Genomic DNA, 72,089 nt, shown 5'->3' on the forward strand with positions numbered 1-72,089 from the left:
GATCACAGTGGGGTTCAAGTTTGGGGTAGTGCTTGAAATATTCCCTACATTGGGGCACATCTTAATCATTACATTATTTATTATACTCTCGAAAACATAGAGCACCTGATCTCGGAATCCGAGAAGATATTTACTTTCCGCACGTTTTACTCTGAATCCGTACTAACTTAAACTTTGAAGGCGGACCTCCGAAAATCCGGAGCTCCGTGGTTTTGCGTGTACATACGGCTTCGTTAGATCCAGTATTCGAGTTGTAACTCTCCCAAGGGACACAAAAACCCCCGAAGTAGCTACCACGTTTGCCCACAGGTGGGTTATGGGGTAGACTTTTTCTATGTATAGATTCATTCTCTTGACACCTACTAGCACTATCGTTGTCGCCAACCCTTATCGCAGTTACATCTATCCTTAGTGACAATTTTACCCATAATATGGACATCAATTATAGGCGTGAAATTCAAATTTGAGAATGATAATTTTGAAGAAATTATGAGCGTTTGCTACAAGGGATATGATATAGAGGGTAAAAGAGGGAGCATCAAGATATGGACTTGATCATGTTAAGAGGGATGACGATAATTATTATCCAATGTTAGAAATGTATATTGAATTAGTTAGGGATAAGTGAAAAATTACAAATTTAACCTTACTTCGTCTCTTAGTACCCAGGGTAATTTATTGTAATACCCTGAAAATTTCCTCCTTCTTAAAATTGTAGGGGTGATCATGTCCTCCCTGTTGCGAGAAGATAGGTGGTGAAAGTGATGGGTTTTGGCAAGAAAACGGGAAGATATGTGGTGACAGTGATGAGTTTCGGTGAGCAGGGTAATTACGATCGGCAAGATGTACTTCTCCGGCACCGCCTCACCTTCATCACTACCTTCATAACATAAAACCCACAAAATTACTCAACCTTAATAAATATCTAAAAATCCAAAAGCATTTACAGCCTAATCACTACTACTACCTTTAGGGACTTTAGATCTCAACTCTCAAATACTAGAAAAAGGAGACGACGATGACCAAGGATGACAAATATGATGCTGCAATCAAAGTTCTAGTAATTTAATTAAGGAAAATTTGTGAGGAGTCCTTTTAAGTAGACCTTTTTGTGACAAAGGCCCTTTTATTAAAAAAAAGGTGGCACAAAAGATCCTTATATCATGTTTGGGTTGTGAGGAGGGTCCTTTGACCATTTTCTGGCGTTGACTTTTTTATTTTTCAGTAAAAAAAAGCCACGTTTAAAGCACGTGACTTATTAAGTTCCCTTTTTTCCCTGTTTTCTCTCATTGTGGGGAGGATTAGCCTTGAATTACTTTGAATAGCCTTCAATTTTAATTTATGGGATTACAATTGAAGTTTTGGTGTTAATTGTTTTCAGAAATTTGGGTTTATTAATAGAGGAAAAAAGGGGGAACACGAGGGAAAAGAGGAGGGAGAAAAAAGAGAACTTAGATGTGACTTTTTTTGGTCGGGAAATAAAAAAGTCAATGCTAAAAAATGGTCAAAGGACCCTCCTCACAACCTAAACATGATATAAGGACCTTTTATGCCACCTTTTTTTATAAAAGGGTCTTTGTCATAAAAAGGTCTACTTAAAAGGACCTTCGTCACAAATTTTCCTTTAATTAAAAATGTAGAAACAAAGAATCTCATATCTCACTTTGTTAGTTTGTAATGTGGGGATGAAATTACTAGCCCATCGACGGAATCGAAAAAGGAACAACATGATTGATGAAATCGAGATCTTAATTTAGTAGGTTCGATGCTTTGAAGGTTTTTTTGTTTTTTATTTTTTTATTTTTTATTTTTTTTTATGTATGGGATATACTGATCTGAACAGAGGTTGGCTCGCGATTGGAGAAGTCCTTGATGTCTTTTCTTTCATCGCCGATTTGACAGGGAGTACGGGATGGAGAGTAGTGGAGAATGGAAATTGGCTAGAGAGAGAAATTTAGGATTTGTAAAATGTATCGGTTTCTTATATGGGTTGGGCCGAATGTTGTGAGTCTTTGTGACTATTAGAAATTTAAGTTTTTTTTAATGAATTTATAAAACGGATTCACCAATCCGGGTCCGGGTCTAGGAGTTAGACTCGGACCAAGATTCGTTTTTTCCAGCAGGACCTAGATCCCACCCGGATCAGTCGGATGCAAATTTTGAGGACCCGTATTTGTGAAAAACGGACCTGGATACATGGATCCGGGTCTGGTCCAGATCCACTGCCATCCGTAGTGGCAATTGTTGCTTTTATTTTCGTATATTGATTTTGGCACACCCTTCATTGATATTGGCACACCTCGTTGTGATATGAGTATAAAAAACTGTAATATCACATCGGGTATGCTAAAATCAAATTATGATATGCCAAAATCAGTTTTCTTTATTCACTATTGTAGGTGTCGTTCGAATTGCGCCTATGTAAAGCATGTGTGAATATGCTTGGAACTCATAGCAATTGGGAATTGACATAATACGATTAGGGACAAGGAAAGTAGGTAGCCGCCAACAAGTTTTTTAAGGAACTTGTAAACCGTTCACGGATCATTTAAGGCAACAACGATTGACCCGTGAAGGTTACACCCTATTCATAATCCATGAGATTACTAACTCCATATGGTTCGGAACCACGAAAGGAGTATCGGGGATGATGATACGAAGTGAGTCATGGAGTCACATTTGCCTGTATCGGCCTCTACTCGATTCTTATAGTGAAAAGTGATTCCTGCGATCTCAAAGGCATGCAAACAAAATATTCAATTTGCTCCAATCTAATATTAGGCTAAATTGGTTTAATATTAATGCAACATATAATTCTAAAATATTGTGATCACTTGAATTAATAACAAGATTAAAAAGGAACTTAAACCGGTTGTCCAAATTATCTTATTAGGCGTGATTTTCAATAACATATTCCCTTTAAACATGCAATATGGTGATCAATAAATAATAGAACAAACATTAATATTGGAAGCAATTTAACAATAATATCGTTAGTCAAATCAAATGTAAATAAACCTAATCATGATACTAGCAACAAGAATAGAAATAAGAGTAATTAAGTGATTAATTACTCACTTTCCAGGTTTCCTTGAATTGTTACATCATGAATAAACTGTTAGTAACTTCAATTAAAATATAAATCAAATTGAAACAATTAAATTAAATAAAAAATAGATTTGATTTGGTCTAAACCCTTAGTTAATTATACCTTTCACGCCTTGGTTTAAGTATAGAACTTTGGGTATTGTATGGACTCCTTGGAGTGCTTAGGGGAAGTATTATGAAATAATAGGGAGGCTAGTGTTTAGGCTAAAAAGGGAGAAGAGAATGATTTGATGATCAAGCTTGTTGATAATTGAAAAAGGGGAGATTTGACCTCTTGACGAGGGGAAAACTAGGTCGTTATCTAACCTTCCCTCGGTCAAACTAAATTTATAAACACTTAACAAATCCTAATACGAGTATAGAGGCAAGTCAAGGGTCGAACCCAAAGGAAGGTAATGTTCAAGCACTTTCAATTATGCGCCTAGGCTAGGTCAAAGACGAAGGTAAGAGAGAATACTAATAACTAACTGATGTGTCTATTTTATATAGTATTTTACCCCCGTCCCTTGGTCATATTTAGTAGTGTTTTTGGCTCTTTAGAGCCACTTTTATTACTAATTGGTATTTTCTAGTGTTTTCGTAGATTTGGTTGACTTTTAAAGGGATTTGAACTTTTGGAGCATTTTCCCGAGATATTATGGAGCGATTACGAGCATTGGAGAAGCACGACTAGTTTCTATTGCCCAGAGCAGGTTAGAGCCATCGAACCGGTGATTAAGGGCTCGGTATATGTGATACCGGGGCATTTGGACCAAGTATTCAAGACCCGAAGAGGAAATCCAGATTGGCCCGAAGAATTGAAGCCCAATCAAAGTCCAAATAGTGGCCCAAGAGAGCCACCCGGCCAAAGAGGCTGGCTCCCAGAGGCGCGCCCGGCCGGGCGAGGGAAGCAAAGGCTGGCGCCCGAACTCGCGCCCGGCCGGGCGCGAGATTCATACTTGAGAGGAAAAAGGCGCGCCCGATAGGGCGCGTGTCATTGTTAGGAGACGATTAGCATCGTTTAAATTTGTTTTAGTTTAGGATTCTTATTGATACTTTTCCGTAAAACGAGTTTAGTATCATCTTTTACTCTTTCTTAATTATTTTTTAGATTTTCTCTCTCTACTTAGCTTTTAGATTAGTTTTCTCTCTCTTATACTTTGTTCTTAACTTTATTCTTAATTCCATATTTCTTTGGTAACGATTTCTCTTCTCTTAATCTTAGTTATTTACTTTATTTTATTCTTTTGATCATGTCTTGTTTTATCGCCTTTATTAGTTTAGTTTTTATTATGTGTGAGTAGTTTTATTTCTAGGGTTTGTGAGGATCCATAAATAATATGAAGGGGTAATTTATTGTTGTTGATTATCAATGCTAGATTAATTTCCTATTGATTGATTTAATGCTCTGTGACTAGATTTGCGCAGATCTTTTATGCATGAGTTTGACAATATTGATTCGAGATTCGACAGATGAGAATTAATGTTCAGGTCTAGTTTCAATAGGCAGGTTAATTTATAAATGGTTAAGTCGAGATTTGAGAGATGAGATTTAATACCGGTAAATTAATTGTGTGATTGTAATACGTAGCGAAAGCCCTTTATGATCTGATTAATGTATGCATTGATGATTGATTATTATGTTTTGGCCTGGAATATTATTTATTGGTGAACCTATGCCCTAGGCCTTTTATTCATTTTTTTTTTCCTCCTACTTTTATTCTTTCCAACTTTTACTCTTCGTAGTTTAGTTTCCTTCGATCATTATATTTTGGTTACTTTATAATCTAGATTATATTAATTAATTAGGAATAGAAAGACTCGTTTCTTTGTGGATTCGACCCTAATTCCCTATCTACATTAGTTAGAGGATTTAGGAATTACTTTTGATTAGGGGATACGACTTTACCCTGTCACTAACAAAATAAGTAACCAAGGAAATAAAACACTAGGAACGGGGATCAACAAGTAATCATGCCGATTGCAACAACTTGGAAAGATCAAGTCAATCAAAGGTTGTGAAGACTAATGATAAGAGCAACCAATTGGAATTAAAGAGCTATCTCCTAATTGTTAAGCTATGGTTCACTATGAATAACAAACTAAGAGAATCACAATCAAAGCCAATCGATAATTGCAGTTCCTAAATCAATTATTCTTGTCATTAGCAATTAAAATGCAATCTAGCATAATTCTCAAGGCCGAATTGAATTACACACATGCGAACCTTCATTAATCACTTTAATCTCAACAATTAATCAACAAAATTCCCAAATTAATCACAATTAATCAATCATACAAGTTTCACCCAATTCCTAGCCAACAACTACTCAAATATCATCATCTATCAACAATCAACTAAAGAAATCAAGAATTCACAAAATATGGAGAACAACTACACTAATCAAGCATCAAACATCAAAATCAATTCAAACAAACATGAAATTAAATAAAGCAATAAAGAGGAGAGAGAGTGAGAAAGCTTCATTGATTGATAATGGAGATCTTCAATACAATTGTCATCTTGAATCTTCAACCTCTCAAATAACTAACCATTGAAATTGGCGGAGCAGGGACTGATTTATGTTGCGGGAACAAGGGAAGTTGCGTGAAACAGGGCACGACGGCCGCGCCCCCGGTGAGCCCGCGGCCAGACAGCGGTGACTTACTGCCTAATTTGGTGCAGCTGAGCCTGCGCCCGCGGCTGTCATACCCGCGTCCACAGCTGGGCTGCTCGGTGATTCCCTTTTTCGATAATGGATTCTTCAATAAAAACAATGGATTTTACCATATAAGAAAGCTTGAACTCATTTCTGGTGTTATTCCTTAGATTTCCTTCATTCCTTCAAAACCTTTTGCTAGCAACAAATTAAACATGCCAACATTCTTGCTTTCCTTTTCGAATCCTTTAAGATTCACTAGAATTGCTCTCCTCGGGCTCCTGCTCAATTGTTTCCTTGATTGGGACCCGAAACATCAAACGCTACTTCAGATTAATACACATACCTCGATGCAAACCACACCTACATACAAGCAAACCCGAGAGGAAAAATCAAGAAAAAATAAAATAAAATTAATAAAATAGAAATAAATAAAGTAAAATAGAAAATAAAGAAATAAAACTAAAACTATGTATTAAGGACTAAAATCATGAAAAACTCACAAAAACTAATCAAAACTCAAAATGAGTTATTAAAATGGAAAAACAAGGAAAACTAAGAAAATTATAGGAAAATAAAGAAAGAAAATATAGAAAAAGAACCTAAATCTTATTTTTTTTTAGCGTCATAAATGTACCTCATCACCTCTATTAATAAAAAAATAAGGGTCGAAGAATCAATCAAAGATACGAATTCGAATTGGAATAATACTCTTGTGATAGATACCAGTTTTTGCAATTTTTGTTTTTATCATATCTTTTGATCCAGAAATCAGAATAAGATAAATAATATGTCGAGATGAAGTCTACTTTCTAACCCAATTAGAATCAAATTAAAATCCCTTTTATAATAAAAGATATGGACAAAATAGTGGGATGGTGTCAGTTTTGGATAGAGTTTGATATTTAATTCATATCTTTTTCGTTATAGCTCGGAATTGATATTATAATATATCATTGGAAAGATAATTTCAAGGGATATCCAACCATTTAAGATTTGGATAAAAACTATGAGGCACAAAAATAATATATGTCTATCTTTGAACGTCTTTCAATTTGAATAGAATTAGGATTTTCAAAAAGAAAAGTTTTATTCAGTTTCAATATCTTTAGTCTTATCTTTTCAAAAAGGATAATTAAGATCTTGTAGAAATTTATAGAAGCTTCTAATTAATACTAATTGTTTTAGAAAAGGGATTAAATCCTTTGGACCCTCCACATGATCATTGGGTCGTAGGTAAGGTAGGCTTAGGTTCGGTTTGGGCTCAGTTTAATATTTTGGTCATAACTTATTCGTTATAACTCGGATTTGGGCTTACAATATATCGTTGGAAAGCTCTTTTCAAGCCTCATCCAACTATTCAATCATTGGACCCATATTATGGACCAAAAAAACTGGAATAAACGTTTTTATAAAAAGGACACGGAATGAATGATTTTAAAGGACACGAAATGAATTATTTTGGGTTTAAAGGCACGAAAAGAGGAAAATAAGTGAAGGTTTGGAGAAATGGACTAGAAATTGGGTTGGTTTATGAAATGAAAATATGGATTTAAGCACTCCAAGATTAAATACTCAACCCGGCCAATAATGGCGGTGAAAGGTTGTTCATCATCGGGTTTGGTTTTGGGGAGACATTTTTAGGTTTCTACAGAAGCCCCCACTTTGACTGAGTTTGTTGAAACATCAGTTTCGATAACGATAGTCAAAATAGTCGATAGGGACGTAGAATGATTTAAGACGTTCTGCGATCCTAAATCACTCTTTATACGCCGATACATGCAGAAAAATGTTAGTTCCACAGAAAAAGAGTAAAGGGATAGAATGCGTATCTGACACCAGTGTATCGGTGACAAATGAGTTTGATAGCTTCCTATACTTGAAGGAATCCACCAGATGACGTTTTGTTGAAACACTTTCCATGCCTAAGGAAAGTCGACTGATGAGTTTGGTAGCTTTCTAAGCCTGAAGAAATCTACCGGATGATACTTTCCATGCTTGAGGAAAGTCGACATATGAATTGATGGTTTTCTATGCTTGAAGAAACCCACCGATAATACTTTCCATGCTTAAGGAAAGTCGACAGATGATTTTGGCAGTTTTCTATGCTTGAAGAAACCCACCGGTTGAGATACTTTCCATGCTTGAGGAAAGTCGACATATGATGTAATCGTTGACTTCTTCGCTTTGAGAGATGACAACGGTCGACAATTTTCCATACTTGAGGAAAAACTTGTCTAATAAGATTGCAAGTCTCTGTGTATCAAGAACCTTGCGCCATGAAATGATGGTGGTCTGATTTTTCCCGAACGTGGGCTATAGTTAGTCCACTTATCCCCGGACGTGGGTTGTAGATGGTCCGCTTGTCCCCGGACGTGGGCTGTAGATGGTTTGCTTCTCCCCGAACGTGGGCTGTAAATGGTCCGCTAGTCCCCGGACATGGGCTATAGATGGTCCGCTTGTCCCCGGACGTGGGATGTATTTGAGACTTGCAAAATAAAATTTGCCAAGGGACTCGTATAGACTATGATTGACTTGGCCAACTAACTTGACCAAGCTTGACTTGACATGACATGTATATAACTTGTGGTTGCACTACTAGAAAAACATTTATTTGCAGCGGTTAAAAATCATTAATTTGCTGCGTTTTTCGGGTGGCAGATACAAGCAACCGAAAATGCAAAAGCAAAAATTTTCCGTCATTTTGTCATGAGACGAGTGGAGGGTACCGACTTTCTCCCGAAAAAGAAAGACGTGAAAAATGACTTTTATTTTTGAACTTCCCTCGAAAATAATGTATGCATGATGCATGTTCTTATGCTAGGAAGCTAAGGACAATTACATCATGTGACACGATAGATGAATTAACTTAGGTCACGGAGCTAAGCATCATATATGGTGTAAAGTAATTATCTTGAACGTCACTTAGGTTTGGAAGCTAAGCGCGTATATAGATGAAGTAATTATTGGATAATGAACGTTGCTTAGGTTAAGGAGCTAAGCACGATATGCTTTGTATGATTACAAATCATTGATATATAAATGTTGCTCAGCACATTATGCGATGCATGAAACAATGAATATTGCTCAGGTTAGGAAGCTAAGCAAGTATACAACGTTTCTTCTAATGAATGTTGTCTTTAAAGATGATGAAGCATGCGCGGTAGGGAAACAAGATTTCATGATAAAGGGTTCCTAAGGGAAAGATGATATGGTTATGTGAGTGTGCAAGAAGTATGTGAAAGTGATACTAAGTTGAGGCTACAAAGGCTATGGTAAGGGAAATATATGTGAGAAGAGTCGCGATGGTGACTCTTTAGGCTAGGTACGCTAAATGATGTGGGTTCAAGCCCCCAAGTCTAGCTCTAGATGGATAGGGTCATAGGGATAAGCATTGGATATTCTTTGACTCGATCATGCATATGAATGTGGCCGCACCTCAATGTGAGGTTGCCTATGTATCCGTTAAGAATCAGGCCGAACGTAGCTCTAACCGAACTTTGCACAAGTGTATGTACACCTCAAAGAGGTCTTTCAAGGGTTATAATATGGTTAAGTAGATGGTTTAAAGAAGAAAAGGGTACAAGGCTCAAGACCCGAGAGAATCCCTAAGATGTGTAATTGTGAATTTGAAAATTTTGAATTTTGCAAGTTTATTTTCATTTTTTTTTCGCTTTTCGTTTTTTTTTTCATTCTTTTGAATCAATGTAGGCAATCTCAGATAATGCGCTCCATCATTCACTTAGCATTCATGTTTCTCAGGCACGGTACCAAGCACTCGATGAGAGACGCAATTTGAGACGTGTTCATATCAAAGACATTGGAACACTTGCCCTTAGACATTGTTTTTTGTTTACTTATTCTTTTTTTTTTGTTTTTTTTTTTATTTGAACTTGCTTTCTAACTGTCACACAAATTACACACCTTCCCATTCCAGGGTTAAGTGAATGTGGGTTGAAAATAAGGCTAATCGTTAGACGAAGCTCAAAGTGGTTAATGAAGAAATGTATTTGAATGGTTAATGGGAAATAATGGGTTGCAAAGGTGCCTCAAATCATTGGTATACCTTGTGTTTGGTACGACGATTGATTTTTTCTTTTCTCCTTTTTTTTTTTTTTTTTTTTTTTGCTAATCACATTATCGAATGCAAGAAAGAGATGCTCATTTATGAAGAAGGTAAGAAATGTGACACATATATAGACACATGGATAAGGAGAACCTATGCTAGACTTTTTAGGGGGAAGGGTTTGAAACAAAAGAAGAAGAAAACATGAAATCTTGGTGAGAAGCTTGCATCGTGCTTTGTCTTGGTGGCATTTTATGAGTTACTTCTTGCCGCCTGGTGAGGAAAATTTTTTGTTGTTGTTGATGCTTTGATTGGAAGGAAAGAAGGAAGGAGTGACGCTCCCCTTATTCTTCCAACTATTGCCTAGTGATTTTAGACTTAAGTACTGTGTAATGATGAACTCACTTAATGCATTCACTCAATACTTGGATAGGAAAGGAAGAGTGTATGAAACTTATGGGTAATACTCAACTCATTCCTATTACGACGGAGAACGACGCATGCATGGTCTTAATATACGATCATAAACAATATAGTGCATTACTTGAAGACAAAGTGTGTGCAATGACTCAACATGTGTGATTAGGTGATTTTATTAATACTCGTGGTATGATCGCATGGCTAGACATGAGGACGTTGTGAATAACAAAGGACCTAATGACCAAATAGCACGGAAGACTAAAAGACAAACTAACTTGATTAATTTTGTCCAATTTTAATGTTTATGCTATTTACTAGGTGAAAATGGTCTATTGGCAATCGTTAGTCATAAATAAGATCAACCACAATCAAAGCAAAGAACACATGAGTATAAAAATTAAATAAATAAAAAATAAAAATTTGTAATCCTATGTTATATGAGTTGACACGGATTAAAGGACTTGGATAGACTAGCTTGACTTGATTTTTTTTAAAAAAATAAAATAAAATAAAAAATGTAACGCTAAAAAGACACCTAAACTGGACAGACTGTAGTATATCAGTTAAAACTATTGATCTGTGACTCTGATTGGAACGAAACCAACTCCAAATGAAATATAAAACTCGGGGCTACAGATCCATAGGTGGCACGACACATAACTCTTTCTAGAACTCTGAATATGACCAAAACAAGTTGACTCTTGTGCAGTATACGGGAATAAAAATCCGGGTGACTCAAAAAAAAAAAAAAATCTATGGGTCAACTCTAATAATAAAAAAAAAAAAAAGGTTTGATAAGAGAATAAAAAAAATAAATAAAAAGTTAAAAAATGCACATATAAGCACATTTTCACGAACGATGCAATGAAGTTCGCAACCTAAAGTCAAGTTCTGTGTTTGACTACGGTCAAGCTTAAAAGGGTGTCAAAGGGTACCATGGTTAAGAGTTTGGACGCGTTATCAAGGCAGCCACCTCCCTTGAGGGTGTATGCCAACAGGCGGCTCCGCGAGTTCTTTATGAAATCGAACTCGACTCCATGGTTTGGGTGAATTTAAAACTCGATGAACCCTTATTACCATGAGCATTTTTGGGTTGATAGAGCTTAAATCTCCCGAGCTAGCCACATACGTAGAACATGTACTATTGTGGAAAAATAGGTAATCTAAAATGCATATTCATATGTGACAATGCCAATTAAATCGCAGGAATACAATTCAAGAATTTCCAAGTCTCATTCACTCATCTTAATTAAATATCGATCACTCAAATCGATAAATAACCAAGAATCCTCCCTAGTGGAGTCGCCAAATTGTAGGCGTTGTTCGAATTGCGCCTACGTAAAGCATGTGTGAATATGCTTGGATCTCATAGGAAGTGGGAATTGACATAATACGATTAGGGACAACTAAAGTAGGGAGCCTCCAACAAGTTTTTTAAGGAACTTGTAAACTGTTCACGGATCATTTAAGGCAACCACGAATAAAGGGACAACGAAAGGCAACAACGATTGACCTGTGAAGGTTACACTCCATTCATAATCCATGAGATTACTAACTCCATATGGTTCAGAACCACGAAAGGAGGATCGGGGATGATGATACGAAGTGAGTCATGGAGTCACATTCGCTTGTATTGGCCTCTACTCGATTCTTATAGTGAAAAGTGATTCCTGCGATCTCAAAGGCATGCAAACAAAATATCAATTTGCTCCAATCTATTATTAGGCTAAATTGGTTTAATATTAATGTAACATATAATTCTAAAATATTGTGATCACTTGAATTAATAACAAGATTAAAAAGGAACCTAAATCGGTTGTCCAAATTATCTTATTAGGTGTGATATAATAGAATAAACATTAATATTGGAAGCAATTTAGCAATAATATGGTTAGTCAAATCAAATGTAAATAAACATAATCATGATACTAGCAACAAGAATAGAAATAAGAGTAATTAAGTGATTAATTACTCACTTTCCACGTTTCCTTGAATTGTTACATCATGAATAAATTGTTAGTAACTTCAATTAAAATATAAATCAAATTGAAACAATTAAATTAAATAAAAATTAGATTTGATTTGGTCTAAACCCTAAGTTAATTATACCTTTCACGCATTTGTTTAAGTATAGAACTTTGGGTATTGTATGGACTCCTTGAAGTGTTTAGGGGAAGTATTATGGAATAATAGGGAGGCTAGTGTTTAGGCTAAAGAGGGAGAAGAGAATGATTTGATGATCAAGTTTGTTGATGATTGAAAAAGGGGAAATATGACCTCTATTTATAAGAAAAGAAGGGTCGAAGAATCAAGAAAAAAATAAGAATTCGAATTGGAACAATACTCTTGCGATAGACAACAGTTTTTGCGGTTTTTGTTTTTATCATATCTTTTGATCTATAAATCGGAATAAGATAAATAATATTTCATTGGAAAGCTGATGAAGTCTACTTTCTAATACAACTAGAATCAAATTAAAATCCCTTGTAGAATAAAAGATATGGACGAAATAGTGGGACGGTGTTAGTTTTGGATAGAGTTTGATATTTAATTCATATCTTTTTCGTTATAGCTCGGAATTGATATTATAATATATCATTGGAAAGATAATTTCAAGGGCTATCCAACCATCTAAGATTTGGATAAAAACTATAAGGCACAAAAAATAATATATGTCTATCTTTGTACGTCTTTCAATTCGAAAAGAATTAGGATTTTCAAAAAGAAAAGTTTTATTCAATTTCAATCTCTTTAATTTTATCTTTTCAAAAAGGATAATTAAGATCTTTTAGAAACTTATAGAAGCTTCTAATTAATCCTAATTGTTTTAGAAATGAGATTAAATCCTTTGGACCCTCCACATGATCATTGGGTCGTCAAAAACTTTTGTATACATCCGGTTTACACTAATATTAGTGTATATCGAGCAGTATAAGGGTAACTTTTAGCTAATTTTAGGGTAACTTTTTGTCTTTTTTTGGGTAACTCTAAACATAATACAATTTTTATATAAATCAACAACAAGAAAAGTTTTATAAAGGTAATTTAATTACATTCAATCACTAATAATTGATTTTTAGTCATTTAAAATGTGATTCTTTACTAATAAAGCGTAGATAATTTTTATTTGAATTGGGTTACTTTAACGCATATTGGGGTAACATTTATTCATTTCAGGGGTAATCTTTAATCGCTTTAGGTTATCTTTATAATGGATGTACAATAATTATTGTACACCCGATTTTTTTAAAAGTTTGTGTTGGGTCGTAGGTAAGGTGGGCTTAGGTTCGGTTTGGACTCAATTTAATAATTTAGTCATAACTTATTCGTTATAACTCGGATTTGGGTTTATAATATATCGTTGGAAAGCTCTTTTCAAGCTTCATCACTGGACCCAGATTATGGACCAAAATAAACTGGAATAAACGTTTTTATAAAAAGGACACGAAATGAATGATTTTAAAAGACACGAAATGAATTATTTTGGGTTTAAAGGCACGAAAAGAGGAAATAAGCGAAGGTTTGGGGAAATGGGCTAGGAATTGGATTGGCTTATCTTAACCTATTCAAAAGTGGAAACCTTCAAAAATTGGTCAACATATGAGTCTAAAGTCCATGATTTTTACTGTACAATTGAGCAAAATTGGCGAAATTTTGCTGGCTTGTAAATCGTTCATTTCATTGCAATTTGGTTTCATTTAATGAGTCAGCATATTACTTTTTCCCCTTTTCCCTCATCTCCGCTCATTCTACTTTTACATTTCATTTTCTTTTCTCACTCCTCCCTATCTTTCATTCCTTTCTCCTCCATTAAGATGCGTACTCCATTGATTTTTCATTTCATTTCATAATCTGATTTTTCCATTGAAGCATATCTGAGTTTTCTCTCCTCCATTGAAACTGAGGTATGGTTATTGAATTTGCCCAATTTGGTTTGTTTTTGGGTATATAAAAATTATAATTCTGAATTTTTTGGGACTAAAATGGTTGCTCCGATTTTAGATTAATGGATTCATGAGTGAATGGATGCATTGAAGCGACTTTGAGGTAAGTGCCTGCTATTATTATTATTATTATATATATTTTTTTAATCGTACATTTTCAATTTCACTATGTTGGGTTTGAGTTTTTTCATTTTTTTTTTGTCCGATTGGGTGAGTTCATGAGTTGCGATAACTTTTGTTTAAAATGTTGGATTAAGGGGTTTTGGTTTTATAGCAGGATACATCGGGTTTTTGTTTTCAGACCCATGGCTTCATAATCAGTTTACTCAAGTTGAGTTTTGGCATTGAAATCTCAGGTTTAATTTGAATCATTTTTATTATTATTTTTTTATTTTTTTTGCGTGTGTTTTACGGATTTAAAGTTTGTGCTATTGTTGGTTTGTTGTGGTTTTTGTTGTTTGAATGTAGTACTATACGTTTAGGAGAGAGAGTGGACCTCTTACTCTCTCTGATTTGTCATCGAATTTGTCGAACCTTAAGGTTGTTGGAGATAATTTAACTGAATAACAAAGACTAATTTATGAGGAGTAAGAATGATGAAGTTGATTTTGAGCTCTTTCTTAGGTTTAGTGACTGATTTATTTTGAGCTCTTTCTTAGGTTTAGAGAGATTGGGAAAATGTGATGGTGACGGTGCGAGAGAAATATGGGAGCAAGAGATATGGACACTGGAGGAGGTCAATTATAGTATGAGGAAGCAATAAACAATATTAGAAGACTTTTTTGCAAACACATAAAAGACTTGAGTGATAGAAAGAGTAGGGGGGAAGGGAAGCAAGTGATATGGAGTTTATTTTTGATAAATGTGCTTAATGAGAAGTGGTAGTATAGTTTTAGATTTACATTAAAAAAAATGGATATTAATCTATTCTCACTTGAGCGAGTATGTTCTTAGATTCACAACAATCGGATAGGGTTCCTCTATGGTAGATTAATTATTCAACTATTGGTTATAATTACTCAAGGTGTGAAAGAGATATGTTTAGGATAGCTTATGAGAAGTGCAGTGACAAAGAGAAAGAGCTCATGTAATAGTTTTTGAGAAAAAGCTTGTAAGGGCTTGAGACAAGTATTACTTGTAAATAAAATAAATTTTCCACCATTAATATGGGAAATTGAGAGGGAGAGAATATGGGGTAAGAAAAAGAGTAGGAGGAGCTGAGGGAGAATTGGGGAGTACCTTGAGAGAACATTTTAAAAGTAAACGAGGAAGAGAGACATAACTATTTTAGGATCCTTTTGATTTTCTCATAACCATGAAAGACGAGTAAGTAAAGGAGAGGCAAGGAGGAAATATTATAATTCCAGGAGCATGTAATTTAAACAAATAACTAAGGAAGGTATGAGTTTAGTGTTTTATGACTAATTTATAGTTGTAATAGGAGAGAGTTAGTGATGCTTGAGTTAGGAGGAGCCGAGGGAGAATTGGGAAGTACCTTAAGAGACCATTTTTAATGTAAACGAGGAAGAGAGACATAACTCTAATAGGATCCTTTTGATTTTCTCATAGATTTTCTCATAACCATGAAAGGCGAGTGAGTAAAGGAGGGACAAGGAGGAAATATTATAATTCCAAGAGCACATAATTTAATCAAATAACTAAGGCAGATATGAGCTTAGTGTGTTATGACTAATTTATAGTTGTAATAGGAGAGAGTTAGTGATGCTTGAGTTAGTTCAGATCTCTTGCTTATATAGTCAATAGTATTGACAATTAGTGACCTGTGTTTAAATTTGGGTGAAAATTTGCTATTAGTTTTATTATCTCTTGTTTAGCTGAGGTTGGGGGTACTGTTTTACAAAACGGGAATTATATATGTCAATGAATAAGTGAAATGTTGAAGTTTGAATCAATTTGATTGTTTTATTTGTAGGATTTTGGATAGGTATATGCAAATAACATGTAAATCCTTTAAGCAAAGTTGCTTGAATCTATCAGCTAGCCCTGATACAACTGAGCTTTAGCAACTCTAATCTTCCCTTCCTCGACAGTAAGCTATGCTTTACGCACCTCCTTTGGCCGCTGTACTAGCCATTTGGAAAAGCTCTCGATATTGAACTTTCAAGGTCGAATATGCAAACTATTCTGTGCATACTCAAATGCCTGATAACCAGCCAATTTTTTATCCTGAGAAGTATAGTTACCTTATCACATCATTGAACTCTTTTTTTAGCAAATACTAATTTTTAATTAGTTGGTTATTTATGGTTAATTTTTGATACATTGTGCAGGAAGGGAGATTTTGTTTGCAGTAATCAAGCCTAATCAATGTGTTCCTCTAATTTAAATATCGAGTGTTACAGTTTTATCCGTGTACAAGAGTAGCTGGGTACATCCTTGATACACACGAGTCTAGAAGTTTTGGTTAACATTCGAGGTAGTCCTTTGCTTTGCTACTCAAAAAATGATATTTATTTTATAAACTTTAGTGTGCTCCTAAACTTACTTCATGATCTTTTAAATTAAAAAAGATAGGAAAAAATAACAATAAAAAAGGGTGTAAAAAACGTAGGTAATTGCAACTGACAAAATGCTAAAAATCTAACATGATAAGGACCATTGCCATTGAATCAGCACAAATTTGTAATGAGGTATAAATGCTAATTAAAATAAGATATTGGACCAAATTGGCTTGTGATTGAGGAAATGACTTTTGGGATTAAGGCTTTGATTGATTGACATGTGTACAAATGAGTGAGCTTAGTGAGATTGGCTAATATTTAAGTAAAATGCAATTGGAAATTAAATATCTTACCATGATCAACTTGCAAATTTGTTGTTACTTGTTACCAAATTGCCAATCATGCTGCTATAATGTGTAGTTCCTATTGATTTTTTTTTTATTGATTCTTACCTTTGCTAGGGCGGCTAAGATACTTGTTCACCAAGTGCTTGGTGAAATTGCAAAACTTCTAAAAAAAGAAAGGTTGAGTCTAATTAGAGACAAATTTGTCATGGATGAGGTGGATGGTGATATTTTGATAGAAAGTAGATGTCCCTGTTCTTGTTTTTTGGAATTCTCTTGAGACATATCTTCTTGTTGTCAACGATTTGGTTAGCTTTTCTGTTTCCCCTTTACTCATGTTTTTTTGAATCGATATTGCTAATAATTTCGCATAAATTGTGTGGAAATTTGAGTGTCTGAATTTGATCATTGCAATTCTAATAATTTTTCTTTTTAAGCATTGTGATCTTTAGTTTTTGAGCTGGTTGATATTGTTAAGCTCAACTGTGATATAGATGTTGCATACTACTGTAGTATCATTTTGCTCAACCCGTGTAAAATCTACCTTGAAACTTGTCTGTCTTAAGCGTAGAAACACTTCCAATTTTGATATACTTCTTGTGTTGAGTTAAGGTATGGTACTAATAATTAATGTGTGCTGTTGTTTAAGCCCTATCTTGACGCCAATCTTTCTCCAACTGTAAATTTGTTTAGTTCAGGTCAGTTGATATGCCTTATCTATTTCGTCCATCCATCCAAGATATTTTTTAAATTCACATATACTTCGTATATATTTGTCCAACCAATTTGGTCAAAGCATATAATTTTAGGAGCTATGAAAATTCCAAGAGAATATTATGTTGGTGTTTAAAATTCTTGCTCTTTCTCAAGGGGAATGGATGTCAATATATGGTCTATGGTGTCATGTATATGATATAAAATGCCAAGACTTTCTTGCTCATATACATGATGGTATTGTCTTAATTCAAATTGTGTAATGGATAAAGTTGGAAGTAGTAACACTTAGTTTATCAACGTGATTTGAATCTGTCTACAAGTATACTTTAATGGAAATGTTTCTAACTACTTTTATGAGCTTCTCTGCTTCTTGCTGCCGGCTGATTATACACTATTTGTAAGCCGGGACCTCTGAAATGGTCTTATTTCTAAGTAGCAACATTCTATCATAGGGTTCATTTGCCTATTGCCTTTTGGCTCTTTTTTAATGTCTCCGTGCATGCGACTTTTAAGGTAACTTTAAATGAGGCCAGTGCTTTAAAACTGCTCGAATTTTTTAAGGAGTACTTTTCTTTTGACAACATAACGTCAATGATTTTCATTGTTTGACTTCACTCTTCAGTGTTGGTGACATTTTAGAAGCTTTTTTATAACCTGATTGCTTATCTATTATAGTACTATATCAAGTATGTGATGTGATTCACACTTGAACTATGATGACTTTTTGCTATGCATCTACCGTCTAACTGATCAATGAATTTAAATAAGATTAATGTAGTTATCAATTAGTGATTTTGTTAGGTATTGATAGTATTGGGGCAATGATTGTAGTATGTTATGTTAATATTTGCAAATTAGTTTTTGCACCATTCGATAGTGTTGAGCAATTATGTTGGGATTTATGCATTGTCTACATGACTGTTGAATCTAGCATGAACTTTCATATGCTTTCAGAGGTAAATATGAAGTGATATCTGCTATATTTTGCAAAGCCATTTCAAAAGTGCTATCTGCATTATCCAAATGACTTGAATCAAGCATGAACTTTCATATGTTATAAACTTTGCAAGCTTATAAAAGGAGATGGAAATAGATAAAAAGATCACTTTTAAGAGACCATATCAAGAGTGAGCTTGGGGTAAGGAATATAAAACCCTTCAAAAGAGTTACTAAAGAAGGTCAATGGTGGGGTTTTGGGAAAATCGTTCAAACCGTAAAAATAGAGTTATAGGGAGGGAGAGAAAGGGGACAATAAGATTGGGAAAAATCATTCAAACCCTGAAATACAGTTTTAAGGAGGGAGAAAGAGGGGACAATAAGGTTGGGGGAAATCATTCAAACCGTAAAAATAGAGTTATAGGGAGGGAGGAAGAGGAATCAATAAGGTTGGGGGGGGATAAAAAGAGAATATGAGACAAGAAAGAGGGACAAATACGAGAGAGAGTAATGAGCCTTTAGATTTGAAGTAATTTTTGATGGGTAATTTGAAAGCAAGGAGCCAAGGAGGCCGAATGAGATTAATGAGGCTACCAAGACGGACGAGGAGAGGAAAGCTTAGATTGAGGTTAAGGTTGCTGCTGCTGCTAGGTTGTTGCAGAAAATGTCTGAGTAGGCATGAAAGAAGGGAAAGGCGGTGGTAGTGGTAAAATGTAGAGTAGTTTGGTTTCTAAGACGGGTGTTAGGAAGGTGGTTATAGGGGAAACTATGGGAGTTTTACAAAGAACTCTGGCTATTTCTGAGAGAAAGTGAGAGTTATAAAAGGATTTCTAACTTTCTAAGGGTCACACGACATTTTTATTTCTATCAATAAGACTCTAAACTAATCTGCATATTCAATTGGCAGTGTATGTGCAATTGTGCACTAACATGTTTTTCATTTTCAAGCTTAGAGAAATGATATTTCTTTCTTTTAAATTAAGTGTGATTAGAAATATTGTGAGATTTGTGTTTTACCTCACCTGAAATTAGTATTTTATTTATTTATTTATTTTTTGTAAATTTTATTGGTTAATACAAGTATATATATTTGTGATGATAGGTTTGGCTTGGGTATTTCTAATGATGATGGGTACTATATATAAGTAGAAAGTGATTGATAGATTATAGTTGATATTAGTTCATAGATTCTGTCAAAGATGTCATTGTTTGAGTAGCTTCTTGTATACATCAACGAAATTACATTCCTCTTATAGATTCAAGTTTATATTATTGTACATTTGTTTTACTTTATTGGTTGTGGTGTCATGGTGCAGGCTTATTGCATTATTGGGCAAATCAGGACTCATCTAAGTAGTCAGGCCTTAGTAATTTAAGCTTATTGAAGCAAATTTAGAGCTCTTTGAAGCAGTTTCTCTTATGGGAATTTGTGTAGGTAATGTTGGGTTTGGTTGCACTATTTAGTGTCTGAATCATAGTATTGTGGTGCTTGTACATTATGCACCTAGGTTCATTATATTAGACTTTAGTTTTGGTCCAATTACTAAATTGGAGTTCCTTTACTTTTGTGCAGGTTGATACATGTGGTGGTTAATATTACGTTCAGAATGATCCTCTTTTAGAAGCGAAAACTAATTGTGGGTCTCTTTTGTATGAACTTCAGGTATGATACAAGCTAATTGCACTTCAGCTCTTCAAGGTTAGGATGTTATTTTTATCTTGTTATCATCGGTGATTAACTCTGTTCTCTATGCTTACTATTTTATCTAGATGATATGGGATAAAATGGGCAAGCCAAAAACAACTATGATAAAATGTTACTTGAGGTTGAACAAGAATACATAGAAGTAGACACGAGAAAAGTTGATGCAGCTAGCTGCTCTAGAACTTAGCTACATCTGGCTATATATTGATGATTCAGAGGCAAAACTTGCAGCCATTTATTCTGACATATGTAATAGTTTTTGTAATTAATTTGTAAACTAGGTAGGATTAGTAACCTTTACTCCTTTCTTGATTAGGTTTCTAATTTTATAATGCCCTGTGCGATTCCTATGACTTGTGATGTGGCTAAGATACATTTTTTTTCAAAGCAGTTTGCATGCTACTTTTGTCAGTATGATAATTAAGCAAATGTCAATTATAATAACCCTATTAGATTGTGATAAACACAATTCAATTTGTATACTGAAAAATTGCTAAAAATAATACAACCTTTGGTCCATTATTTTCTAATAATACAACATTTTGATTATTTTGTAATAATACAACCTTTAGAGGTGTTTATTTTAATCAAGATAAAATTGAATTTACACTGAGTTTTGAAGTGGGAGAAGGGGAGGGGATATTCCACCCTTCTTCGTCCCCCCCATCAAAAACTCATCCCCTCTCTTTTCCTAACTTCAAAGTCTTTTTTTTTTTTTCAATACATGTTTATTTACCAAAATCTGAGAATAACCATTGCACGCGATAATCTTTACTAAGTAATTATAAGCAATATTAGTTCGTGATTTTAAGACCAAACAATACTAACTCCGCAAAATATTAAATCTCTTCAAAAAAAAAAAAAAAAAAAACAATATTAAAAATGACAACACCATGTGCTAACTAAAGCAGTGTTAGTTAGTAAACTTAGCAATAATTACAACAAGCTTTAAGCATATTAATCAAAAGCTTACAAACAATTGCCGCATACTCCGTTAATCACACCAATCATGTTAATAAAAGAAAATACTAGGAAATATATTTATTAAATAATACGTAGTATAAATGAATAAAAATAAAGACCACACTTAATTATATCTAATTAAGCCAATAATTACAGCAACAAAATAAACGCTAGACTATCGCGCGCAACGCGCGCGATAGGACAACTAGTGAAATGAAAATATGGATTTAAGCACTCCAAGATTAAATACTCAACCCGATCAATAATGGCAGTGAAAGGTTATTCATCATCGGGTTTGGTTTTGGGGAGATATTTTTAGGTGTTTACAACTATTTAAACACTAAATTAACAAAATTCATTAATTAAAAAGATTAACTTACCGTCCTAGTATAAAAGGATTGTTTTGACAAATGTTCCGTACTTCTCTAGCAATAATTTATTTAGGAGACAAAGATTTTAGATAAGCTTTCCAAATTGAATTTTCCTTCCTCAACCTCCTTACAAAACCATGAAACCAAATCCATCTTCTCAATAACAGTAGAATAGCACCACCTTCAATATCTACATCAATGTCATCTTTTACTTCTCTCTCTTCACCCCATTTCTTCTCCACTAGTTTCCTCTCTTTCAAACAATCAAATATTCCCACAAACACCCATTTCCTTCATAGATTCACGCACCCAAATCCACCCCACCAACTCACTCAATTTCACTCTTTCAACAGAAATTCACTTCAAAACAATGCAGCTCAATCATCAGATGCTTTTGCCCCCAAAAAACCGACGCCTAGGACACTTTTCCCTGGTGGGTATAAGCGGCCTGAGATCAAAATCCCCAACATTGTGCTCCAGTTGAATGCTTCTGAGGTTCTGAATGATGGTTCAGTTGTTGATTTTGTGGATATGGTGGTTTCGAAGTGGGTTGGAATTGTGGTTGTTAATGGAGACGAAGGCGGTAGTGGTGGAAAGCTTTATGAGGCTGCTTGTTTGTTGAAGTCTGTGATTAGAGACCGAGCTTATTTGTTGGTTGCTGAGCGTGTTGATATTGCTGTTGCTGTTAATGCTAGTGGAGTTTTGTTATCTGATCAAGGTTTTCTTCTGCACCTTTTTTATAGTTATTTTTATTTGTTTATTTTTTACAATTTAGTGTAATTAAGTAAGGTTTGTTTTAATTTGTGGTATGCTGTTAGTTTCTATGCATAATTTGTGGTATAATTGATAAGGGTTTTGTCGATTTTGTGGTTTGTTGTTAGTTTCATTACCTAATTTGTGGTATAATTGATATGGGTTTTGTTGAATTTGTGGTTTGTTGTTAGTTTCATTGCCTAATTTGTAGTATAATTGTTATGGGTTTTGTTGAATTTGTGGATTGTTGTTAGTTTCATTGCCTAATTTTGTGGTATAACTGATATGAGTTCCAATGAATTTGTGGTATGCTGTTAGTTTCAATTGCCTAATTTGTGGTATAACTGATATGGGTTTCGTCGAATTTTGGTGTGCTATTAGTTTTTGTGGTATGTTGGGTGTGTTGTATTCACCTGATAATATCAGAACTTATTAAACCTTATTAGAACTTATTTTAGTTATAAATTGAACTTGGGTATCCCTTACCACTTATTAGAACACATTTTTCCCGAACTTATTCACCCGTGTATAATGGACTTGTCTTGAAATAATTGGAAATAAGGTGAACAAAACATGACCGTCGTTTGTTTTCATCATTTGATTAATTGATGGGTTGCATTTGGGATGGTATATTGGTTGATTTAGTGTCTGTTTGTGCAATAAACCTTTACTCTCGATGGCGCAGTTGAGGTAGTGAGGGTTTAAATTTTGGTGTAGAGTTCTTTACTTTTGATATCAAGTTCTTAAAGACTACGGAGTATTTTTTTATTTTTATTTTTATTTTTTTTTTGTGGTTTTTAGTTTTTGTTATTTCCATTGCTTGATTCTAGAAGGTTTAGTATGAGGGTCAATAATTTTGATCAAACTTTCAAAAATATTACAGACATGATCACCATTTATTGCCTCTTGAATATTAAACACTGGAGGCTTAAAGTGATAACAATGGAAGCAAATGTCTTATTAATGGGCTGATACCACTTGTATATATCTACAGGTCTTCCACCAATTGTAGCAAGGAATACATTGATGAGTTCAAAATCAGACTCAGTAGTCCTTCCAGTTGTGGGAAAGATAGTGCAAACTGTGAAAGCTGCACTCAACGCTTCTAGAGCTGAGGGCGCTGATTTTCTTATTTATAGTATTCTTGCCGAAGAACCTGCTGAAAATTTCTTGAATTCTATTAATAATAGTGTCAAGATTCCGGTGTTTGTTGAAGTGGAATTGATAACAACTGGTGGGTCATTTGATGAAGTATCAAAGGTGCTTATGTCCAGTGCAAGTGGAGTTGTTACTTCATTGCAGGAATTGAAGTCTAGTGGTGATGGTCTTAGCAAAATTTTATATGACCCATCAGCTATAAATAGACTTGCTACAGACATAAGACGCCAGGATGAAGATTTAAGCTTCAATAAGCACGCGTTGAACACTGCTAATGGCTTTTCTGTTGATACGGGGATACCCCTAGCTAAGAGACTACTCACTAATGTTTAAAAACTCTTTCATAGCACTAATTAAGAAGTCTTTGGAAATTGACATAGTTATGCTAGAGTTGAGATTCAACTAGTCACTATGGTAAATAACATCATGCTTGATAGGAACTAAACAAAGAGAAATCAAAGGGCAAATAGCTAAATCATTATCTATAGAATAATCTATCACTAATTAAACATACTAGTTTCAAGCAATTAACACTAGTTAGCTGGATTAAGATTGAACTAAGATTAAGAGAGCTAAAAGTTCATGCTTTTGGTTTTTTAGTAAATAATAAAGGATAAACATGAGAAGTATGAAAGAAAAAAACTAATATGCTTGATAAATTATCAATTTTTTCCAAGAACTCTTCAACTTCTCTCTTAAAAAATTACTCTCTTTTAAAGGCTGAGCTTTCCAAAAATTATAAGCTGTCCTAATTTATTGATGTACTCCATATGAAACTATTTATGCTCCCCCTTAAATTACAACTTAAAAGTGGTTTAAAACAACTTGGATAGTAGATAGAAGTTTTGAGTCCACCTTCAGAAAATTCATGAATACAAGAGTACTGGGCACCCACTCCTTGGTCACTCAGAGGCCACAAAGCCACTTGAAACTAATTGCAGCCTGCTCTATTGTAGTTGGAGCGTTTTACACTGCTGCTCTTTGAGTCCTCCTCGATGTTTATTGCCCTTTCTTGTTCCTTGATTTCTTTTCCTACAACACAAAACACGTGAGAGTATCAAACTACTAAAAAACAAGGGGAAAAGTGCAATTAGAGGGCATAAAAGGGTAAGATAGGGTTAACTTACTAATAGATGAATAAGTATGAAAATGAAAAAAAAAAAAAGGAAAGAAAGGGTATAGTAGGTCTAGAAAAGGGGAAAACATGCTAGAGTGCTACCAATATTGTTGCATAAATGCCACTCATCAGAGTTTGTAGGTCCTGGCATATAATACTTTCTCCAGTTAATAATATCAAAGAAAACTTCAGAATATAATACTGTTGTTACTACTCCTCTGAAGATAAAAAGAGAGTATGGAAGAGAAAAACGGTGGGCCAAGTTAAGTGAAATATTTTATGTCATCTGCCAAATAAGATTATAATGAGTTGTTCTTTATGGAACTACGATAACAGAAATTTAGTAGTTATTGTAGAAATTAGCGAAATATTACTAAAATTTTGGATATTCAAGTAAAACATGGACCTTGCAACGGGAATGTTTCCTAGGTCATCCACTAATCAGTAGGTATGCAAATAATTGATAAACACACCACTATCTTTTGGGTGTTGGGAGGTATAGAAAAAGTTTTTCCTATGTGTGTGTTTACTTATGGTCTGATGATTTCCTTCTTCTATCTTAAGGTTTTAGGAAATCCTGAGCTGATCTTATTCTAGATAACCAATCTGTAATAATATTCTTGCCTAAATGCCTAGGATAAGTTTTACATTATTTGAGTTCCTTTGGATACAATTTTTATTACATTTTATCTAAAGGTTAGAAATAAGCTTTTTGTTGCATGTTGTCTGTGATGGTGTTGTGTTTTCTGAACTGATAGAGTATTGATGAAACTTAGTATGGTTGATTGTAGAAGAAATTAATGGTGCTAATGCTGGTTACCCTATGGTAGCAAGTCTTGTGTAGTTATTATCCTTTTAACACATAGGGATAAGTTGATGCTTTTGAATGTTATTTCAAACTGGTGTTAATTTCAGACCTCATTTTATGTTTTTCAGGTTGAATTCCTACGCTATACTCAGCAGTGGAAGAAAAAAGTACTATTCTTGTTGAATAAAGCCGATCTATACAGGAATGGCAATGAGGTATAATTGTAACTTAAATTTAGCATTGAAAGTATCACAAACCTAATTGGTGATTAGTTATAAGCAAATAATAGATCAGGAGACAAGTTACGATAAAAAAGTGCTCCTTTTTATCTTCCTATATATTTTTTCTTGAAGATGGAAAAACAACTAGTAGACGTATGAGGCAGCAGAGTTCATGACCTATGTGCACTGAATTTTGAAAATTTGGGATCTCATTGTTGCCTTAGATCCTCTGCAGGTATGCAATGAGCGTAGCGATGTAGAGGATCCAGACATTTAATTGAGAATTGTGTATAGTTGGGAATTGGGACTGTGAATTGCAGTCCTAGCTAGCTACTGCACATGATATGCCTTTTGTTTTTATCTGTTAGTCCTTCATTTCCGGAGGTGTAACATAACCCTTTCTACTAATTTGATGCAGCTTGATGAAGCCATTACATTTGTAAGAGATAATGTGCGAAATTTGCTGAATGTAGAAAATGTGACTCTATTTCCTGTATCTGCACGCTCTGCTCTTGAAGCAAAACTTGCGACTAATGATGGAACAGTTCAACAAAATCTAATGTCTGAATCCTACCCAAGCTCTCAGACTTTTGATGAATTTGAGAAATTTCTATATGACTTCATGGATGGTTCAACAACTGCTGGTCTTGAGAGGATGACAATTAAGCTTCAAACACCTCTTGCAATTGCTGAGCGACTATTGTCTTCCTGTCAAACACTGGTGACACAGGACTGCAGGTATGCCCAGAAGGACTTAATATCAGTGAAGGAGTTAGTTCGCAGTGTTGAGGAGTATAGAAGGAAAATGGAAAACGAGAGCAATTCGTGGAGTCGGCAAATTATCTCACTGGTATACAGCATAAATGATTCCAAATTTTAGGTTTAACTAATCTTATTTCATCATTGCTTTGTTCACTAGTCTATTGATTTGACCTTGTGAATCAACTGCAATAAAATGAAAAATTGAAAAGTGTATCAGATTTTTCCATTCTTGCTGCCATTATTCTCTAGTCCTGGCTCTCACAAACATATTGGAAAGTTGTATATATATATTTTTTCTCCACTCTTGCACTAAATGAGCCTTTGGTAGATGAAGTATGACCTAGAAAGTGTGGTAAAAGTTACACTTGGCCTGAGTCTATATTTGTTGTATTAACTTGCTTGGTTATCTGAAAAAAAAATCTATGAGATGATTACTGATGCCTGGGTGTAATTGTATAACTGTAGGTTGGCAGTGCAAAAGAGCGTATGTTAAAACTTGTGGAATCTACCCTGCAGCTATCCAATTTGGATATTGCTTTTTCAATGTTTTTGGGAGGAGACAAATCCGCATCAGCCGCCACACAGAGTATTCAAAATGACATTGTCAGCCCTGCACTTGCTGATGCTCAAGTAAGTTAGATTCCTAGTTACTATACGCCTGTATCTTCCCCTTCAAGCTGTGCTGCTGCTTTTAGCCTTTTATGTGGAGTTGCAATGGGGTGAAGTGAATGTGTCTTGCTACCATATTGGTTCATTGCAAAGGGAAACTTTACTTGGAACCTTGGTGGAGGGGATTTTAGTTTTGATTATTTGATTTGGGGGAGGGTGTGTTTGGTTAATAAAAGAAGGTTGTTTGGCATGAGAATCTTTTGCTATAGTCAATTAGGATGTAGATTTTGATTGGTTTGATTTTTCCTTGCCAACTTAGCTTCCTTTGTGAGGATTTTGCTGGGTCTTTTGACTGGATTTCTTTTAACCAGCTTGGGGGGGGGGGGGGGGGGGGGTGGAGGACATATCTCTTTCCATCCTTTGGTGCTCTTCAATCTTAAATTTTGAATTGTTAATTTCAAAAAATTGGATTTCTCCATTATTCCTAAAGAAGTTGTTTGATTGATCTTCAATTATGTTCTAGCCTCCCCCCCCCCCAACCCCACCCACCCTCCAGGTTTCAGAATAGTGAGAGACTGATACTTGGGAACCCATAGTTTCAAGAGCTTTAAGACTAGAAGCTATTATGAAAAGGTGCAAATGAGATGGGAAAAACCTCTAGTCTCTATCGTAGCTTAATAGTCCATGGTGTAAAGAACCAAATTTAGCTCTTTGAATATCATGAATGGAAACTACGTTGCTTCCTTCTGGCATGAATTTTCATACTAATTGTGTTTACATCTAGATGACTGATTTTAGGGTCTGACACCTCAGTTATCTTGTTCATCTATTGACAGTGGTTGATAGTCTCTGCTGATCCCTCAAATGTCTTTTTATTCCATATTAAAATGACGGAGGATTATTTCTAGCAATTCTTGGAATTATTACTGTTATTGACTCCAGAGCCAGGACAGATAGAGATATCTGTTAAGTGCTTGCCTGCTGTCTCTTTGATTTGTCTTCGAGTCATCCAAACCTCTTTGTTTGTGAATATTCACTATGAGGATAGCATATTTCTGTTACTTTAGCGTCTTTTTTCCCTGTAGTTATCCATAAGTTTATTAGGACCATCCTCACATATCAATGACAAATCCAAATCCAAAGTTGGATAACAATTACTGAAATGTTGCATTCCAGTTTTTTGTGAAAGGTAGAAAGATTGCGGGATTTGATGATCTTGGCCATCTTGCTGGTAGCACTTAAAGCACTCCAAGCTTTAGGTCACCCGCAAAGTAAATTTAGGTTTGAGGAAGAAGGATACATATTCCAGCAGGTGCATATATTCTGAAATTGGGCTATATAAGAGGGAAGGAAGGAAACCATTTCTGTTTTTTAGAGTTGACTGTTGTTCACGAGTGTCAGGTGCTTCTGTTTGGCTCAATTATTACAAGATAAATGGCAATAGATCCTTTTTTTTTTTTTTTGGTTTGCTCGACAACCAAACGGCTTTTCAACTCAAGGGGACATGTTAGATGAATTTGATGACTTGCATGGTTTGTTGAACCTGCTCCATATTTGCCGATAATGGATATGATGTGATAATGTAGATCATCTTTTGATATCTTAATCCCCCCCCCCTCCTCGTCTTCGTTTTGTTTGTTTGTTGGTTGGTTTTTTGTTGTTTGCATTACGGTAACATATTTGTTAAGTGGACTTTTAACTTAGTGGTACATGTTAGTGAGATGTGATTAATGAACTGCATTTGTTTAAAGAACGCAGGAAATCCATAATACTGGATTGTTTAGATGCAGATCATTCTTCTATACACATTTGCCTTGGTATAGTAGCTAAGAACCTTCATTTAGAAGGCCAAAGTCACTGCATAGGTTTATCAAGCTAAATAATGTGCATGGTCCAAAAAAAGTGGGCAGCGTAGCTTATGCTTTTGTCCAAGAGGCTAGAATGAGACTATTTCACTCACCTTGTATTAACTACTTCAACCAACCAATGTGTCTATATGTGAAGATATATGAATTATTTAGTTGATCTAAAGCTGTTCAGCATTTAAATATGCTTCTAGTAATTAATCTATTTCCTTCTTTTGGTACAAAAATAAAATGTTGAATGGAGAAATACACTTAAACTACAATTAATACTTTTCTGAAGATGTATTGGAAGAATATAATTGTTCTTTTGATCATCAAATGGTTGCATACTTATTTTTAATCTCCCTGTTATAAATTGATGTGAAAAAAAATGCTGATCTCTTTGCACATCCTTGAATGATCAATTCAAATCTTGTGGATAAAGTGGGCAAAAAATTAGGCCAGATTTTAATACTTTTTGAGGGATGGTATTGAGAAACTTTGAAATTTGTGAGTTTTAATATGACGGTTTTCAAAAAGATTTTCCTAATTTTGGCCAACTTTGTTGTTTTAATGTTTGGCCTCGCAGAGCAGGTGTCTCTAGTTGTTTTTGTTTTGTTGTCTGGCATTAAACTATTTTCTCTTAATTTATCATCATAGCAGAAGTCTTTGTTTTCTTTATTTGATTTGGTTTCAAAAACAGAGGATTCTTAGGGAATATACGTCCTGGTTAAGAGAAAACAACATGCGTGAAGGTATGCAGTATAAGGAGACATTTGAGAAAAGATGGTCTGTACTTTTTGACTCACACCACGAAGGGGATTTTACCAGTAATCTTCTGCTGAGAGAAGTTGATACCCAGAGCTTGAAATCAATAGAAAAGTTTAGTGGTACTGCAGCTTCAAAACTTTTTGACCAAGAAGTTCGTCAAGTGGTGAGTGCCATGTTCTGCAAATCTTCTTTCATCTATTTTGATTTCACATTTGGAAATAAGGAGCCTATGTTGCTCTTTACCTCAAATTATTATTACCTGATAGGTATTGCCAACAACCACAGCATAGTTTTATTGTCACATTTTAACTTATGTATAGGTTGAGGTTGAACCATTTCTAACTGCCCCTTTCTTCTCTCTCTGTAGTTCTTCGGAGCTTTTGGAGGTCTAGGAGCTGCTGGTTTATCTGCTTCACTACTGACATCAGTGTTGCCAACTACATTAGAAGACCTTCTAGCACTTGGACTTTGTTCTGCTGGCGGGTGATATATCTTTTTCCATCTCCTTGTTGAATTGTCTGATTCCACAATATCTGCTGTGCACATAGAATCTGTTCTTTTTATGACGAGAGTTATGGCCTGTTACCTGATGGAGCATCATTGATGGTCTATATAGTTTATAAATGCTCTTTATCAGAAATTTATTTGAACATGTTAATTGGTATTTTAAGGGTAGTTTTTACTCCTGAGCCCCTTCACAAAAAGTATGTTACATTTCTTTGAAGTGATGTTTCAATGATTAAATATGTAGGCTTGCTAACATAAATTCAAACGTAAATCTTATATTAATGATATTATTATCCAATATCCCATATCACCCACACTTCTACCTCAAGATGTAATCTAACACATTATTCAATCTAAACCAAACAACAACCTACGATATGACAAGTTCGTTTGATTTCTCTCAAATTTTGTGACTAGCAAAAGCACACGCTTTTATTGGGATGTAGGATTGTTTTTATTTTATTTTATTTTATTTACATAAATTGATGATAATGGTAGGAGTTGACATATTATAAATATTCTTATCTTTAATAAACAATTGCATGACAACTGGGACTTCAAATCTTCAATATTAAACTGTTTCCCTTGTTAATAATATACTCCCTATGTACTAGGATAAAAGGCATGTTACTTTTCATTAGATTCATTATAGAAAACTGTTGTACTTTTTTGTAATTTCTTAATGAGCAAGTTCTTCGATTTATCCTATTGCATTAAAATTTGATGTAGTTTTATGTGCAAAGATATTAGTGAATCCTGGTCTTTTCAAGATTTTAGGAATCCTCATGTATTTTTTTTGGGCAAAATTGCATTATATTAACATCTAAGTTGTTCTAACTTTTCATTTCACCTTGATTACCCACATTGGGTTCTTGAAACTTGGATATGGGTATGACAATTAGGGTGTGTTGGATGGTTGAAGAAAATGAAATGGTATGGAATCAAATGAGAGGGAATGGGTGATAACATCACTTGTATGGATTGTTTGATGTTAGAATGGAATGGAAACAAATGAGGGAGGAAGGAGATTAAGGAGGGTACATGATGTGGTACCACTGTGTTTGAGAGGGTTATAGGAGATTGTGGAGGTTAAGGAATCATTTACCGTCAAGCAAGGAGAATTGTACCATACCCCTCAAACAACACAACATATAATGGAGTTTTTTTTGTGATTCCATTTCCAGCTCCTTGAATTTTCATTCCAAACTTTCAGGACATTTCATTTATGACCAAATATGCAAATTTTAAGATGGGCTATCTGACACTTGAAGTGGGTGTGTCCGAGATTTAGATGGCACATACCTGCGCAGCTGCGCCCAACACTTCTGGTAGAGTTAACTTTAGCCAAAATATTCTACCTTTCAGTCTGATACTTCTATTAGAGCTAACTTAGATTACAAGAACTAATGCCTTCTCCAATAAGCATTTTATTTTTCTATTAACTGAGTAATTAGGTTAACTAAATGTTGGTCTGAATAGTAGTCTATTGCAACGATCGTGGTGGTTCAACAATGAGATAGTTGGTCGGAAGGTTAATTCGATTACTTAAGCAACAAGCTTTCGTGCATAACACTAACTTTAGGCAATGACTCTCCAATGTCAATACATCAATTTTTCTGGATACCCTCCTCATACAAAGCTACTACTATTTATATTACTACTACCATCTAAGAATTGGCAAACAAGGCCTTAATTACTTAGAGTACTGTTCTTGTCTTCTTTCCCCTTTTGCACAATAGCAAACAAATAGCTAAAGGTATCTTGGCTCCCGTCTGCCTCCTCTTGTAGTGGCCACGGCTTGGTGTTGTTGGTCTGTCCTCGCTGTCTCTTCTATCGCTTGTTGTAGGTGAGTGTTATGGACTTACGGGTGGTGGGAATGGGTTCATTGCAACATTTCCCCCCAAAAGAGCCACCTTGTCCTCAAGGTGAAAGTCCGAGAACCTCGCCTTGATGCCTTCGGTGTCCTCCCAAGTCGACTAAAACTCTGACCCTCCTTGCCACTTAATTAGGACTTCCTTCCCCGTACTTGCCCCGCCTTAAACCGCATGTCCAACACACTCTCGGGCTCGACTATCAGCTCTAACTCTGGTGTGATTTGAGTTGGAATAGTGGGCGAACTTGGTATATCCCCAGGTGCCTTCTTAAGTTGTGACACATGAAACACGGGGTGTATGCGACAATCATCGTTTAACAACAATTTATAAGCCACCTTCCCCACGCGTTGCACCACCTTAAACGGTCCATAGTAGCGGGCTGCCAACTTTTCAAAGGGTCGCTTGGCCAATGACCTTTGGCGGTATGGTTGGAGTTTGATTAACACATAATCTCCCACTAGAAATTCCACATCCCGGCGCTTCCCATTTTCATATCTCTTCATAACTTGCTAAGCCCTCAACAAATTCATCTTCAATTCATCGAGTATCATGTCCCTTTCTTGTAACACTTCTTCGATGGTATCCACTGCCGTTTGCCCAGCTCCAATTCGAATTAATTTTGGGGGATCCCTACCATAAACTGCCTTGAACGGAGTCATTAGTATTGACGAGTGAGAGGTAGTGTTGTATGAATATTCGGCCAGAGCAGCCACCTTGCCCACGCCTTGGGCTGCTCTCCGGCAAAGCAACGCAAGTACGTTTCAAGCCTCTTGTTCAGCACCTTCGTTTTGCCATCGGTTAGGGGGTGATAAGAGGTGATCTTTCTTAATTTCGTCCCTTGCATTCGAAAGAGTTCCTTTCAAAACACACTTACAAAGACTCGATCTTGATCGGTGACTATACTCCTCGGAATTCCGTGCAACCTCACAACTTCCTTGACGAACACTTCAGCCACCGTTACGGCTGTGAACGAGTGTTTCAAGCCAATGAAGTGAGCGTACTTAGTTAGGCGACCCACCACCACTAGAATAGTGTCAATCCCTTTTCACCGAGGCAACCCCTCGACAAAATCCATGCTTATGTCCTCCGACACCCTCTCCGGAATCGGTAATGGCTGAAGTAATCCCGCCGGTGATTGTTTGGACAGCTTGTTCCGTTGACAAATCACACAATTGCGGACATATTTGACCACTTCCTTTCGCATAGCCGGCCAAAATAGCTCTGCCCCCATCCTCAAGTAAGTTTTCGTGTCCCTGTGTGCCCTCCTTCAGGTGAGTCGTGGTAGGACTTCAATAGAACGACCTTCTCGAACTCCGAGGGACCACCAACCTCCCTTTATATAGTAGCTGCTAATTTTCTACGGTATATCCCGGAATTAATTCCTCTGCTTCCACTGCAGCCCGCAACTTCTGAATTTCCCCATCTTTTTCGATTTCCCTATTCAATATTCCAATCCACCCTATGAGTCGCGAGCAAGGCCTTCAACTCCCCTTCAACTTCGCTATCTCCCCTCCGCGACAAGGCGTCAACCACTTTGTTTGTCCGGGTTTGTATTGTAAATCAAAATCAAACATGATTAATTTTCTCACCTATTTTTGATACTCCATCCCAATTTCTCTTTGTTGAGTGATATACTTGAGGCTTTGTTGGTCGCTCCGGACCACAAATCGTCTTACCAACAAGTAATGCTTCCATTTTTGCACGGATAGACAAACGACCATTAACTCTTTCTCATAAATCGATTTGCTTCGACCTCCAGATCTTGCTGTAGAAAGCCACCGACCTTCCTTCTTGCATGAGCACGACCCCGAGGCCAAAACCCAAGGCATCAGATTCCACCACGAAGGTTTTGGTGAAATCCGGCATAGCTAAGACTGGCGCCGAACTCATGGTCACCTTCAACCGCCTGAACGCCTCCTCTGTCGCTTCGGTCCACCCATAATTGTCCTTTCTCAATTGATCAGTGAGAGGATAAGCAATTTGTGCATATTGCTTTATGAACTTACAGAAGTCTCCAGTAACTCCTAGAAAGCCCCTTAGATCCTTTAATGGTTTTGGAGTGGGTCAATCAATCATGGACTTGATTTTATCTATATCTACTGCCACTCCCTCTTTTGAAATCATGTGGCCCAAATAAGCCACCACTTGCTTACCAAACTCACATATTTTAAGGTTAGCAAATAGTGAGTGCTCCTTAAGTGTGGCTAAAACAATTCTTAAATGTTCAATATGTTCTTCACAGCTAGCACTATAAATGAGAATGTCATAAAAAAAAAATACAAGGACAAATTTTCGTAAAAATGGACGAAATACCTTATTCATCAATGATTAAAAAGTCGTCGGAGCATTAGTTAATCTGAATGTTGTGTTACTCGGACACGGCATTTTTGCCATCATACCCGGGTCGGTACGACCCGACACGGATCCGGGTATGAAATCCGTCCCGGACTCGCCATCAAGATCTCGGGATGGCTATGCACAGTAGCGATTGAAGAAAAGAAGCTTCAAGAGAGAGAGCAGAGAGGGAAGAACGAAGAAAGCAACCATTAAAGAAAGATGAAGGGTTTTAAGTATTTCTTTACCTTTATTTTTTTTTTTTAAGGAATAACTTTATTTAAAAAGGCTTTTTGATTTCCCAAGAATGAGATGTACAGTACATTAATTTAAAATAAAGGTTTTGGGGTTTCCCAAGAATTGGTACAGAGAGAAAAGCTGTGGTACTCATTTTTTTTTAATAACAAATCTAATTTGGCTTCCCAAACAAGCTTTCATAAGATTTTTTTTTATTTTTTTAAAAGAAAGCTTTCATAAGATTTTATAATGTTTGATTTTAAATATTATATTATTTATCTTAGTTATTTAAAAGATACTGTATCAAAATTTATATTGAATAAATATTGACTCAAAAAGATTTTTGATCCGTGCCAAATTAAAAATAAATAAAAACGTTTTTCTTATTGATGTTTTTTTCCTTCAAGAATTTATTGTCGTATCCGTACCCGAGTCCAAAGTTAAGACGGTGTCCCCGTGTCCTAAATTTTTGAAAATGACGTATCAGACACTCGGATCCGTACCAGTATAGGATACCCGTACCCGTGTCAATGTAACATAGTCTGAATGGCATGACAAGAAATTCGTAGTGCCTCTCATGTGTCCGAAATGCCGTCTTATGGGTGTCTTCCGGCCGAACAAGTATTTGGTGGTAGCCAGCTTTGAGATCAAGTTTTGAAAATATTTGAGCGCCATGTAACTCATCGAGTAATTCATCGATTACCGGGATGGGGTACTTATTGGGGACGGTTTCTTTGTTAAATGTTTGATATTCCACACAAAACCTCCATGACCCATCTTTCTTCTGGACTAAAAGTATCGGACTCGAAAATGGGCTAGTGGAGGATCGTATGATACCTGCTTGAAGCATCCCTCCGATGAGCTTTTCGATCTCATCCTTTTGGAATTGTGGGTAGCGATATGGTTTAACGCTAACTGGGTTACTACCCTCTTTGAGGATTATGGCGTGCTCGTGTCCCCTAGTTGGAGGCAACCCTTTTGGACTTTCGAACACCACTGCATACTCCTCCATCACTCCCTTTAAAAATTCTAGCGGCCCACCATAATTCGGCCCACTCTCTTTTGGCTTCCTTTTCTTCCTCTACCCGATTCATTTCTACCAATAATCCTCCATCCTCTTTCCTCAATGTTATAATCATATCATAGCCTTAAGAGTGATTCCCGTCCTCGTTAAGCTCGGATCCCCTCTAATCACAACGGTTTTTCCATTCAAAGAGAAACTCATCTCTTGGAGTTTCCCATTGGTGAGCACAAAATTCGTGTCGCCGGAAACGACTAATCCAAGACTCTCAATGGTTTGCAAGGAGATAAAGTTATGTGTGGCCTGGTGGTCCACCGGCTGCCCTTTGATCGTTCCCTTGAGCCTCATTGTCTTAGGATTGGATAGGCCTACAATCGAGTTCATTGATATTGAGGTCGGAGTTTCTTCATCCTCTTCCTCCGATATCTCCATGGCCGTGAACTCCCCTCCGCTCTCCTCTTCTTCTTCCTCCTCCACCAATAGCGCACTAAGACCTTTAGCCGCACACACATGGGTAGGTCCGGTCCACCTTCCATCACAGTTGAAACATAGGCTCTTGGCTCGCTTCTCTTGCATCTCCTGCTTTGTCAAACGTCTCGGCCACTGAATATTGAGAAGAGTTATGGTGGGTTCGGTTTAGGTAAGTGTTTGGTGGATGGTTTACTGAAGCAATGAATCTTTGGGAATTTTGGCTGGGTTGGGAATTGTAGGCTGGGTTGTTTTTAGTGGGGTTAAAAGATTGGGCTGGTGTGGTGCTATAAGGTTGGATAATTGTGTGCTGTGATTGGGCCGGCCCAGTTCCCAGGATGGCTGTTGTTGGGCTCCTATTGAAAAAAGAGTATGGCCCATGCTTACAGAAAACTCCACCCGTTTTCTTGAAACCGATGACCCGATTACGCTCCTCGACCCGAACCGCCAAGTCCATAGCCTCATCTAGGGTTATCGGATTTAACATCCGGATCTCCATTTTCACCTCCTCTTTCAACCCATTAATGAATTGCCCCTTTAATATGCTCTCCGGTATGTCTGGAAGTGGGGCGACCTTCTCGATAAACACCCTACGATACTCCACCACCGTGGTGGTCTGCTGCACAACAAACCATTGCTCGTGCAAGGATCCGGCATTAATCGGTCAGAATTGATCGAGGATGCGCAACTTCAAGTCGTCCCAATGAACCACCAGTGCTCTCCCACTGATACCACCTCAGTGCATCTCCGTCCAACGCCACTATAGCTGCCTGTGATTTCTCCAACTCCGAAAGATTGGAAGAATTGGAAGAATTGCTCTCCCCTTAAGATCCACCGATCTGGGTCGGATCCGTCAAAGGTGGGCATATCAAGCTGTGGTTGTCCCGACGGTAGTCATGGTGAGTTTCATGTTGATGGTGGAAACTTCCTCCTAATCCGGTTTTCCAATTCCCGAAACGGAGGCCATTGAAGCACCTGTGCCTACCATGGCGGCGAGCCGTTGAAGCCACCATTTGGTTGCGGTTGCTCTACCTCGTCTTCCACCATTATGGGTTGTGCCGGTTGTTTACCCAGACTTTTGATGGCGCCTCGGATTTCCTCCATAAATTTGTCCTGCTTGCTCGCCACTAACGTGTTCTGCTGGTTTTGCTCGTTGCGAAAACGGTCGATCCTGCCTTCAAGCACCTGCCTTACATCGTCAATGGCTACTCGTTGGCTCTTAATCAAGTTCTGCTAAAGTGAGTTCTCTCCGTCACCCAGCTTCTCGAAAATTTCCTCCACTCGTTCTTTGAGCGCGGCCACTCGCTCCGGCGTCACTGTCAGCGGCGTCGGAGGCATGGTTGCTCTAATGCAAATATTGTTGATTACATCGTAGCAAAAATTATAAAAATTTGATATTAAAAAAAATAGATGTTGAGATGAATCTAACATGACCCCTTTTGACTATATTTTTTCTCAACTTAAAATTACAAAACAAAGTCAAAAGAAGTTATGTGAATAGTACACAAAATCAAACTATGTGTTATCTAATTAATTTGGAACGGATTAATTTATAATCTAATAAACTAGTAAGATGAGTATAGCTAAACTTGAAGCATAAATACATATATAACATGATATATAAAGAATCAATAATGATTTGTATATAATATGATGCCTAAAAATGAAGTGACGAAGTCCTCACTTGATGTAAAATAAAATCTAGCAGGGATAATATGTGTAATTATTTTTTTTTTTTTTTTTTTTTTTTGTATTTTTTTTTTGTATTTTTTTTTTTTGTAAAGTTAAGCACTGTAATCTACTTAAACATAGCATGGATAATTTCACTAATTATCATTCTACCCCTTTTGTTCATAATTATTTGCCTTCAAAGCCATAGTTTACTTAATTTAGTTTTGGTGCGTAATCATTTTGAGAATAAAGTCGTGGTATCTTGTAAAATTTATATGATAGGCTAATTTTATTTTTAGTAATGACCTAATAACAAAAATAAAAAATAAGACAAACGTTTAATTACGTAGAGAGGACGGTCTACAAAAAAAAAAAAAAAAAAAAAAAAATTACATAGAGAGGACAAGCACAAATTGCCCGTGACAATTGAGTCCGTAAGGCTTGATCCAGGCTAGCCATTTCCTTATGAAACAAGTATTATAAACATCTTAAGCGAAAATAACTACAAACAATGATACTAACTTGCACCAAGACACATACATGAATATAAGTACATCTAGAAACAGCCTTATATTATTTAAAAAAAAAAAAAAAAAAAGAAAGAGCCTTATATGAGATCTAATATGCCGAGATATGGGGGAAACTGTAATCATGTTTTTTTATACTATTACGAGGAGTTCCCCCCGTCTTTAGCGAGTGGACTAATCTCCCGTGGGAGTTTGCATAGGTACCTCGATGGGCAGCATCCCTCCCAGCTGGGATTTTTTCCATACCCAAGGCTCAAACCCTAGACCTTGGTTAAGGAGCTAGAGGCCCTTAACCACTCAGGTCAACCCCAATTGGTGGAAACTGTTATCAGATAGTAAAATATTGTAAGTTGAAATTCTTTAAAATTAAACTAGGTGAGGATTGTCGAGGGTTATGAATAATTAAAATAATTGACAAGCTAAGAACCTATTATTACTCAAATAGAGAAGTTCCTGATTTTGGTGCATGTCCTTTAAAAAGTAACCTTTTATCGTTACAGAAGAGAAAAGTTTTAAGTAAAAAGCTGATATGCATGTTATGTACACTTACCTAAATTAGATTATTCTTAAATAATAATAGCCCACAAAGGCATTCTTGCTTACCTTGCTACTTTCAACTAGTGGATCTTTTAGAATTTGCTGTTGCTATTACCACCGCTACTTATTATTTTCATTTTATTATTTTTAATGGATTCTTTTATTTTCGTAGATATTGCAAGTTGTTTCTGATTAAAGATGTCCGTACAGAAGTAGAAAAAGTAATACAGAAAAGGTATAATTATTGTAACTCTCTACGGCTTTTTATATCCCGTTTTCGAATGATGTACCTATATTTTATTTTACTAGCTAGCCTTTTGACCCGTTCGATGCACGGGTTGTTACTTGGATAAACTTTTGATATAGTATACAAAGTAATTGTTTCATTGCTAAAACTTTTTTTTAAAAAAATAAAAAAATGGTTAGAGTAGAACTTTGAAAGAAGATGAAGGATTAGGTATATATATATGAAGATTGTGGAATATGAAATGATGTATTAGTTTAAGTTATATTTTAAGTGTAGGAGATGAAAATACAATTTTGATTATAATTCATATGTTTTATGTAATATGTAGTAATTATGGTGGAAATGAAACATTTAATTTTCTTTCTTGAATTTCCAACTTATAGAATGCATAAAGACTTGAACAAAAAAATTTAGGGAGGTGACATGTGACATATGGGGTTAATGAGTGACTTGTGATGACATGTGTCATGTAAAAAATATGTGGTTTGTGTTTTTAAATACTAATAATAAAGTATAGATGATAGTAACCGTTTTTAATTTACTCTATAAAGAAAAGGCATAATTGTAAGTTAAATAAATACGGTACTAATTAAGGGTAAGATTTACTCAAATATGTTTAGTTTCCACTCCATTATTTTCATACTTTGAAAATCTGCTCAATTATGAATAGTAAATGTCATTAATTATCAACGATAGCAACAAGAAAGTCTTAGTTACATAATGATTTGGATTTAGCTAACATAAATATTCATAACTCATAAGGGATAGTTTGCAAAGAAAACAAAGCATATGAAGATAACAAATTAATCTGAATAAAAGTGGGTGAAAAGTGTGTTGTGAACTAAGAACCAAAAAGGGTATGAACAAAATTATTAATTAAACTAGTGGTAAGGGGTATAAAGAGAAGAAAAACATCTGAGTAAAACACATTGGGGTTTAAGAAAACCTTAACAAACAAAGTAAAATTTGCAAAACACAATTTGAGATAAAATAATATGAAAACAAGTAAATAATATAAATTAAATAATACAAAGAATAATAATCATATTCTCTGACGTGAATTTTCTCCCTATATCTACTCCACCCTATCCAATACCATAATTTCTATAGGAGGTTTTGTGCGTGGCTGGCCACACGGTGCGGCCAGCTTACACATGACAAAAGTAACCCCTCTAACCTAGTAACCCCTTCGACCAAGTAACCCCTTCAACCTAGTAACCCCTTCGACCAAGTAACCCCTCCGACCAAGTAAACCCTTTAACCTAGCAACCCCTAGTAACCCCTCCGATCAAGTAACCTTTAGTAACCCCAAACCGACTTAGTAACCCCTGACCAAGTAACCCCTAATTGGACCTAGTAACCCATGAGTCCATGACCAAGTAACCCCTGACCGACCAAGTAACCCCTAAGCATGTAACCCCTGATCGGATCTAGTAACCCTTGACCACGAAAAACTACCACCCAGAACCACCACCGACAAACCACTACCAACCTAAACCACCACGAACCCGTAACCACCACCAACGAACCACTACCAACCAAAACCAACAACGAACCCAGATTCACAACAACCAAACCACTTCTACCCAGAACGAAACCATCATCAAACCACCACTACCCACCCAGCGAAACCATTATCTTTTGGAACTCTTGGTACCCACAACTACCACCCGTGAGATCACCAAAAACCACCATACTAGATCTGATACACGAACGAAAATACCACCCTCGAAATCACCAAAAACCAACACCACTGACGAATGAACCACCCACGAAGACGATGAAGACGATTATCAACAATTGAAATCGGTAACCGCCGTAACCAAAGATCCTGCAATTCTACCTTTTCAATTGAAAATGGTAATTAAAGCTTCTATTATCTCCAACAATGATGATTGGAATTTGTTTGATTATGGAGAAAATGAGAAGGACGAGAGAGAAAGGAGAGAGAGGAGGGAGAGAAAATAATAAAATAAAAAAAATTTGTGGCTATCCGCATGGTGTGGCCAGCCACATATGAAACTTTGTGTAATTTCGATCATTCAAAGTAATCATATAATTTCTTAATCCCCAAAGTAATCATATCATTCTCACTCTCTTTAAAGTTCTTTTCCTACCATCGCGATCCCATCACTAAGGGTCTGTTCTCTTACGTTGAAGTTCAGTTCAGTTCAGTTCAGCTCAGTTCCGTTCAGTGCAGTGCAGTGCAGTTCAGTTTAGTTTAGTTCAGTTCAGTTCAGTTCATCAGTTCAGTTTAGTTCAGCTCCTAATTTCCTTCTCTTATAAAATATTCATTTCAGCTCAGTTCAGTTCAGTTCAGTTCAGCTCAGCTCAATTCAGTTCAACTCAGCTCAGTTCAGCTGAGTTCAGTCAATGAGAACAGACCCTAAATTTGGTACTCTTTAAACCTCCTTATCGGAGTCTCACTTGGTCTCCATTATACGTGATCAAATCACTCTAGACGATTCTACCTCATATTGTATTCAATGGATGTATCCTATATATACTTTCATCTTAATTATCTCATTCCTCAACCAATCATTTCTAACTTTCTTGTATGATCATGTATCCATCATAGCACATACACATCTCTGTCACATTTATCTTATGATAATTGTGACAATGCTCCACAATAATGTTTTTTGCTTTCTTCTAATTATCAATGACAATAATATTAAAAGAAAGTGGGGATAATTTTAGGAGGGAAAAAACTCCAATTTTATAGTAATTATTTACAACCTCTTTCTTAAAATAATTGACACAATCAAACTTAACACACATGTCAATACATTAATTTGAATTTAGATATATATGACTAAATTAAATATTTGTTTATATCCGTTCAAAAAAAAAAAAATTTGTTTATATTAAATGATATAAAGAGTCGATATTTTTAAATTTTATATTAATACATACCTATTTAATAATATATTTCATGATAAAATTATTTTAATACATCACTAATAAAATACGATCAAATTAAATAAATGAATCTATTCGAAAATAGTAAATAAATGAATAATGAATTGAATAAAAGCCAAACGTGTCGGCTATTACGGACAATAGAGTATTACATGTATTTTAATAAAAACTCCAAATAAATAGCTAGTATTTATTTTATAGACATGTGTTTTAAAGTACTTAGTAGATAAGTAGCACATATATGACAAGAAACTCATTTAAGTCGTGAAAAACCTCCCAAAGTATTGAATATCAATGTCATTTTACTTGCTTGTATGTCTCTAAGCTCTAGTCCCTACATAAACATGTCTATGAATGTTAATGTCTGGAGGGGATCCTCTTTTGGGGGAGACGATTCAAACAAGTTAAAAAATACTTTGTATATGATTGCATATATTATGTGGATGATACATTCGAGTGTATAATTAACATCTTGACACTAATGTGAATAATATTTTGTAAATTGAAGTGGTCGTAGCATGTTAAGAAAATCAGTCGTAAACCAAGACTTTACTCTGGCCCTGTTTGGTTGGGTTGAAAACTTTTTCCAGGAAAATCTTATTTTACATTGTTTGGTTTGGACCAAATATGAAAAGAAAATTTTAGGCTGAAAACTATTTTCCTTTATACAAGAAATAGTTTTCCCCAAAATTAGAAGGGAAGCCATGTTTTCCACTCTCCTTCTATCTTTCCCCTTCTTCTTTAACTGCAAACTCAAGTAGATCTTCTCACTCGATCTCTTGCTGTAACTTGGCAACTCTCTCTCTCTCTCTCTCTTCCTGACTTGATATTTTGATTATTTTTGGGTATTTTTGCACAAAAATTATTAAATACATTAATTCGTAATAATTTTTTTGATGTGATTAAATTTTCTAAAGATGATTATAAATTGGGAATTTGTTATTAGATGCAATCAACTTGCTACAAATTTTTTTTTATTCATACATTTACATGTTTTTTTCATGCCCACAAAGTGTTTGATAAATTGTCTCACTATATTAGTTTTATTTTGTTTAAATTGGAAAATTGTTTTACATATAACCAAACAAGGAAAAATGTGTAGGAAATTACATTTTTTAATGGAAAAGGTTTTCATGGAAACTCATTTTCCATTGAAAACATTTTACATCCAACCAAACAGGGCCTCTAGATGTACAAACATGACAATTAATTTTGAACACTAGGAATTAATTCATTTGCAAATATTTTCGGCCTACAAAACTAGTGCTAATGCAACTAGTTTTGGTGATGATATTACATACAATATTGAGAAGAGGATCTAATTTCTATGTGTTGCGATTTGCGAAGCGCCTTTGTTAAAAATTAAAAAATAAAAAGTAAAAAAATCTATGTAGAACTTAGCCGCTTGCATGCATCTGTTTCCTCTCCTCCCCATTTTTTTTCCTATGGTTTTTTAGTTTCAAGATCATCTTAGACCGAAAATAATCTAAGGTTGGCTATTCTTGACCATTTTTTCTTTATTTGATTCACTTTATCTTTTTAGTATCAATAGATGTAAATATTTTATACACCTTACTTCTTTGACTAATTGGATGTACACCTGATTCATAGTAATATTGTGGTGAACCTATACACGCGCAAAAGAGTTGTATTAAGCATAGTGGCCCTAAATTAATGTAGTTTCATGTGATTAAGGGAAAGAAATAAACCATTGCCAAAAATGATGTTGCACAAATACGTACACATTTTCCAATAACAGTACAGGATGAAATATGAGTGTTGTTTATATATTACTCGTAACTGTTTTTGGATTAAAAGCCAGACTATTTTTATTATTAACCTTGAAAAATTGAACCATCAAGGCTTTAAATTGGAGAAAAAAAGAGTTCAATTAAATAACCGTCTAAGAGGCTAGTTGAACATACTCTATTCTCATTGCATATATACATATACAGCACGTCTTGTGTGCGGCTAAACATGGGCAACGGGCCGTGCCGCGGTGGGGGTCGTGCTGTTCCGGCTCCGCAGTGGGCCGTGCCGTGTCGTGCCTAATTTTGGCACACCCCAGCCCACGGCACGGCACGGCCCACGTGCCTGGCGGACTGTGCCGTGCCGTGCCGCGGGCCAAACCGTGTCACTTTAATTTTTTTATTATTTATTTATTTTTTTTTTAAAATAATAAATGTAAATAAAAAAAACGATATATATATATTTTTTAGTTAACTAAATAATGTGATTAATTTATGTTTATGTTAATGTTAATATATTTTGTTTAGAGCAACTTTATTTTAATTAAGGTTATATAAATTATTTATCTAATTATGTTTAAGTTTATATAAACAAATAAAAACAATTTTACTAATGCATATAATAAAAAAAAAATTACGAGTGCGATAATCCAAAAACACAAAAAAAATTGAAGAATAACTTATTTTATTATATGCCGGGAGCCGGTACGATAAATCGATAATACAAATAATTAATGATAATTAAAAATCGTACAGTATTTGGTGAATAACCTCATTTATTATGCGGAATACGAAATTTGATATTACAAAATTTGAACAATAGTGTATAATGGTGAGTAAATATGGACCTCGTGCTGTGCCGGGCCGTGCCACGTGCCGCTCGTCGTGCCGCGTGCCGTGCCCGTGCCAAAACTAATTTTTTTGTTCACGGCATGGCCCACGGCCCACAGGTGGGCCGCCGTGCCGGTGGCCGTGTCGTGCTGGGCTGTGCTGGCGTCGTGCCGCCCGCGTGCCGGCACGGCCCGTGCCCACCTTTATGTGCGGCTGGTCACACCATGTGGCCACTTATAAAAAAAGCAAAGTAATTCCTATAAAACTGATCCGGTAACCCTTGTTATACTGACCAAGTAAACCTTATATAAAACTGATGAAGTACCCCTATAAAACTAAACGAGTAACCCCTATAACATTAACAAAGTAACCCTTATAATGGATAGTCATGTCTTGTGGCGAGCAACATATAGAATGAGAAATGAGAAAACCACTAATCTTTTAACACATCATCTTGGTTTAAAGTTTAAATTCCCTTTTCTATTTATTCTTAACTTTCTCCTATTTTGACAATGAGACTCGAGTAGGGAGGCTAGAAATTATTTATTAGAGAAATTAGTTATACTTAATCTAAATATGATTGTGAGACTAAAGACCTTAATATGGTAAAAAAGGCATGCAAATCTAAGCCAATTCAATGTGCCAATCTGTAAGTGAAACGTATAGAAGAAAAAAGCTAAAGGCCACAACATGCATCCATCCCTTTTCAAACAAAATATCAGGGAAGATTGCTTTGCTTTCTGTTCCATTTGTTGCCTTCTTTTGAGAAAAGAAAGAAAACATCAAGGGAAACACTTCCATTTTAAGGTTATGATTTAGGCTATTCATTCAAGAGGTTTGATTGGCTGTATGCTTGTGAAACTCTTGATCCAAAGATCATGCTTAGTATTGATCATTCAAGACGAAAACATCAAGTCTCATTATAAGGTTTTTTTTTTTTTTTTTTTTTTTTTTTTTTTTTTTTTTTTTGAGATTTGATTTGGAAAATTATATAGGATGAATATGTGTTTTGTAAAATTTTAGGGTTCGTTTGGCATTGCTTTGTTATTCTGTTTTTTGGTTTTTTGTTTTCTAAAATTATATGATATGAGTCTCATAATGAATCAAAAATTATACAAACTTATTAAAATTATGATAATTTTTAAAACTAACAATAGAAAAGTGGAAACACCTTTTTCTTGTTTCCTGTTTTTAGTTTTTGGTTTTCAATAAAACAGGAAACTGAAAATCAAAACGGATGCAAAACAAGCCCTTAGATGTTGGTTTTGTTTTCCTTTTCAAGTTTTTTTTATTTATTTATTTTATGCAATTGTCCTTGGCGGCTTGGCCTGTTATTAAATTTTCATGACTCTATTTTTTTTTTTTCAAAAAATAATTTATTAAACAAAATGTAAAGGAATAAGGGATGGAAATAAAAGTTGCAATAACTATGTGAGATTAGGACATAAAATAGAGTGCAAGGGAAGGAGGGAAAATAATGGTCAAGTGAATTGTCAAGTTTAATTTTTATTTGAGCTCTTTTAAATTAAAAAAAAAAAGTGTAGGTTTTTCTATGTGTTTGTTTCACTTGTTTAAGCCTAAAACTAATTATACAACAATAAAATAAACAAAACCCTTTCTCATATACAATTCCCCACACCACCAACAACATAAATTATGTATTAAAAAAAAAGTACGATTACTATTGTCCATTGGTATAGTCAAGATGACCTAACTACAATTCAAAATTATCATTGTGAGGAACACATAAATCTCTTTCGAAATTGCCCTTACAAAAAACAATTTATATTTGTAATGTTCCGTAAAATCTTCACAAGGACAAGAATAGGGATGGCAATGGGTCGGATCTGGACCGGGTCTGGATGGACCCGGATCCAGATTCTTTTTTTTTTTTATGTAGAATCCAGATCCGACTCGGATCCGCCGGATCTAGAAAATGAAGACCCGGATCCGGATTCGTTGGGTCCAACGGATTCGGGTCCAAAACGGGTCCAATATATTTTGCCTAATTTTTTGCAAAAAATGTAATTTTCGGGTCAAAAAATTTATTTCAAACTTACATTGTTGGTTATTAAGTTCAACCCCAAATTAACCAACTTATACACTCATATTTTGAATTAAAATTAAAAACAACCAAAAAAAATACGATATTACACATGAGCTAGTGAAAAAACAACGATGATGTATATAATATGAGCATCCAAAATTCATCTCTTGAAAGGGTTAATCTTTATCATTGCTAACATTATCAACATTTTAATTAAAGAAACAAACAATTTTAGTTTTTTTTAATAGGAAAAATAAAAAAAAACGGATCTGGATCCGGGTCTAGGGCCCAGACCCAGATCCAGATCCGTTTTTGTCAGCAGGACCCTGATCCGGACCCGGATCTGCCGGGTCCAAAATTTAAAGACCCACGGATAAATCCACGGATCCGGATCGGGTTCAAATCTATTGCCATCCCTAGACAAGAGTCTTAAAATAACAAAAACCGCCCGTGTTTACAAAGAATATTTATTGTAGTAATGAATTCAATAAAGACATCTATATAAGTTAGCGTCTTCCTTGTGTGAGTGAGTGAGTGATTTACAAATTATAATCGCTATTTATGAATTAACCGTCCTGGTTAAAATTTTTCTTACCCAATTTAATTTTATTCCTTTATTCTCTTTCTTATATTTTTATGTATGTAGTGTGAGGTGGATTTCAACAGCTAAAAATAAAAGATGTATTGGTGGGCATGGAAGATCCTCTCTCATCACTACTACAGTGCTTAATCTTGGCCTATAAATTAACAAACTCTTCCATTTCTCCTTCACATCAAAACATTATTTCTCCTCATTTCTCCTGTTACTACAATTCCATCTTCATATCTTCTTATTTCTGCTTTATAAAATCAGCAAAACTTAATTTCTAGCCTTACAAACTTGATCAACTCTGTTTCCCCCCCCCCCCCCCCCCCCCGTTTTATTTCCTCTGTATTCAGTTTTAACACTATGTCAACAAGTGTGTGCCAAGGGATGCAATCACAGTTTGACCCATGGCTCGCCGAGCCACGGATCATCGGGTTCAAATTATCTCAGCCAGCACCCAAGATTTCACTGTCTACTGTAAGTTTTCCTAGGTCTCCAAGGTCAGACAACTCACATTCCCAACAACAAACTTCCCACAAGACTGACATTTGTTGTGAAATAATCAACCCAAAGAAGACCTCAAGAAATGGTGATTTAGGTGGTTGGAGTTTCTTGCAAGCTCTTACAAACCCAACTCATATTTCCGAAACTGTGAAAGAGGGAGACAAGGATAAGGAGAAAGAGAAAGAGTATGTTCATCCTCTTGTCAAAAAATCAGCTTCAGTTTTGAGTGAGAAAAGCTTGGAGATGTGTACAGAAAGCTTAGGGAGTGAAACTGGCAGCATCATCAGTGATAGTGGGGATGAACTAATCTCTTCATCTTTCTTGTCAGAATTCGAAAAATCTCCTAGAATGTCTTGTGTTACTATGATCAAAGAGAGGTCGACGAGCAGCAGTAGCTTCCCACCACCAATAAGTACCTTTAGGAGTGGTTGTTCGGGTGGATTTCAAGTCGAATCTCAAAGACAAGATGGGAGGTTAGTTATAAAGGCGGTTAGTGTTGGCACCAGTCAGGGTTGTTTCAAGGCTGAGAGGACTAATGGAAGGCTTACGCTTCGTTTCCTAGATAACTCGTGTGGGGCCAAAGATGAATGCAACCGAGAATCTTCCCGAGGAGATGAATTCTATGATGGTAACGACAACAATGAAGGCAATGCCAATGATGATGAGTATATAGTTAATGATGGACAGTTATTCGATGAGATGGAAGAAATTAGTGGAAATGTTGTAGATGAAGTTGAATCAAGTAATTTTAGTAGAAGAAGCCGGTGTAACGAAGAAGGAGCTGCTAGGATGTGCAAAGAACTGCAAAATTGGGAGCCATTTTGGGTTGCTAGCTCTTGATCTATTTATAGTATGAATTTTTAAGAACACCAATCTTTGTTATCATCTTCCACCTATATAGTTGAGTTGATTATATTAATATGTCGAACGAGGGAGCGAGGTTGACCCCCCAGCTATTGTTTAGATAAGTGGAAGTTTATAATGTTGATTTGATTAGGCCTTCATTGATCATATATTAGTTTCATAATTGATAATTGAGATGATTGCATTTAAAATGAGGCAACTTGATGAAGTATATGCTTATTATTTTTATAATCTTTCCTGCAATCAAGACATGGTAATCTTAAACTTGAAAACAAACATTATAAATTGTAAGCAGATACTAGCTACCGAAATGATCAGTTTATTTAAGAACCTGGTGATAGAGTTATGACAAAGAGAATGTTGGAAACCTTAAATTATATTGATGTAAATTCATGAGTATATATAGCATGAGTAAGCAATATAATACGACTAGATACATTAGAGTACTTGTCTAGGTACATTAACTAAGAACAAGGGTTATCTTTTACTATCAACCTAAAGTGTAAATCAAGGAATAAATCAAGGGATCATTATCCTTTACACCTGGCCATCTGTTACAAATTTGACGAGAGTATAATTTATTAGATGGTTTGGGAACAATTCCTTCTAATGCAGGAGCTTTACCAAGTACCAAATACCACTTTAAGAGAAAGATTTGCTGCCTGAATCATATCACACCATGTTCTCTGGTTTGAAATTCTTGGCTTCGCCACTAATCACAAGATACCAGCAAGAACTCAGGAAGGCACTAAAGAAGCAAGATTACAGTTAGAACATAATTTGAGGTAAAAAAATATATTCTTACCTATGAGCTATTCCACACCAATCTTTTCGTTAAGTTTATAAACATAATCATGATGATTATGATAGAATTTGTACTTTTTCAGGGACCGTAGATGATTGGTGACAGCTAGTTAACAATCCGGAAATGGACGCCAACTTTGATTTAGAAGAGAAACATATCAAGAAAGTAGCCACTTTGGTAAGAATTCCGCAACTTTATGTGGAACAATTCTATCTGCCAGGCCAAGAATGCACCTGAACTGGCTGTCTCGTATTAAGGAATGCCACTACGACTAAATTGTCAGTGTGATTCAGGCATGGTTGCTGCATAAAGAGTGAAATAAGGTGATGCAAGAGGATGAAAAATAGAGACAGAGAAAAGGTTTGCAGAGTGAATAATCAATTCATTCTCATTGACGGACTCATAACAGTACAAGGATTATATATACAACCATAAGAGAGCAAATCACAAAGGACAAAAATAACGGCTTACAAGGAAGCTTCCTAGAAATATCTTGACAGTACACAAATAACAAAAATATTCTTAGCTAATCATTTGCTGTCATACAGAGGATATGAAATTGATGAGAATGACTGATATGACCTCTAGCCTGATTACCCCCCTTCAAGCTGAGTGTTGGAGCAAGGGACAGCACCAAGCTTGAGCATGATGTCTTGATGATGAGTGACAAACAACCCCTTGGTGAAAATGTCAACCAGCTGATCATTAGAAGATACATGAGATGTAATCAGATCTCCAGACTTCACCATGTCCCTGACATAATGGCAGTCGATTTCTACATGCTTAGTTCTTTCATGCTGGACAGGGTTTGCAGCTATTGCAAGAGCAACTTGATTATCACAATATAAGAGAGTAGGACTCAAGTAAGAGATACCCAAGTCTTTGAGAAGAGATTTAAGCCAGGTGATTTCACAAGCTGTAGGAGACATGACTATATACTCAGCTTCTGCAGAAGATTTAGCTACAACAGTTTGTTTTTTTGCTTTCCATGAAATAGGGGAGTTGCCAAGCAGAATGTAGTATCCAGAGGTGGATCTTTGAGAAGTGGGGCAGCTAGCCCAGTCACTATCACAATAGGCAGTTAATTGAGCAGCAGAGGAGGAAGCCAGCAGTATTCCTTGAGAGGTGGTACCAGCAAGGTACCTAAGAAGTCTCTTAACAGCCTGCATATGGGTTGAAGTTGGGGAGTGCATGTAATCCATACTTCTGTCTACATCCTAACACATCTATCCTTGCTTTGTGCCTTTCTATTTCTCCATTGGATTTATACTTTGTCTTATAAATCCATTTGCAACCTATTGTTCTTTTTCCTTCAGGAAACTTTGTAACCTCCCATGTTCCATTTTGTTTACATTGATCTAGCTCCTTATTCATGGCTGAAACCCAATTTTGATCTGTTACAACAGATTTGAACAGGACAAGATCTTCACTTTTCACCAAATTTGTCATGAAACAGTGAAATTCTGGTTGAACAGCCTGAAAAGCAAGATTTAATATTTGTTTGTCAGATCTTTTGCTAGGTTGCACATAGTCTTTCATCCAGTATGGTTCTTTGGAGGGTCTGGTACTGTGTCTGACTGATATATCTGGTTCATTTGGGTTAGGTGATGTGTTTTGAGGTTGATTTATTGTAGGGTATGTGTTTTGGGGAGAGAAATGAGTTGGAGAATCAGGAGTAGTGTTTTCTGGGTTGTTCTTAGGCTGGCTATTTTCTGTATATTTAGAAAGTTCATCAAGATAGGTATGAGTAAAATTTTCTTGCTGAGAGAGAACTGGTGGGACAGGTGTCATGTAAGAATCAGAGATTTCAGCTGAAAGGGGAATATGGTTTCATGAAAAACTACATATCTGGAGATGAACAATTTTTTGGTCTGCACATCCAGCAATCTGTATCCTTTTTGAGTTGCTGGATACCCCAAGAAAGCACAAGGAACACCTCTTGGTTGAAATTTGTCTGTGCCACCAGATGGATTAGCAGCAAATGCCAAGCAACCAAACACTCTCAAGTGAGAGTAATCAGGTGCTTTGTTGATTGTACAACACCTCATATGGAGTCTTGTTTTGCAGAACAGGAGCGGGAAGCCTGTTTGTTAGGTGAAATGCTGTCATCAGACATTCACCCTAATAGCTCAAAGCAAGTCCAGCTTGAAACCTTAAGGCTCTGGCTATCTCAAGAATGTGCCTATGATTTCTTTCAACTCTGGCATTTTGTTGAGGCCTGTCTACACAAGATGTTTGATGAACTATGCCAAGCTCACTAAAAAACTTCTGACAATGCTGATCTTCAAATTCCAGAGCATTATCAGATCTCAGGAACTTGATTGTTGCATTGAAATGATTTTGAGCATAACACTGAAATGTTTTGAGTTTGGACAATGATTCTGATTTTTGCTCCAGCAGATACACCCAAGTTGATCTTGAATAATCATCTACAATTGTTAGGAAATATCTGAATTTTCCTCTAGTGCAAACTCTATAGGGTCCCTAAATATCCATGTGAATCAATTCAAATGGTTTTGAAGCATGTGAAGTACTCAGATCATAGGGGAGTTTTGTGAATTTTGCCATGGGATATGTGGCACACACTTGACTGCTATTTGTGATGCTTTTCTTCACACATTCAATGTGTTGAAGTTTGCTCGGGAGGCATGTCCTAATCTATGATGCCAAACAACAAATGGAACTTGTTTGGATTTTGAATTTGCAGTTATGCATGCTTGAGAGAGCACCAAGTTGTTGTCTTCACTGATTGCCAAATAGTACAAACCATTCCTTGCCTTCCCTCTGCCTTTGATTTTCTTTGTCATAATATCCTTGATTACACAGTGTGTCTTGCTAAAAATGACTTCACACCGAGTCTTTCATGAGCTTATTTATAGACAACATATTGTATTTGAAATTTGGAACAACTAGAACATTCTGTATATACAGGGAGTTTGGTAATTCAACCAAGCCTGTATGAGTAACATTAGCTGTAGCTCCAGTAGGAAGGTTGATTTTCATATGAGACTGACATGCTCTAGGATCAGTGACACATTCCAAACATGAAGTCATGTGGTCTGAGGCTTTAGAGTCAATTATCCACTCATCTTCTCTTGAAACTGCAGTATGACATGACACCATCCCTGAGAAACCACTGTCCAATTCTTCATTTGTTTCATTCTCTTTCCCAGATGAAGGGATTTGTCCCAGCAATTGTTCAAACTGTTGCTGAGTGAGAGTGACATTTCCAGTATTGGTTTGTCCTGCTCCCTGAGAAGATTGAGCAACTGCAGCAAGTCTTGGAGCTGGTTTGTTGCTCCATTTTTTCCCTTGAGGTTTAGCTGCAGGTTTCACTGACCCAATTTTATACTTATGATGCCAAATTTGGTATCGTATAACAGTCCAACATCTCTCTAGAGTGTGACCTCTAACCCCACAAGCACTGCATATATTCAGTCTGTTTTGAGGACTTGAAAAATTCCCATTTCCACTCTTTCCATTGTTATTCTGACCATTATTTATGCTATACACAGCTGAAATATCTGAATCAGATTTGGTATGAGAGAGAACCTCTCTTTGAATCTCTTCTTGTTGCAACATAGAGCAGGTTGACTCAACAGTAGGTAAGGGTGTAACCATAAGCAACTAAGATCTCATAGGTCCAAAATGTTCATCTAGACAATTTAGAAATTGAATACCTTTTTTTATTCCTGATACTTGGTTATAGCATTCAACAAATTTCTGACTTCAGGAGTGGGTTCAAACATGACAGGAAAAGCTTCATAGAATCAATTTCTTCTCAGAGACTGGTCATGCTACTGTAATACACATTGATAGGATTTCCATTTTGTTTCAAGTTATACAGATCTTTGTTTAACTTGTATTTTCTGGAACCATTAGACATAGAGAAACGTTTTTCCAACTGAATCCAAGTTTCTCTAGCAGTGCTAACATACAAGACAGATTTTTTAATATTGTCATATAAACAATTATGGATCCAGGAGATTACCATAGAGTTGCAGGTGTCCCATTGTTCTGCTGTAGCTGCATTAGCTGCATTAGCTGCATATGTAGATATGAGCACAATCCCTTGAATGAATTTTATCTTCTTCTTTGCTGTAAGAGCTATTTCCATGGATCTCTTCCATGATCTGTAATCACTTGCTCAAGTCAGCTTGTCCACACTGATGGAATAAGAACCATCGTTTGGATGTAAATATAAAACACTAGAAGTATCAACTGCCATTGATGATGAGAAGAACTGTTATGGGAGATGAAAAAGAAGAGAATAGAAGAATAAAGTGAAAGAAAAGAAGACAGCTGATAGAAGTAACAAACGAAAGAACAAATGAGAATAAACATCCTCTCTGCCAAAAAGAAATCAGTCCTGATATTGCATCAGGGCTCTGATACCATAAAGAGTGAAATAAGGTAATGCAAGAGGATGAAAAATAGAGACAGAGAAAAGGTTTGCAGAGGGAATAATCAATTCATTCTCATTGACAGACTCAGAGCAGTACAAGGATTATATATACAGCCATAAGAGAGCAAATCACAAAGGACAAAAATAACAACTTACAAGGAAGCTTCCTAGCAATATCCTGACAGTACACAAATAACAGAAATATTCTTAGCTAATCATTTGTTGTCATACAGAGGATATGAAACTGATGAGAATGACTGATATGACCTCTAGCCTTATTAAAATGCCACCTAGACTACATTGGCATGCTCGGTCCACTCGTTACCCTAGAACTTTCCCAAAGCTTCAACTGTCTTGGGTAACTTGCCGACTAATTTTACATGCCACTACAAAAACACGCCAATTTACCGATGGCTTATGAACGACCGGTTTCAACCTTTGACAAATTTATAATTAGCAATGATCGTTGAATTAACAACGCCCGTAAAACTAACCTATGGCCCAAGACCTGTATTGACTGCTTAAAGTCGTTAATAAGCCATAAATAATATTTTGAAATTATGTTTTAAAAAATGAAATAACACATGTTTTTACAGGAAAAAATATTTTGATATAATTATTACCTATACCTTAAAGCCATCGCTAATAATCTATCTATTTTTTTTTTATAAAAAGAAAAATATTTTCGGGAAGAAAAAAACCTTAACCCCTTTAAAAAGCTAAGGGAACACCTTTAATTACAAGAAAATATTCTATTATTTCGATGGTTTAAAAAGCCATCAGAGTAATTACTGATATTAGACCAATGGCTCAAGCTATATGTACTATTTCGACAACAATCGTAAAACCATCTCCCCTACTTTTATTTCTATAACTAATTCTCTCGTACAGTCGTACCTCTCTTTCTCTTTCATCTCACTACTCTCTCCTCTTATTTCTCTTCCCTTACCCATTCTTTTCACATTTATCATGAAAATGGCTATTTCTGAATTTCCTCACGCAACCATAGCCTTCTTCCTCCACGTACATGCATGAATACCGGTCGAACTGACGAAACGGATTAACGCTTGAGTTTGAGTGCATCATCATGCAAATAATTAAAATCATGAAATTAAAGCTAAAATGTATTTAAAAAAAATGATAAAAAATGAGATCAACTATAATATTTTTATGGTCTAATTCGACCATGAAAGCGCCAAATATAAACCCAGAAGTAAAGATATGAAAACGTAAGTTTAGGAGTCACTCGAAGTGCCCTTACGGGGAGCATGTTATGAATATACTTGGATATCATAGGAAGTTGGGTTTGACAACATAACAAAAGGGACGATAAAGAATGAAGCTGCCAACATGTTTGTAAGGAACGTGTAAACCATTCATGGATCATTAGACAACCACGAACAAGGGCGGATCTATTCATGTGCACAGTGGTGCACGTGATTGACCAAATTTTTTTTTTTTTATTTTTTTAATTTAAAAAATAGCAAAGAGACCGTCTATTATAGATAAGCAATCTCTTTAATGCTACTATTTATTGCTCCATAGCCTACACGAGGTTGCGTTACTTTTTTTAAAAAAAATATCAAAGAGATCGGGTGTAAGGAATATTTCAAGCATCCCACACTTGAGCCCCACTGTGATCATACACTTAAGCATGGTGGCGTACAAAGGGAAGGAAGCTAGACTAAAAGAGTCGCCAACAAGTTTTAGGAACTTGTAAACTGTTCATAGGATGAAGGTTACACCCCTTCACGATCCATGAGATCACTAACTCCATAGTGGTCCAGAACCATGACTGGATATTCGGGGATAAAGGTATAAATCCAACCTAAAAGAGATTGAACATGCCCTAAAAATAGGCCTTTACTTTATTCTTCTCATATTTATGTGCGCTTTCTGACTAACATACAATCATTAGATTAACCCTAAACCTGTTTATCCTATGTTGGTTGAATATTAATGCACAAATAAATGTATTATTGGCGATCGCTTGAATTATAATCATATTCACCTAAAAAAAATTATTAATAATCTTATTAAGCCTAATTACAAGTAAAAATTCCCTTTAAACATGCATAAAAAGGCGTGATTAAGCAATAACAATAATATATATCAAGCAACAATAACAATTAACATCATAATAATCTCAATAAAGCATAATGATATTAGCAAGATCCTAGGCATGATACTAACAAGATTAGTAACAAACCCTAGCATGTCACTAAACATTAAAAATCAAAGCTTTATCCCTAACACGATACTAACATGATATTAGGAATGAAATAGGAAGCATCATACATGATATTAAAAATTTTAGTTATTACCCTAAACATGATACTAGGAATCATAAAGACATCCTAAAATGATACTAGGAATTAAAATAATCAAGGCATGATTTCTATAACAATTAAAACAATTACTTACTTGGATGCCTCGTATCTCTTTATAATAAATAAATACACACGTTAGTAACTTAAAGGAAAATATTAAAACAAACAATTAAATTGAATAATTGAAATAGAGATTTGGGACTAAACCCTAAGAAATTATAAACCTTTCACGTCTAGGGCGAAAGTAACTTCGAACTTGGCTAGATGTGTCTATAACTAATGTATGTGGAATTTTGTAAGAGGGAAGGTTTAGAAAAGAGAGAAAGATTCTAGCTTTAGAGAGAGAATAGAGAGAGATGATGGTTGTGAATGAATGAAAACGGGGAGATAAGACCCCTATTTATAGAAAAAATAGTCCGAAAACAAATCAAGTCTCATTCGGAATAAAATACCTCATGTCGCCAACGACGGGAGTTAGTGCTAGACGACAAGCTTAGCGCTAGGCGACATACTTGTCGTCTTGTGCTAAGTTAGAAATAAAACGCGCTTTGCACGCGGAATCCTCTTCTTAATATGATTAAGCAGCTAATTTTGCATTGATCAGATTAAAATCAGGTTTGTGGATAAATTACTTATTTTATTCCAAATAAAACTCTTTAAAATATAGGAAAATTTGCTAAAAATAACACCACCTTTCACCGGTCTTCCCTAAATAACACCACCTTTTGATTATTCCACAATAACACCACCTTTGACACACATCTGCCAAAAATGAAACAAAAAACCGGTCACCTATTTTACAGGTTACCCTGGGACACGTGTCCTAGTATGATTTGTCAGTTTTATTTTTAATTTTTGATTTAAAAAAAAAACCTAAAAAAAACTAAAAATTAAAAAAAAAAAAATTAAATCCCCCATCTTCCCCCTCCCCAGCTAGCCTAGCCCCCTTTTCACCGAGAACCACCACCCCCACCAAACCATCCCACCTGAAACCCCCCTCCTTAGCCCCCCTTCCCAGTTTCAAACCTCCCTCCCTTCTCGTCCCCTCCCTTCCCCGTTCCCAATTTTAGCCCTCCCTTACTCCTCGTAGCAGATTTGACCCCCATCCCTTCATTATCCCTTGGAACCCTTCCCCTTTAAATAACCATCATTTCTGGCGAGAAGGTTTCGAGGAAGGAGAGAGGTGGTAAGCTCGAAATGGAGAAGATAAGGAGAGAGGAGGGGCACCGCAACTGGAAGGGAAGGGGACAACGGAAATGGAGAAGATAAGGGGAAGGAGATCGAAAATGGTAATGTAAAATGGAAGGGGCCCAAAAACAAGGACGGGAAGGGGAAGAGGGGGTCAGAAATGATGACGGAAAAGGGAAGGGGGATCGGAAACGGGGATGGGGGCTAAGATGGGGTGGTTTCAGGTGGGCTGGGTCGGTGGGGGTGATGGTTCTGGTAACATGGCGGGCTGGCGAGGGGTTAATTTTTTTTTTTTTTTAATTTATTAGATTTTTTATTTGTTTAAATCAATATTGTGTAAAAAAAAAATTGGCCAAAGATATTGTGACACGTGTCATAGGTAACCTATTTTACAGGTTACCAACCGGTCATGTACCATTTATGGAGGAAGTATGTAAAAGGTCGTTTTATTTTGGAATAATCGAAAGGTGGTGCTATTTTTGGAAGACCGCTCAAAGGTCGTGTTATTTTCGACAAATTTTCCTAAAATATAACTATTACTCCTAATTCCATTATAATTTAAAAGAACCTTCTAGATTATTCTAGAATATTAAAATCAATCCTAATAACTTTAGAAATAATAATTAATAGGCCCTCCTCTAGATCATTGGGCCACAAATTCATTTTGGGCCAAATTTAGTTTAGGCTATAACTTCCTCTTTATTCATCGGAATTGGGCTTATAATATGTCGTTGGAAAGCTCTTCTCGAGCCCGATCCAACTACACTATTATTGTACCCTCATTGTGGACCAAACTAAATTGGACTGGCTATTTTAATAAATAGAGTGTAAGAAGAAATATTTTCAAAAACAGAAAGAAAGATATTTTAATAAAAACAACCACATCACTAGACTTTTCACACTTTCACTTCGTTCGATAATCAAATGACGTGAAAAATATTCATCACTGGGTTTGGTTTTGGGGAGACACATTTGGGTGTCTACACCGGGTATTTAGATAAATGGTCTCTTTTATGCTACCATTGAATATGAATGGTTTTTTGCGTTGCTTTCTTTTTTCATTAAAGAGACCGGTTATATTTAATGACCGGTCTCTAAATTATCTTACTTTTTTTTTTTGTATAATTTTTAAATAATTCTTGTTTCTATTTGTACTATATTTGTGCAACCAATTTTAATATTTTCCCACAAAGCTTATCAATTAAGTAAAAAATTATAAAGTTAATTCAATGTAATAATTTTATAGTATCGTTTTTTTATATCATGTTATTTATTTGCAGTACTTTTGACTTGTAATATTGAATTTTTAAGTACTATTGTAGTATGGATTTTAACGTCCCATTTTTGGATTGAAATTATTTTGGTGAAATATAATTTTTTTTTTAATACAAGTATAATTTTTTTTTTATTGAAACAAGTGATCAATTATTGATGGTGACTCACCTATTTGAAAATCCTAGATCTGCCACTGACCACGGAAAGGGATAAACCGAAGGCAATAACGATTTGATCCATGAAGGTTACACCCCATTAATAATCTATGAGATTATTACTAACTTTAAAGTGGTCCTGAACCATAACTGGATATTCGAAGATGATAGTATGGATTGAGTTATGAAGTCATCAATTCTACCCATATTAGCCTCTATTCGATTCTTATTTCGACATGTATTAATTGCAACTCAAAAGACGTACAAACAAGATTTAATTCACTTCAAACTAATTAATCTTAGTCGGATGAATATTTATTGCACACATAAATCTAATTATTGTGATCACTTGAATTAAACAATTAGATTAATAGGAACCTAGACTTGTTGTTCAAATTATCTTATTAAGCCTGATTTTAAATTACATGTCTTGATTAAACACATGCATTATGATGATCAAAGAAAATATAATAATCACATAAGCATGCATAGAAATACATACTGGAAATAATTAGAGAACGAATAAAATGCATTCTAAACATGTTACTAAATAATTATTAATAACATTTTAATACAACGCCTCAAAATGATGCTAGTAGTGAAAGCAATAAAAATAAGTGGAGTAAATTAAATCAAGAAAAATTAGATACTCACTTCAAATGTGCAACTTTGATAGTTTGTTACTAATCGCTAGTAACTTCAATAAAATGATAAATCAAGAATTAAATTAAAGAGTTAGAAAAATTAATATCACTTTCAGGATCTTACCTTCACGCCTTAGTAATAAAAGGTAGAACTTATAGATCTTGTTTTAGATTTTGAATTACTTGAATAGGATTAGAAATAATAAAGCTAAGAACAATACATAATGTACGTTGAAACTTTACGTCCTAACCTTTTAGGGCGTATGTAATTCAAAAAATAGTTTTAAGATGTCGAATTTATCTCCTAAAAATCAGAAAATAGGTTGGTATTTATGGGCATAATATAAAGATCGGGAGAAGATATAATTTAGAATGAGGATAGAATTTTAAAAATGTGTTTCACGGCCGGCAAATTTACAGTTTTTGTTTTTATCATAACTTTTTATCCACATTTGGAATAAGATAAATAATACTTAAATTACTCCATTTTTTTAGTTAAAATTTGTATTTAGTTGACACGTTTCTTTTTTGGATAAGTTCTATACCTTGCATTTACTAGTGTGCCCCACCTGCTTTATCATTCGCTCTTATACTTTCCTCTCTCCTAAATATGCGTGTATAAATTGAATGTGTCTATTAAATAGAAACGGAGGAAGTATATCGTAGTTGGAAAACGTTGGAAGTCTACTTCCCAACCCAATTAGAATTTAGCATCGGGTTTAGTATTTTGATCATATCTTTTCGTTTCAAATCAGAATTGAACTTTTTCAAGGGTTATCCAATCAATTAGTATTTGCATAAAACAATATTTGACAAGAAAATCATATTTGCACAATTTTGGGCTATAGATGAAAAGAGAAAATTGGGTTAAGGCTAATGTATTTACTTTGGGCTAAGAAAAGGCCAAGGTTTGGGTTATTGAAATGGCTAAAATGGCTTAGAAAATTATAGTTAACTAGAACAAAAGGTCTATTCATATAATTCACAGATCTTTTATGCAAACCGGACCAAATAAGGCATGAAGGTTGTTTCGTTATCGGGTCTTATTTGAGTAGAGATTTCAAGTCGCCAAACTTTAAGCCCCACTATGATCATGCACTTAAGCATGGTGGCGTCCAAAGGGAAAGAAACTAGAGAAAAAGAGTTGCCAACAAGTTTTAGGAACTTGTAAACCATCCACGAGGTGAAGGTTACACCGATCACAGAGATCGCTAACTTCATAGTGGTCCTGAACCATGACTGGATATTCGAGGATGATAGTACGAACTCAATATAAAAGAGATTGGACCTGCCCTAAATAGGCCCTTACTTTGTTCTTGTCCTACACATGTGCGCTTTTCGATCAACATATAATCAATATATTAATCCTAAACCTATTTAATCTGTGTTGGTTGATTATTAATGCATAAATTAAATAAGGCTATTATTGGCAATCACTTGAATTAAAATCATATAAGCCCAAATCAAATTATTAATTTTCTTATCAGGCATGATTTCAAGTACACATTCCCTTTAACCCTGCAAGAGAGGGCATGATCAAGCAATAACAATAATAATAATGTCAAGCAACAAATAATATTGACAATATTAACTCCACATACCATCATCTTCATAACAATCTCATCAAAGCATAATAATGTTAGCAAGATCCTAGGCATGATACCAACATTATTAATAACAAATCTCAACATGTTACTAAACAATAAAAATCAAAGTTTTATCCTAACATGGTACTAAAAAGAAATAAATACATCTTAACATGATACTAGAAATTAAAATTGTATTCTAAGCATGATTTCTATATCAAAGGGCTGAGGAGAACTAATAGAACTACTTACTTTGATGCTTCGTACCTCTTTCTATTAAAACAATACACACGTTAGTAACTTTAATGAAAATATTAAATAATAAATCTAATCAAAGAATTGAAATAGAGATTTGGGACCAAACCCTCAGAGCTATCAACCTTTCACGTTGAGGTCTAAGGCAACTTCGAGCTTGGTTAGGTGCTTCTAAGTCTCGTGAAGGACGACGTGTGATGTGTTTTTATGAAAGGGTGTAGAAAAGGCTTAGAAAAGTAAGAGAGAAAGAGAGAAAGAATAAGAGCTTAAAGTGAGAGAAGAGATATTAATTGTCTGTAACACCCTAGAAATCCCTTCCTTTAAAAATATATGTGTTGCCCTGTTTAAAACTTTAAATAGGAATATCTAAGATATTATCGCCATATTGAAAACGGCTAAGGAAACTATCAAAGACACACAACAGAAGACTCTCCTTTAAAATTAAATATTTTAAAATGACTCAACTTAAAAGTCAACTCACGAAAATAAAGTCAAACCAAAGTAAAACAAAGTCAAACCTACAACTTGGAACCATTGTAGGCCCTTAACAAACCAATTCAATTTAAAACCTTTACGTTAGTCTTGCAATAGAAATATCATAAAATAAATAAAAGCAAATAACACATCATATACTTATGAAAACTAACATGATTCGCTCTTCACTCATGCCCATCATGAATATGCCTCATCATATGAAAAGCTTCTTTTTACTTGTTTCCACTACTTTCCATTAAAAATGGGTCATCATAGGGCCAAGGTAAAGACAAGGCCAACAAACACACAAACACACAATCAGCAAAGCCGAGTACATAAGCGTATTTAAATACACTAACATGCATTTACCTATCAAAACATAACTTACCTTGTTGCACCTGTTTTTCAAGCACACAACATTCAACAATACTTCTCAACTAAGTAAATAAATAATTTATTTAGTTTTGATTACGCATCGAATGGGTTCCCCCCCCCCCCAACCTGCCCCAATAAAGGGGTACTAACATGGGAGCTAACCTGCCTGTATAAAAGAACCACTCGTAAGTGGCGGAATTCCGGCGCATAATAATGAAAGGAATGTACAACGTCCTGCACTCCAGTAGAAGTTATAGTTAAATATAAAACCCCATAACTCCCCTCATATGTTCATACTCAAGATATATACATTCCAAGAGGTTTGGTGCGTAATCTCTTTCACTTTACATTCTTTACAATTTATTAAACTTGGTGATGACTCTCAATTCATAACAACATCAGATATCATGATTATTCAAACAATTAAACACTTAAAATTTAATTCTTGAATAATTAGTGACAACATAATATTTAATGCCGAACCCTTTTTAAATCTACCTCGGTGTCAAAGGCACCTTAGACGCTTAATGCCCCAAAATCCTAACCCTCGATGTTAAAGACACCTTAAGTGCACTCAGGCAGAAACATACAATTTATTCCTCGTGTACATAGACACTTACTTAGCTCCTTTCTCGTACTTAAAGCATCAATAAAAATTATATGATGAACCATAATAAAATTCCCTTTTAATATTCCAATCCAAATTAAACATTTAGTTTTATTAAACATGCTTCCTATCATGCCATAAATAAAAGCGTGGTTCATTTTCCACATTCTAAACTATTATTTTCCAATCCTTAATCCATCACAAATAAATCATGCATCATAATTCAATCACCAATAACAACCAAATCACAATTTCCATTCCAAATCTAGCATGATGCTACTTTTAATCAATTAATCACATTTAGAAAGCTACTACATCATCAAAAATATGCTAAGTACGCGAACATACCTTGAATACGATCTTAATATCGCCACGACTAATAGAAATCACTCACTAGTCTCCTACAATTTAAAATAGTAGAAGAGTATTAAAATCCTCTCTATAAAAATTTCCAGCAATATTTACTATTACTAAACCCCTCATAATTTAATTAAAATAAGCCGAAATCATTTTTAAAACATCATACTTTAATCCCTTTAATCCTAATTAATGGGTAATTAAAATTCCTTAAAGAAACTTGATTTTTAATGTACTACAAAAAATTCCAGCATTATATATTAATGAAAACTTGCTGTAATTAGGCTTTAAAACACTTAAATCAAAGGTTTAGCCATCCTATATTATAATCCTTCAATAATTAATAATTTATGAATCTAGCATTTCAAAATTAGGGCTTTTTAATTAGAATTAAAATATGAAAATTAAATTACATACTACTTATAATCAATCATAATAATATTAATCATAAAACCCATAATTAAAAATTAGATCTTAGGTTTAACAAGAAGTAAAACAAAAATTAATTAATTTTTTTTTTCCAAAGAAGAGGAGCAGCCGGACAGCAGGCCGGCGCCACTGCCGGCTGCTGCCGGCTGGTGTTACTGGTGGCTGGCGGCCCACCAATGGTAGTGGTGGCAAGAGGTGGTGACCGAAAACAAGGGGGAAGGGTTAAAAAAGAAAGAAAGAAAAAGGAGAAAAATAAAGAAGAAGAAAGAGAAAATTTACCTTGGGTTTTCTCCACTCTAGGCCTGGGCAAAGTTTGATTTTCCCCAAGTATTGAATATTTATACCTTTTCTCTAGAAACCCTTCTTCCTAAATGTAGACACCCAAATGTGTCTCCTTAAAACAAAACCCAGTGATAAATACCTTTCATGTCATTTGATTATCGAACAAAGCAAAAGTGTGAAAAGTTTAGTGATGGGGATGTTTTTATTAAAATATCTCTTCTTTCTGTTTTTGAAAATATTTCTTTTCTTACCTTATTTATGAAAAACGTGCATTTAATTTTAGTTTGTTCCATGATAAGGGTCCAATAATAGTGTAGTTGGATAAGGCTTGAAAAGATCTTTCCAACGATATATTATAAGCCTAATTCCGGTGAATAATGAGGAAGTTATGGCCAAAATACTAAACTAGGCCCGATTTGGTTTTTATATGCGGCCCAATGATCTAGAGGAGGGCCTATTATCAATTATCATTCCTAAAGATATTAGGATTGATATAGTCTTCTAGAATACTATAGTTGGTTCTTTTAAATCGTAATGGAGTTAGGATTGATAATTATGTTTCAAAGAGTTTGAAATTGAATAAAACTGCTCCTTTTTAGAATCCTTGTTTTGTACGAAGTGGAATATATTCAAATTTTATTTTTTTTCCTCATAATATTTATCCAAACTTTATATGGTTGGATAGATCTTGAAATTATCTTTCCAATGATATATTATAATATTAAATTCAAGTTATAATGAAAAAGATATGAATGAGATATGAAACTCTATCCAAAATTGACACCGTTCCACTATTTCGGCCATATCTTTTTTATCTACAACATATTTTTTATCTAATTCTAATTTGGTTGGAATTTAGACTTCAAGAGCTTTCCAAAGACATATTATATGACTTATTTGGACTTCTGGATCAAAAGATATGATAGAAACAAAATCCGTAAAAACTGTTGTCCATCGAGTTCTATTTCGATTCGAATTCGGATTCTTTTCTTATTCTTCGACCCTCTTTTTTCTCTATAAATAGAGGTCATATCTCTCCTTTTTCAATAATCATTTTTCAGCAATTTCCATCAATTCTTCTCTTCAACTCTTATCAAGAATTTCTTGATTCTCTCTCTCATTCTAAACCAACCCTTTTACAAACACAATTCCTCATAATTCGAAGTTGCCTTCGCCCTAGACGTGAAAGGTTTGATATATATGAGGGTTTGGTCCCAACTCTTTATTTCAATTATTTAATTTAATTGTTTGATTATTATTTTCCTTGAAGTTACTAACGTGTGTATTTTGTTATTAGAAAGAGATACGAAGCATCCAAGTAAGTGCTTTAATTGTTTAATTGATATTATGATACAGAAATCATGCTTAGATTGTTATTTTGATTCCTAGTATCATGTTAGGATGTTTTATTGCTTCCTAGTATCATGTTTAGGATAAAGAATATAATGTCAATTATGATTTCTATGATGCTTCCTATAATATTCTTTCCTAATATTCATGTTAGTATCATGTTAGAGTTAAATCTTTGATTTTTATTGTTTAGTGGCATGTTAGGGTTTGTTATTAATCTTGTTAGTATCATGCCTAGGATCTTGCTATTAATATTATGCTTTAACATTATTATGATTATTTTAATTATTATTATTATGATTGTTATTATGATTATTATTATTTTGATGATTTATTATGTTGCTTGATATATATTTATTTTTATTGTTTGATCACACCTTTTATGCATGTTTAAAGGGAATTTGTACTTGTAATCACGCTTAATAAGATAATTAATAATCTTGTTTAAGGTTAATATGATTATAATTCAAGTGATCGCCAATAATAATTTTATTTGTGCATTATATTCAACCAACATAGATTAAACAGGTTTAGGGTTAATCCTATTGATTGCATGTCAGTCAGAAAGCGCACATGAATACGATCAGAATAAAGTAGAGGCCTATTATTAGGGCAGGTTCAATCTCTTTTAGGTTGGATTTGTACCTTCATCCCTGAACTACCAGTCATGGTTCCATACCTATTGGAGTTGATGATCTTCTGGATCGTTAAGGGGTGTAACCTTCACCTCGTGAGCGGTTTACAAGTTCCTAAAACTTGTTGGCGACTCTTTTACTCTATCTTGTTTCCCTTTGGACGCCACCATACTTAAGTGTATGATCACAGTAGGGTTCAAGCTAGGGATAATGCTTGAAATATTCCCTACACTAAACTTTCCCTTTTTAATCTTTCCTAATCCCTTTCCTAATAAAACTTTCTTAAATTAAACCCAACTTAAATAAAATAATAAATTAAATAAACTTTCTTTTTATAAAATATTTGCAAACTTATTTTATAAATAATTAAAAGACCATAAATAAAACATTTCAAATTATTTAAATACTTCACAAAATACTTATAGTAAATAAAATAAGTATAAAAATACGGGGTATTACATTGTCGGTGAATTTAAAACGAGAAAAACCGTCCCTATTTATAGTGAGAAACGACCAAAAAAGATCAGCTAAGAGTCATGATTTGAATCGGAGTAAAACTGATTCCATCGCAACGCGACAGGGTTATCGCGCTGCGTGCGATAGAGCCATCGCGTCACGATAGATGCTGTATGATAAAATTCATATGCAATCCATCTTCCAATCAAATTGGGTTAGCCGGAGTCTGTACTTATCTTTTATTAAATCAGATTTAATCCTCTTTAAACACTTGTTTTATCCGATGTAGAATTCTTCATCTTTTCAAAATAAATAATAATTATAATTATCAATTCTAATCCCTTTAAAACTCAAAATAACCTTTTAGATAATTCTAGAAGATTAAGATAAATCCTAATAACTTTAGGAATGCAATTAATGGACTCTACTCATGATCATTGGGTTCGCATATAAAACTCGCGCGATCGTTTTAGGCCCAGTTTAGTATTTTGGTCATAACATCCTCGTTATAACTAGGAATTGTGATTGTAATATATATCATTGGAAATCTCTTTTCAAGCCCCATCCTACAACACAACTATTGAACCCATATCATGGACCAAACTAAACAAGATTGGACGTTTTGCATAGATAGAATACTAAATGAATGTTTTTCAAAACAGGAAATGAATTATTTTATTAAAACATTTTAGAAAATAGGGAATCTTGAGACTCTTCATCACCTTATTTGATAATGAATGACATCAAAAGAACTCATCACTAGGTGTGGTTTTTGAAGGAGACACAATAAGTTGTCTACAGAAACCCCCTCTTTGAATGAGTCTGGAGAAACATAAGTTTCGAAAACAAAAGTCAAAGTTTTCGATAGGGATGGAGAATGATTCAAAACGTTCGGCGATCCTAAATCATTCTTGTAACGACAGTACCTGCAAACTAGTGTTAGTTATACAAATAAAGGAATTAGAAACACATATCTTGCACCGTCGAGCACACGTCTCTAGAGTAACATCTTTTTTGCTGCATTTGTTGTGAGAACCTCAACAGTGCCTCGTGAATGCCATCTGAAGATAACAATGCCTCGCTATCTTCATTTTCCGTGAAAATCCTCCACATCCTAGAGAACATCATCGAAGGTTACCGTGCCTCGCCATCTTTTATTTTGTGGCTGTACCTCGTCACTGTAGACTATCTCCTTTATACCACGGGACATCGTCGAAGAAAGCTGCATGTCGCCATCTTTAAAATCTCATCTTTACCTCAAATCAATCAATTGATTGATAACTTTCCAACCTATTGAAAATCGTCGAAGACTGCTACATCACGAGTCATCTTCTCAAATCAGGGTAAGAACCTCCATAATCTTAGCAAACGTCATCAAAGACCGCCTCATCACGTACCGCTCTTCTCAAATATGGGTGACAACCTCCACAATCATAGAGAACGTCGTCGAAGATCGCCCATCTCATGCCATCTTCCCAAATCAAGTGACAACCGCCTCAAGCTTAGCGAAAATTGTAGAAGATTGCCCATCTTTTGCTATCTTCTTGAATAAACTGATAACCCTCACAATCTTAGCAAAAGCCGTCGAAGATCGCCCATATCATGCCATCTTCTCGAATCAAATTATAGCCTCCTTAATCATAGCGAAGGCTATCGAAGACCGCTTCATCTCAAACCGCCCTTCTCAAATCAAAACGAGAGACCCTTTAATCTTAGTGCATTCTGTCGAATACTTTTTCATCTTGAGTCTTCAAATTTTCTTGTCTGTACTCCTAAGAAGTAATTGAGCTTCCAGCTTTGAAAAATTCATCTTAAGAACCATATCTAGGATTTTTAAAGTTTTATATTAATTCCCGTAGAAATATTCCAATCCTTGGAATTCTTTGTGATCATAATAAATTACTAATTATGTGTTCTTAATCAATTTTCAAATCTACTTAATCATTATTCAATCGATAATTTGATCGTCATCTAGCAGATCACCAATCAACTTTTAATCGGGCCGACTACTAATTAAAGGTATAATTTCAATATGAAATCAAAATATTATCATCATTAGGCCGATCATCAATCAAAACTATAACCGGGTCGATTACCAATCAAATATCTATCAATTGCTCAAAAGAATCAAATTCTCATCAAGAGCCTCAAATGGATTAGTCTTGAACCAACCAACCAAGTTGTGAGACTATCAAAAGGCTTACGCAGGCAAAATCATAGCCATCGCGCAGTGATAAGTCTATCGCGCTGCGTCACATTGTATCGCGCTGCGTCACATTGTATCGCGCCGCGTCAGGGCTGATTGTGTTGCGTTGTTTATATCGCACTATGCTTGAATCCAAGTCAGAGCTTTTTAAACTTTCTCTGCTCGTTCATGTTTGCTGTTTATGTCTTTTCGTTCATTTGCGCTCAATGAAATTGCCTCTAATCCTTTGTAAAATTTGCTCGTCTGCTAAGGACTTAGTGTACTTGCATTTATATTCTTGGACTATAGGACATTGCTCATGTTTATAATTATCTTGAGGTTAACCCAAGGCTTGGTGTTACTCAACTTACTGTGTTACCTAACCAACTCGACTCAATGTGTTTTGACACGTGTGACTTGACATGACTCAAGGTGCAAATTCCACTCGATGTGATATGACATGACTCAATGTACATGACTCTTGTGTGCATTTAATTGTGATTGTGCTCGTGTGACTCAAAAATGCAGAAAAAACAAACAAAAATCCGTCATTTTGTGCAGGGTACCGACTTTCTCTCAAAAAAGAAAGACGTGAACATGAAGAAGTAAAGTGTTGGTGAAAAGTGAAATTTTTAACTTCCTCAAAAGGAAAAGTTGAAAAGAATGAATCAAGTGATGGCGCATTTTGAACGAGCTGAATCAAGTGTATGCATTGCCGTTGTACCTCATAGTGCAAGGATTGTAGCATCCTAGACTATCTCAGTTCATGACTCAATAATGAAAGTATTTGGGCAATTTAGGCACGGAGGCTAAGTACTTTATACTTTGTGATGCAATGATAATTATGAGTAATGAATGACTCTAGGAGGACAAAGCATGCTTTAAAGTTGTATCATGATTTCATGAGAAAGGTTCCTAAGGTAAGGAGTATTTAGCTATGTATCTGTGATGTGTGTAAGAGTGACACTACGGTTAGGCCGCAATGGCTAAAGTTGTGGAAAATATGTTGAGAAGAGTCAAATGATGGTGACTCTTAGGCTGGGTAGGCTAATGATATAGGGATCAAGTCCTCAAGTCTAGCTCTAAATTGATAGGGATGAGCATTGGAGATCCCTTAATATGATCATATATAAATGTAAATATGATTGTGAATTAATACGGCTGCACCCTAATGTGAGGTTGCCTACATTTTCGTTAGGAATCAGGTCGAACGTATCTCTAGTTGAACCTCGCATAAGTGTGTGTATACCTCAAAGAGGTCTTTTTATTAAGGGGTGTAATGAGGTAGGCTAAAGGTTAAAGAAGAAAGGATGATGGCTCAAGCCCTAAAATAAGCCCCCAAGGCGTGCAATCTTGTTTTTAAATCTTGGTATATGTATGCCTGAGGTTTCTCACATTTTCACTTTCTCTCTTTTTTTTTTTTTTTTGGAAAAATTGCTAAAAATAATATAACTTTGGCCGGTTTTTTTTAAAGTAATACAACCTTTGGATGATACCTGAATATTACAACCTTTAGGGTGTGTTAATTTTAAACAAGACATAAATTTTGGTAACCTGTTTTTACAGGTTATCGCAACACATGTTGTCGTTTTATTGGTTTGGTTAATTAATTAATGTTAATATTATTATTAAATTATGATTATTATTAATACTAATAACAAAAAAAAAAAAACAGTAGTTGGCCACTACTTCTTCCACTACCCACCAAACTCCTTTCCCCCCCCCTCCGCGTGCAGCAACTCCTCTGACAACCATAAGGCTATGTTTGGATAACAAAAAATGGAAGGAAAGGAAGGGAAGGGAAGGGAAGGGAGGGAGACAAAATTCCTTGTTTGAATAATATTTTGGGGGAGGGAGGGATCCATTTTCCCTCCTCCTTTAATAAAGACCATCCCTTCAAAATTGGAGTGATTTGGAGGGAAAATGGAGCTCATCATTTCCTCCACTTTCCCTTCTTTCCCCTTCCTCCTATTTCCCTCTGTTCCATTTACCTTCTAATTTGTTATCCAAACATAGCATAAGGTAGGCGCCAAGCTCCCCTATCGCCGGCTGACCTACCCCTCTCCCTTTCCCTTTACCTCGACCTCCTTTTTCCCCTTACCCCGATCTCCCTAATCCCGTACGGTCGGCCTCCATTTCCTGATCTCCACCACTGCTTTTGGCCTGAGGTGATTAGGGGCAACAACAATCTTTGCCAAAAATTGATTTCATCCGACCTGAGGTGATTCGGGATAGCAACAATTGTCCCCAAATTGCAACAACCATTGCCGAAAGCTAATGCCGAAAGCTGTTGTGCCTGCTTGGGTTCATGTTTGGCCTTGTATTGTGGTGCGACGGGGGAAGGGGGGAGGTCGTGGTAATGGGGAACGGGGAGAGGGTGCGTCGGCCGATCGACGGTGGAAAATCTGGGCGCTGGCTGCAGCGTCGCTGGTGAGTTGCTGCGTGTGGGGAGGGGGGAGCAGGGAGAGGGCTTGGTGGTGGAAGAAGCGGTGGCTCGGTGGTTTTTTTGAATCAAGATTAGAAGGCTATTCATTGAAGATAGTGGTGGCTGGGTTGTAGGGGAAGGGGATTGATGTGGTTTTTTTTTCTTTCTAAATTGCTAAAAATACTAAATCATAATTAATGTATTAATTAGGAATTAATTAATTGTTAAACAATTTTATCATAAATTAAAAATCTAAAATTATTTATTTTTTAAATAAATTATAATTTATGCCAATTATATGATGACACATGTCATGTACAATCGGTTTAACAAGTTACAAGTTTTTTGTCATGTTTAAAATTAAAATCCTCTAAAGGTTGTAATATTCAGGTATAATCAAAAGGTTGTATTATTAAAAAAAAAAAAAAAAAGGCCAAAGGTTGTATTATTTTTAGCAATTTTTCCTCTTTTTTTATTTTTTTAATTTTTCTTATTCCTTTTTTTAATCCTTTTTTAATATATAAGTGTGTGCAATCCCGATCATGCGGTCTATCACTCACTTGGCATTCATGTTTCTCAGGCACGGTACCAAGCACTTGGGACGTGTTCATATCAAAGATATGTTCATATCAACGACATTGGAATACTTGCTCTTTTTGCACACTTTATTGTATTTTCTTTTTTGAACTTTTGAAACTTGTTGGTAAAAATCACTCGAGTTTTTGTGTGAAGAAATTGTATAAGTTGTACATCATCCAATCCCAAGTTTGAGTAGATGTGGGTTGAAAAAAGAAAGGTCAATCGTCAAATGAAGCTCAAAGTGGCTCATCAAGAAAGGAATTAAATATTTGAAAAGGTGAAGGTGATATGATGTGGCTACAAGGGGTACCTCAAATCATTGGTATACCTTATGCTTAGTTCGACATAGTTTTTTTTTTTTTTTTTTAAATGCAATTTAATGAGCAAATGTAAAGAAATAATGCTCATCTTATTTTTTTTTTATTTTTAAAAAAGGGTGTAAAACTCAAACTCATGAAATAATTCCTAGTAAAAGATAGAGGGTGCCTATGCTAGACTTATTGGGGAAAGGGAAATAAAAAAAGAAAAGAAATCATAAAATCTTGCCATCAAAACCCGCCTCATGCTTTGTGCTTTTCATCACTTGGTCTTCTTGCCAATATGAGGAATGTGAAGCTTGTTATTATCCATTAAATATTGGATGACCTCT

The 72,089-nt window shown here is 35.3% G+C and overlaps 2 protein-coding genes and 1 long non-coding RNA gene across 6 annotated transcripts; all 3 read left to right on the forward strand.

The window, feature by feature from the left end:
- Window positions 1-14,018: 14,018 nt before the first annotated feature.
- LOC145614098 (uncharacterized) lies at window positions 14,019-20,224 on the forward strand. Of its 3 annotated transcripts, none has more exons than XR_014107054.1 (6): window positions 14,019-14,138; window positions 14,236-14,533; window positions 16,111-16,371; window positions 16,469-16,614; window positions 19,953-20,071; window positions 20,210-20,224. It is a non-coding gene; the product is annotated as an uncharacterized LOC145614098 (long non-coding RNA). The 3 variants fall into 3 exon arrangements; XR_014107055.1 differs by lacking the exons at window positions 19,953-20,071; window positions 20,210-20,224 and adding an exon at window positions 17,101-17,619 and having other exon boundaries at window positions 14,236-14,280; window positions 14,455-14,533; XR_014107052.1 differs by lacking the exons at window positions 19,953-20,071; window positions 20,210-20,224 and adding an exon at window positions 17,101-17,619.
- A 1,511-nt stretch (window positions 20,225-21,735) lies between these two features.
- Window positions 21,736-30,442, forward strand: LOC145623992 (putative transmembrane GTPase FZO-like, chloroplastic). Of its 2 annotated transcripts, none has more exons than XM_081676914.1 (7): window positions 21,736-22,393; window positions 23,423-23,892; window positions 25,640-25,726; window positions 26,151-26,582; window positions 26,960-27,124; window positions 29,651-29,881; window positions 30,086-30,442. In XM_081676914.1, exons 1-7 carry the CDS (start codon window positions 21,874-21,876, stop codon window positions 30,203-30,205), a joined length of 2,025 nt encoding a protein of 674 aa, XP_081533040.1. In that variant the 5' UTR covers window positions 21,736-21,873; the 3' UTR covers window positions 30,206-30,442. The 2 variants fall into 2 exon arrangements, with proteins under 2 accessions (XP_081533040.1, XP_081533041.1); XM_081676915.1 differs by having other exon boundaries at window positions 23,423-23,688.
- Window positions 30,443-47,591: 17,149 nt separating this feature from the next.
- LOC145614109 (protein FANTASTIC FOUR 2-like) lies at window positions 47,592-48,862 on the forward strand. Its single transcript, XM_081669111.1, has one exon. The coding sequence runs from the start codon at window positions 47,639-47,641 to the stop codon at window positions 48,617-48,619; it is 981 nt and encodes a 326-aa protein (XP_081525237.1). The 5' UTR covers window positions 47,592-47,638; the 3' UTR covers window positions 48,620-48,862.
- The last annotated feature ends 23,227 nt before the right edge of the window (window positions 48,863-72,089 follow it).

This window comes from Chenopodium album, chromosome 3 (genome assembly GCF_948465745.1).
Source record: "Chenopodium album chromosome 3, dcCheAlbu1.1, whole genome shotgun sequence".
Taxonomy (NCBI): domain Eukaryota; kingdom Viridiplantae; phylum Streptophyta; class Magnoliopsida; order Caryophyllales; family Amaranthaceae; genus Chenopodium; species Chenopodium album.

What these genes read in the sequence shown, in the direction of transcription:
- LOC145623992 (XM_081676914.1), top strand. Translation starts at nt 21,874, where the DNA reads ATGTCATCTTTTACTTCTCTCTCTTCACCCCATTTCTTCTCCACTAGT. An exon ending in TATACAGGAATGGCAATGAG is followed by an intron (nt 25,727 to 26,150) that starts GTATAATTGTAA and finishes AATTTGATGCAG; the next exon opens with CTTGATGAAGCCATTACATT. An exon ending in CTGCACTTGCTGATGCTCAA is followed by an intron (nt 27,125 to 29,650) that starts GTAAGTTAGATT and finishes TTTCAAAAACAG; the next exon opens with AGGATTCTTAGGGAATATAC.
- LOC145614109 (XM_081669111.1), top strand. Translation starts at nt 47,639, where the DNA reads ATGTCAACAAGTGTGTGCCAAGGGATGCAATCACAGTTTGACCCATGG.